This window comes from Passer montanus, unplaced genomic scaffold, assembly GCF_014805655.1.
Source record: "Passer montanus isolate IOZ18808 unplaced genomic scaffold, ASM1480565v1 scaffold38, whole genome shotgun sequence".
NCBI classification, from domain to species: Eukaryota; Metazoa; Chordata; class Aves; order Passeriformes; family Passeridae; genus Passer; species Passer montanus.
This window is the reverse complement of record NW_024368596.1, coordinates 1-59,632: the sequence shown is the minus strand read 5'-3', so window position 1 is coordinate 59,632 and position 59,632 is coordinate 1. Positions and strand designations below refer to the sequence as shown.

The window sequence follows — 59,632 nt, the reverse complement described above, 5'->3', positions numbered from 1 at the left end:
GCGCGGGGCGGGCGGAGGCGGGCGGACCCCCCTGGCCGGGGGCTGCGGAGCCCTCCCGCCCCCGCACGGACGGGCGCTCTCGGTGGGTACCGAGGGCCGGACTCCGGAGGAGCCCCTCGCCCGCCTCCTCACGCCCCGCGGGTTGCGCCCCAGCCGCAGCATCTCTCCGGGTGTCTCCCCGCTGGGCTGGCACCGCAAAGCCCCGCTCCTCCCGCGGCCCTTGCCGGCAGCCGGGTGCCGTCCCCAGCCTGCCCGGCTCCTTCCCCGGGCAGCCGGCAGTTTCGGGCCGCCACCGGCCTGCCCTGCGAGCCGCTCTGCCTGGGGCACTTCTCCTTGGATGCCGCTTGCCATGCTGTCATCGGATCGCTAAACATCATGAAACCCTCCTGCAGTGCTTCGTTAGCTTTTTTGTTAATTACCTTTAGGCATTATATGTGGTGTGTAAACATTGTCACCCTACTCTTCATCCCCTTTTCCAAAGGCATGGGATTGTCTGCCTGCCCGTCCATAGGTAACTCCATGGTAACCACCCTCCCAATCTTGGCGGGGAAAAAATCAACAAAACCTCTTAAGGAAAATACATTATCAATGCATGAAAGGAGGCTTGTGTGCATTTCTTCCAAATAGATTGAGAAGCAAGGGCTGGGAGGTAGGTTACCATGGAATTGACGAATTCAAGTGCACTATTAGCTGGCTAACATACTCAAGAAAGAATAACAGATTTGCAAGCCACGAATTCCTCCTTTGCAAATATGACTGACTTCCATCATATGACTTTCCACATCTTCTCATTCTATTCTTTATCAGAGCTTCAAGCAACTCATTTGCTCTGTACAGAAGTTGGACTTGGTATAGTTTTCTGGCTCTAAGCTTTGACAGGAATTGCAGTCACAATTGCTGCCTCCTATCTCCATGGTCTCAGAGCTCATCCCTGGAGCAGGGCACCCAACCCAGACTCAGTAACTCCACCTGCTCCTTCTCCACAGCCTGTAGGGAAATCCTGCCTGGTCCTGGCAATCCTTTGCTTTCCATCTCATCAGTATTTTCCAAAAGCATTTTCTGACATTTCAGTTTAGGAAATGTTCTTTACATTTATCTGCTATTGGAAAGGGCAGAGAATGAGAATTTTCCAACATTGTCCATGGCAGATCCTGATGTAAAGGGATTAATTTTGGTTTTATGTGATCCCCTAATGTCAGAGCTCTTTGCAGCCACAGAAACACAAGAATCCAGCAGAGCACTGGCTGCCTTTCTTCTAATGACCTGGCATAGTCTTCATTATATGTTCTTATGCTTTTAGCATGTCACACCTTAAAACTTGTCTCATCCCAAATTTATATCCTCTCCTGTTTTCCCTGTTTGATACAGCATGCACCTTTTAAGGCTGTCTGTTGACATCTATTTTACTCATTTACATATCTATTTTAAACCTGTGGCATTTTTTGGCCCTTTACAGATACAGTAATGGATTTTAAAAGAATGCTATATCTTCTCAATCTTCATTCTGGAAACAAAGCTCAACTGCTTTTCTAGATTTCAATATCAGAATTTTTCCCCCCAAATAAAACGCCCTTCTCCCTGCATGTCTGTACATGAAGACAGCCCCCTCAAAACATAACCTGTTCCTCGCAGAGTTTGAGGATTTGTTTGTTTGCGTCCAACTGCTTATATACACCTGTCAGATTTTCTTTCTTTATGTTTGGATGCTGGTATAAAGCCTGCTTAAAGGCAGGAGGCAAGTGTCTCTGAGCAGCAGTATCATCTGCGAGAGTTTTACTCTTTCAGCTGCGATTTTGGCAAAGTTTCCTTATTTTTTCATAGCTTATTTGCCAGACAACTGTTCTGCAGTTGGTGTTGGGTGAGAGTTGGGAAGCAGTGGGAAACTGTAACATGAGCAACTTGCTCCCTATCCTGTGTGCTTCCTGCTAGGGAAACACAAATTTACTTCTCTTCCCTGGCCACCTGAATTGTTCTTTGTAGTTATATGTTGCCCTCTTCGAATGTTTTAAGGCTCCCTGCGTGCTGCAGTTAATTCAGAGGCAGTCCTCTGGCATCTCCTGGTCTCTCAATGCCATCACCACACCCCTCCCTCCCGTGGGTACCGTGGCCTTGCCCTGCCCTTGCTGCAGGACGGGACAAAGACTGCTGGGTTGGCACTTCACACTTGCCACTCCGTGCTGGATTAGCCCCTCGGGAATCAGCTGCTTTCCCCTCAGGGAGCTCCTGCTGTCCTGTGAGGGCAAGGTGAGAGTTTCACTGCAGCACTGGGAGAACCTCAGGTGAGTCTGCTGGGGCTTTGGGTAGTCAGAAAGAACAGCAGAACGGAGGTGAGACCAATACAACCAAAGTACACCACAGAGCTCATGGAAAGCAAGAGAAAAACTTGCATGGGGCTCTTGTTCTCTGAAGCAGTGAGCAGTCATGGCCATCCCATGCTGGAGGTTCAGGTGAAGCAGGATGACACCAGCATGTGGCAGGGGTGTCATGGAGCCCATCAATATGCACAGCCACTGATCCCACAGGGATGCTGTGAGAACACCTGCCCTGACACAGCCCTCACTGCCACAGGAGCAGCATCTGGGGCAGCAGGTGGAGGGACAAGGTGGGGAGCATGGGTGTCCCACTTGTGCAAGGTGGACAGATGAGAAAGGGATCTGTGCATACCTGTGTTTGCTTTCTTCCCAAGAAAAGCCGAGCAGACCCCTCCCACTCTGTCCCTCGCTCCAAGTCAGAGGGAGTAGGAGAAATCACGACTACCTGATGCCTGCTTGGCAGCTGTCACAATGCAAGGCTGGCAGCTGCCAAGCCACATCCCTGTTGCCTGCTTAGAGCTGCACTGTCACCAGAGGGCAGGACATGCCTCAGACCCATCCCTACCTGCCCAAGGCTGCAGAGTCCTCAGGCTCCAAACCTCAGAGTCCCTTTCTCCAAACCTATGAGCTCCCTCCTTCTTCCCCAGGGTAGAAATGAGCTACAAGACCTCTCAGCTGGATTTGGGGACCAACATTCAATCCCAACAGTGTTGGGAGCTGCAGCAGGGAGGAAACTCACATCTACTCCCAGCTCCGTGTGAAATCCAGGATGTTGGTGGGGTGGTGGTTCAGAGTTCCTCCTGCTGGGTGTTGAGGGAAGGCTGTTGTGGAGTAAACATCCCATTAAGTCAAGAAAAAAAACCAAAAAGAGCTTGCAAAGCCCAGTGGGGTGGGAGGCAAACAGCTCTATCAATGTTGAGAATGAGCAGTTTATATAATCAACAGGCTCACCAGCTGGGAGGAGAGCAGCAGCACGAGGGAGCAGGGCTGGAGCAATGGGAAATCACTGCCTTCTCCAAAGGGTTTGTCACCAGCAGGCAGGACAGGCTGGCACCTGCAATTAGTTCAGTGGACATCATAGCTGAGCTGGAAGGGACCCACGAGGACCATGGATGTCCACCTTGGCAGGTACCAAGGAAAGCCATTCCCCTGTGATTTGTCTCCTACTTCAGACCAGATTTTTTTTCCCCACTATAGAGGGTAAGAAGAAGTGTTCCCATCTTCCACTCAGTTGCTGATTTTCAAGAAACCTGTTGGATATCATCTTTGGGAATCTCAGATTTAAACAGATATTGGGTTTCACCCCAAAGCTGAGGGCAGGCCAGGGGTCAAACATGCACAGGCACCCAGGGAAGTGATGCCCCCAAATCCAGGAACCCCCCAAAGCCCTGGTGCAGAATAGCTGCACCCCTGGGGCTCCAAGCCCAGCTCCTGCAGGGATGCAGCCCCCAGGGAACAGCCACCCTGGAAGTGCTGTGGGTGCTGACCCACCCCGAGGTCCCAGCAGGCTGAGGCTGGGTGCAGGAGGTGATGGTGCTGGTTGTCTGTTCTGGCTGCAGCAGCTGAGAAGTGCCAGGGCTGGCTGGGGGGACAAGAGCTCTCCAGACAGAGAGTGGATGTGTCCATCTGCACAGAGCTGCTGGAGCTGCCAGTCGTCTCACCCAGCTCCTTCCAAAAGCCAGCAGCAATGGGGAGCAGTGCTGGGAAGCCAAATGCCTTTGCTAATTGGACCTGTTACCATGTTTGCTTGTTTAGGTTTTTTTTTTTTTTTTTTTTTTTTTTTTTTTTTTTTGTGGTTTCTCTTTCAGGCTCTGGTGGGAGCCTGGGGTTAGAATCATAAAATGGTTTGGCTTGGGATGAACCTTAAAAACCCTCTGGTTCCAACCTGTGCCAGGGCTCCACCACCCTCACAGCAGAGTTTCTTCCTAATGTCTACCCTAACCCTGCTTTCTTTCAGCTTAAGGCCTTTACCCCTTGGCCAGTCACTTCAGGCCCTTGCCCAAAGTCCTTCCCAGCTCTCTTGGAGTCCCTTTAGGCACTGGAAGGTGCTCTAGGGTCTCCTTGGAGCCTTCACTTCTCCAGGCTGGATACCCCCATCTCCCTCAGTCTGTGCTCTCAGGGTTATCTGGGCCCTGCCAGGTGCTCTAACCCACGCTGGGATGCAAGACCTGGAGGGCAAGGAGTTAAATAACCTTGAAGGGCAAATTCTTCTGCCCATCCCATTCATCCTGCCACTGACAACATTCAGGGAATGCAGGTCATTTCTCCAGCAAAGCTTGCTTCAGGCCAGGTGCTTCCATGGCCCAGGACAGGCACTGGTCTCTGCTCTCTCTCTCACATGGGGCTTGGATTTTCTGGTGCTAAAGGAATTGGGATTTAGGATTGTGCTAAAAGGAGCTCCAGGGGTTTCTCCCCCCCTCACTCCTCTCTCCCAGCTGTTCAACTAGTGGTAAAACAGAAGCTGCTGGATCTTGAGGAGAGAATAAATAGCTTCAATCCAGCCATGGAAAGAGATGGAGGCATTTGCTAGAGAGCATCTGACAGCTTGGGAGAGCAGGCAGAGCTGGCTCTGGAGGAGCTGTGGTAATTAGGATCTGTGTTTGCACTCACTCTCTCATTCAGCACCAGAGGTTGCCATATGGAGAGCAGCCCTGTCACTCCAACACCACAGGGCCCTGCAGCTCACACCCGGGGTGCTGCTGCCCCAGCACGCACACAGCTGCCTCTTGGGAGCATGGTGGCAGCTCTGTCCTTGCCCGCTGCACCCTGGCACACCCCCAGGGCACGCCAGGACCCCTGCACCACCCCAGGTCTGACAGGAGAGAGGCTGGGGCTGAGTGAGCACAGCCCCACGCTGCTCCTCCGGCAGTGATTTCCTGCAGCAGGGCAGCATGGATTCACTCCCCTTCTCCTGCACCCTGTCACTGGCAGAGCCAGCAGTGAAATTACACCTTCTGCTCCACACCCCCGCATCCCTTACTGTCTCCTGGACAAACTCTACTGCCTGCTGCTATTTTTAGCTGCTGGGAACTCTGATCTTTTTCTTAATGGGACACGTGTACTATGAAACGTGCAGAGGCAGATCTCTCCAGCTGCAGGCTCGCGTGAGGAGCTGCCAGGCTGTCACCCACCTTCCCGGGCATGGGGAGGGGGCAGTGGCACCATCTCAGCACCAGGATGGCACTGCTTTGCCCCGTGGCTCCCTTCCCACAGGGTTAGAGCCCAGCTGTGTGTGCACGCTGCTGGCCACGTCCAGCATTTCCCGACTGTGTGTTACCTGTCCTGGGATCCAGAGGGGTGGAACCACTCTGGTCCCTTCTGGAGGCTGGGGAGGCCACAGAAGTGCTGCAGGGACACTGCTGTGGGGTATCAGAAACCCCTCAGGCTGAGGTACACCCCCAGCCCACCACAGGCAAGCTGAGGCTCAGGACCAGGCTGCTCGTTGGTAATTCTGATTAACGTCATGCTCCTGCAGCACCACGACGGCTCTCCCCTCCAGAGATGGAGCAGCAGCTCCTCTCTTCCTGCTCGGGGTAAGCCAGGGATACAGGAAGATTTGGGTTTCTTTCACTGGGTGCTGCTGGAGTGCTCCAGGCTGCCTGAGAACAGAGCAGCTCCCTGGAAGTCTCTGGATGCCGAGCCGTGCCAGCAGGGCGGGAGAAAGGAATACACAAATCAGCCTATTTTTTGAACTACCTAAATTAGGAGGTGGGAGTCTAATTTTAGGCACCTGGTGCTGCCCTTCAGAGCGGTGAGTTAAGGACTGTGAGTCCTTCAGTGAGCCTGCCTGTGTGCCTGGGGCAGGCTCCTGCTGAGCCTGGCCATTGCAGGGCACTGGAGCTGCTCAGACACGCTGCCATGGAGCAGGGGCCCCATAAACCCTCAGCAAGGACTTCCCAGCCTGTTTTGCAGCTGAGCCTGGCTGTGACTCAGCAGCAGGGGAGAGCGAGGGCTCTGAGCACCCGGTGCTGACAGCACATCCACTCTGCCGAGCGCCTCCCGGGGCTGACACCTCCAGTGCTGCTGCTGCAGAGCAGGCACACCCCGGTAATGCTAATGGATTAAGTATCCCAACACCCAGCCAGGGAGGAAAGCAGAGCTGCTGCTGTGCTGGGGGTGAAACCAGCACACAGAGATGCTCGAGTGAGGAAGGGAGGTAGCAGGAGTGGGGATCTCCACCACCCTCTGCAGCCCAGCCAGGGGCAGCTGCAGCTCCGGCTCCACCTGTGGCAGCTCAGACCCTGCCCATGTTTTACATTCCTCCACAACCCCCTGGAAGCAGATTTTCTGCCCATAACCCAGCAAAGTGGCAGACCTCCTGCTGCTGAAGGAGTCCTTCACTTTGTCCTGTCCCACAGGACAGCCCCAGGTGGCTGTGGTCACCTCAGCACCTCAAGGGGCTTGATATCATCTCTGGCAGGACAGGAAGACAAATGGGGACAGCTGGCAGGATGCTGTGTGACAATTGCCCCTTGGAGGACAGCTCCTCTGCAGCTCAGCCAGCCTGCTGCTCTCGTTCAAGACTTTCCAATCATTGTAATAGAGCAAAGCCTTATTTACTGCCCTCATCTGGCCTCCCAACGTGGCCATGGGCACACAGCAGGCGTCCTTCCCTCTCTGCTAACAAGGGCCTTAATGGCTCCTCTGCCACAGCACAAATCAGCCTCAAATAAACGTGGGCTCTGGGGCAAGGCTGGAACTGCCTCGGGAGCAGAGCTGGGGAAAGGGAAGGCAGGAGTGCTGAGGGGTCTGGCTGGCACCCACAGTGAGGGTCTGGCCCTGGGCAGGGGACAGGGCAGGGTGGCCACAGGGTTGATGTGATGGCACGTGCAGCCACGTGTTAAAAGGCTCAGCTGGGAATGGAGGGCAGACACCAGCAGGGCTGGGGACATGGGGACACTGCCCCGTGCTGAGCAGGCACAGACTCATCCCACACCAGGTCACCACTGGCCACTGCTTAGAGGAAGGCTTGGGCACAGCACTGTGCCCGTGCCAGGCTCTTGGGAAGCCCTGGGATGTGCTCTGTGTCTCAAGGACATGCTGGGACAGCGTGGCTCTCTGTGGCTGGGAATGCTGACCAGGCAGGACCTCCCACCAGGCAGGTCAGGAGGGTGGGAAACTGTTGTCTCCTTATTGCAAAAGTTCAGTTGTTGTCTCCTTATTGTAAATGTTCCATACCTTCTTGGTGATTTCTCATGGGCATCTTGCAGTGCTGACTCCTTTTTCCTCTCAGCACAGCCAACAAACTCTAACCTCCTTCTCAACCAGCTAACCCACTCTCCTATGGCACCCTTCTCCTTGGTTGCAGCTGTGGCCTGTTAAGGGCAGGCCTGTTCCTAATCTTTGGGATTAGTACAGCTACAGCTCCTCAGGGGTGAGATTACCTTCTGCACTATCTTGACTTTCTTACATTCTATCCCCTCACAGGAACCAAGACAGGCAGCGCTGCCTGCACCCAGCCCCCAGGGCTTTCTCCTGAAATGGGACTCAGCAAAGCCTCTTTTCCCAGGAGATGGGGATGGAACTGCAGCAGGGGCAAAGCTGGGAAGTCCCACTCTCCCATCCCTGCTCTGGTCCCATGTGGGGCCACGCTGATGAGATGGAAGAGTGGGGTACCAAGGCACCTGGGTGTCACCACATCCCACTGGAGCACAAACACTGTGCCTTGCAAGAGCATCTCGAGGCTGCTGATTTCCTCTGAGGATCTCCTTGGACCAAACCTCCAGAGGGTTAGCAATGCAAGAACATGTCCCTAACCAGCAGTTTCACCAGCACAGGGGATGCCAGCTCCCCATCAGCTCTGTTTGATGCAGCCTCTCCCTTGCCATGCTCTAACCAAGGCTCCACCGAGAGTTTCACCAGCAGAGAACCTTCCCAGCAGGAGTCAGGGTGGAAATACCCGTGCAGAGAAACACTGATGCCCTGGCAGAAGCAGCACCTCTGGCTCAGCTCTTTTGGCACGGGACAAAACTGCCCCAAAGGGAATTAGCAAATCTGTGTTCAGAGGGCAGGGACACCCTGTGGGCAATGCCCAGGAGGGGACCCCCAGCCCGACCCTGGCTATCTCTGCTGGGGTCAGTGATTTGCCAAGGCTCATCCAGAGATGCGGGATTCCAGCAATGGAGCCGTCTCCGCGGGTTGCCATGGTGATGTGGAGCGCTGCCACCTCCCTTCCCTGTCCCCGGGCTGGGACAAGCCCGTGCCCAGGCAGCAGATCTCCCTTGGGCAGCCCTGGGACTCGCTGTGCCTCCTGGGCCAGCTCTGGGGTGCATCGCCCGCTCTGTCCCACCCTCAGGCACGAGCCAGGGCTCACTGCTGGATGGGCTGGACAGGGAGGAGATGCCGGGGTGAGCCGTGTGCCTTCCTCCATTCCCCTTCGTTTCCTTTCTGTGCTTTTCTCCTCTCCTTTCTTGCCCTTCCCAGGCCTGTGGCTGGACAATCAGACGTGCATCAGTGGTGGCAGGAGGAGAGCGGGGTTTGCAGAGCTGTGGAGGGGGCCGGGAAGATAAAACTCTGATGCACCAGGGACTGATTCCTCTCTCCAGCCAGCTGACACAGGTGGGCTCCTCCAGCATTCCCCCTCCTCGTGTGCCCCAAAACACAGACAGAGTCTGGCCAGGCGTGGTCAGAGGAATGGACCCCAGCTCTGCATTCCGTGGGTGCTCTGGAGGGAGTCTGAGGTGTGCAGCTGCCCGGGAGGGCTGGGATGCCCTGGCCAAGCAGGGAGTGCAGACCCTCCGGGCCGGGGAGGGACAACACCCAGCCCGAGGTGACATCCTCCTCTCTCCTGGGAGGGGACACCGCTCCGGCAGGGATGAATTATTCAGCAGCGGTCACTCCTCCTGCTCCACACGCGCCTGAGCTGCCGCCAGGGCTGGAATCGGGAAATGGGATAAGCATTGGATGGGTGCAGCCGGTGCAGCTCGCTCCTGTAAGGACAGAGCAGCAGATGCGGGTGCCCAGCCTGGTGTCACCGTGGGAAGTGTGTGTGCAAGAAGCTGGGCTGCCTGGGGTGTCGCCAGTGCCACCAGGGAGCCCTGCCCAGGCTGTCCTTGCCTTGCTCTTGCCCTTCCCCACGCTCAGCCTTCCCCCACCTGGCCTGTGCTGTGGCTCGGGGGGAGCCACAACCTCAGTGGACCTGGATGTGCTCCATATCTTCTCATCCCTGGACTCTCTCTGCTCTCTCCTCTGCCCTGAAAATCCCTCTGAGACCCCACGTGTCACAGCACATGCCACAGCCAAGACAGACACAATACACAGAGTGACACCAGACCCCTTCAGAAGGCTCCAGGTGTCTGCCCATACAGAGTAACATCACCTCAGAAGGCTTCAAGCCTCACCCTGCTGGTTCTTCAGCCCACCCCTTTATAAGTGCCACCAGGGAGCCCTGCCCAGGCTGTCCTTGCCTTGCTCTTGCCCTTCCCCACGCTCAGCCTTCCCCCACCTGGCTTGTGCTGTGGCTCGGGGTGAGCCACAACCTCAGTGGACCTGGATGTGCTCCATATCTTCTCATCCCTGGACTCTCTCTGCTCTCTCCTCTGCCCTGAAAATCCCTCTGAGACCCCACGTGTCACAGCACATGCCACAGCCAAGACAGACACAATACACAGAGTGACACCAGACCCCTTCAGAAGGCTCCAGGTGTCTGCCCATACAGAGTAACATCACCTCACAAGGCTTCAAGCCTCGCCCTGCTGGTTCTTCAGCCCAGCCTTTCACGCCCCTGATGCTGATGCCCTGCCCCTGTGTGCCCTCTGCTCCCTTTGGTGGGTGCTCAGCACCCCTGGGCACTCCCTGGCTCGTTGCTGTCAGTGCTGCTCACAGCTGTGCACTGGGGATGGGGCTGGGCCAGCCCACCCCAGCCACCCCAAACTGGGTGCCTACACCCATGACCAAGGCCCTGTGTAAGTGGCCAAGGTGCCATCACCCTGCAGAAGCCATACTGCAAAATAGGACAAAAAAGGTTTGGGCTCTGCAGCACACTCCCTTCTCATTGTGTGAGAAATGATTTCACAATTGTTGAAGATTCAATGCAAAATAGTCACTGAAGGCCAAGGGCTCTTGTAACAAAATAAAGAAAGCTTTTCTGAAAGCAAGAGCTGATTCATACTGTCATGCACAGCCATCTATTTAGGAAAGCTTAAAACCTCAGAAACCACCACTTCTGTTGCATCTAGCAGGGTTATAAGCTCTGCTGTAACCTGTCCCTTCAGTGAAAATAACACATTTACAGCAGTCTCCCTAGTCCTGGTGTCTGAACAACCATAAATCCAAGCAGACAGGATTCAGCCAGGGCTGGTCACAGAGTCAGCACGGAGGGGAGCAGGGGCCAGCTCCATCCTGCTCTTGGACAGGGAGCAACCAAACCCTGCCCGAGCAAACCAGAGCCTGCCCGTGGCCTGCCTTACTTTAATCTACACTGCAATGAATTAAACATGTTTTAATATCAAAAATGAAGGCTCAAGGAGCAGCAGTAATAAATGCTCCATGCTCATTTTCTGTATTAAGCCGGTGTGTAGCCAGGGCAAGTGCGATAATTAGAGGCACACAGTGATTTATTTGGAGGAAGGAACTGGAGGCATTCAGGCACTGCCATTCTCAGTCTTGGCACGTGTTTATTCCCCTGTTGCCTGCCTGCATGATAAATCCCTCCATGGTGCAGGGGCTGGAAGGGCTGGTGGCAGCAGGATTGTGGGTCTGGGCTCAAGTCTTGGGTGCTCTCTGCCAGCGTGGATCAGGCACCCAGCAGGCTGAAAGAAGGGCTGTGCTGGGGCAGAGTGGCCTTTGCCTGTCCCAGGGGGATTTTAGCTGTGCTGCCAAGGGGAGGGTGGGTGTAACACCAGCCAGGAAAGCCCCTGCACTGGGGCTGGCTCTGGCAGGAGAGGTCTGAGCTCCTTCAAGCACCTCTGGGACACAGGGTCATTAGTGTTTCTGGGTTTCCACCTCTGTGCCTCCTGCTCAGGCACTTTCAGCACAGGGACCCCCTCCCCGGGCTGAGGACATCGCTGTCCCCAGCATCATCCACAGCCAGGAGCGGAGCATTTCCTGGGCCATTTCCCAGGCTGAGGCTGCAGCACAGCAGGCACCTGCATTTCAGGCATGCACGTGGTGAGGAAGCCATGGTTACACAGGGCATTTCTATTCTCAGCAGTCATTTTTGGAGTTGCTTTTAACTTTGTCCTGTCTTTTCACCTTTTTGGATAGGAGGTAGCATTTTTTTTTCTCAGTGTGGCTGTGAATTCTTGTGGTGCATTGAAGGCTGGAGAGGTCTGTTCTTGCTGGGGAAATGAGGCTGCAGGCTTTGCTCCCCAGCCATTCCAGCCCAGCAGCAGAGGTTGTGGAGTGGGACTGGGGTTCCTTGGGTGCTGGGGGGGCTTTTTCTGCTGAAAACCTCAAGATTCCCCAGCAGCTTGGTGAGGCTGTGGGTTTGAAAACATAAATTGAAGGGACTTTCAGCTGGGCTTGCAAATATCTGGAAGCTTCATGCCAATGATTCCACAGCTCAGGGGCTGCCCCATCCCTTGGCAGCCAGAATCTGCATGTGAAGGGATTTGTAGATGCCCAGGAGGGGCATCTTCCTTTCTCCAGGAGGCACAACCCCCTCTGGAAATTTACCCTTGCACTTAGAGGCTTCAAACACTTTATCTTTTTCCTTACCCCAAGAAATAAGCCATGGACACTCAGGCTCTGTGGATCACAAGCAGAAGCCCTTGCCCTGAAGGAAGTTAAGAGAAGGATTTTGCCTTCTCTTAACATGGGAAAAGGGGGAACTCAGTGGCTGTGAAAGGCTGTGCAAACCCTTGTTCAATCCACCTTATAAATGCCTCAGGCTGTGCAGGGCTAACACTGCCCCAAGGGGATCAGCACTGCTCCCGTCCCAGTCCCACCAGCACAAAAAGCTGCTGCTTCTGATTGTCTCAGAATGTTTATTTGTTCCTCCAGGCCTCAGCCTCCAAAATCACTGGACTGCACAAGGAATTGAAGTTTTAATGTATTCTTCAAGGATTAAATTTCAAGATCTCATAAACACCCACTGAGGCTTGGGGATATGCACCTAGAAGCAGAGGATGAGAATCCAAGAGCTGGTATTTAAAAGTGAATTAATCTGGGATTTCGAGTCAATCCTGCTATATTTAAAAGCCTCATTCTTGAGGGAACACTGCCACAAAAGTACTCTGTGCTCAGTGTTGGCACTCAGTGTGACACCCCTGGTGGGGAGCAGTGCTGGTGCCCCACTGCCAGCAGCAAGGACACAGCCTGCTCTAAGCACCAGGGAGCCCAAATCTTCCCAGGGGATGGGGGCTACAGCTTCCCCTGACAGGGCACTGAAGGATAATAACTTGGCACAATTCCTGCCGAGGGCCAATCACTTCAAAAGTTCCTGGGGAAAAGCACAATTTAGACAAAATGTTCCTAAGTCTCCTAAAGAGCCCAGAGGGGAAGGGCAGGACAGCCCATCGTCCTCAGCCTTGCTGCTGGAGCACCTGGAGGGTGCCAGGTCCTAAATTAACTCCAGGAGATTTTTTTCCTTGCTTGAAGCAGTAGCATCCATAAAGGAGGTGCAGGGAAGCCTTGCCTTTTGGGCAGTGCCTGCACAGGTCCCTGTGGGGGTGCCAGAGCAGGGAGATGTTTTCCCTTCCCTCAGAGGATGGAGCTGGGAGAAACCTCCCATGGCTGTCCCGTGGAAGAGACTGGGCTTCTTCCAGGTTGTAAAATCCTCACGAATTCCCATGACTCCAGCAGCTGGGGCTTACTTCAGCCATGGGACATCACAAACTGATGTTTCCAAGGCTGGCAAAGTGGGCATAGCTCTTAAACATCCTCCATTGAATCACAGTCTCCTTCAGCTGGTTGTGGTAGATCCAGGGCACTTGGCTCTGCTAGGAGCCCAAAGGACAGCCCTGCAGCAGCACAGAGAGAGAAGAGGTGTGGCAGCAGCTCTCTGGCCATAGAGAACAACAGCCAACTTCCCCAGGCATTTTCCTGGGGAAGGCTGTGAGAAGATCAGAGAAAAGAATGGGAAACAATTCTCATCTCCACTTGCTGCGCCAATTGTTGTGCACACGTGGAATGTGTTATGGAGATTTGTTTACCAAAGGGTGGTTTCTTAATTGGACACTGGATGGTGTTTGGATGGATTGTCCAATTAGGTCAAAGCTCTAGTGGACTGTCCGTAAGGGGATGGGTTTCTTTAGAAGTATAGTACAGTATAGTATAAGATGACATGGTGTAATAAAGCAATTGATCAGCCTTCTGCAATCATGGAGTCAATGCTAATTATTACCCAGCTGGGGGCCTGTGGTGACAGCTGTCCTGGCTGCTGCTCAGAGCAGGGAGATGCTTTCCCTGCCCTCAGGATGGAGCTGGGAGAAACCTCCCATGGCTGTCCCGTGGAAGAGACTGGGCTTCTTCCAGGTTGTAAAATCCTCACGAATTCCCATGACTCCAGCAGCTGGGGCTTACTTCAGCCATGGGACATCACAAACTGATGTTTCCAAGGCTGGCAAAGTGGGCATAGCTCTTAAACATCCTCCATTGAATCACAGTCTCCTTCAGCTGGTTGTGGTAGATCCAGGGCACTTGGCTCTGCTAGGAGCCCAAAGGACAGCCCTGCAGCAGCACAGAGAGAGAAGAGGAATTCCTATTTTTAGCCACAGAGCATTTGCTTTTTTTCTCTTTTGCAGAGATGGGCTGGAAGCAGTGAGAGCAGTCTATGGCACTGAACTCCCCATCTAACACCCGAAGTGCTTGCCACCAAAATAGAGAGTTATCTGGGATCTGAAGGAAATGGGTGGGATTGAGTTTGTCCTTCCAGCACAGCCCTGGGCTGAGCAGAGCTGGCTGGGGATGGCAGGAAGGGGCTGGGCTGCTGCACTTGGAGCAGCTGCCACATTTGGCTGGGAGCATCTCTCTGTGCCTGTTGACATGCTAAAATAAATAGAGATGTCTTTTGATGTTGCCTTTGAATTGCTACTCTCTCTTCCTTCTTGTCCCCAGGGTATTTTATTGGACTTCATAATAAACCTGGAGGGGGGGGCAAAAGGGGGAAAGTTCTTTGAGTTTATTGTAAATGAGCAGAATTTTATCATCCCTCTGCTTCCATTTTAGATTTACCCTGTAATCTTATTTACAAGCTGAATACCAAGTGCTGGAGTAATCAGTAGGTGATCAATAACCAAGAGAGGCTCCTTGAGCTGCAGCCATTTGAAGTCAATCTGTTCCCTTGCACGCAGGTCTGGAAGCTGGGATTTGGGGGGAAAGGTGCTGCTGGGGGAGCCCAGCATGGTCCCCTTTATGCAGATGAACCAGGGGTCTGGCAAGCCCCAGCCCTCCTCCTGTGAGCCACCAGCTTGGCCATGAGCTGGATGCTCAACACGAGCCATGCTTTGGGGTGGGATGCCGTCAAACCTTCCCCAGTGGACATTCCCTTCAGGGCAGGCAGCACAGGCACCACCTCTGCCCGGTGTGAACCAGGAGCAATGCTCCCAAAACACTGAGATGTGCCTGGGGAGGCAGGACCTGTCTCCAGATCCACAGGAGGTTTGGGCTGGTGTGCTGGGGAACACATCAGCCCCTGTCTGCTGCTAATTAGCACGACTGCCCTCCCTGGGATTGCTAATCTTATTCTTTCCTACTGCCCTCTCTTTTGCATTCAGCTTTGTCTTTCATTTACCTGAAGATGCTGGCAAACCCAGTGCACTTTAAATTCAAAATAAAGAAATATATCTGAGTTTTAAAAAGGGCTGCAGAGAGGACAGAGAGAGGGCTTGCCATCTCTCTTGCCATTCCTGCCCCAAGGAAGGCAGGAATGATGCATCTGATTCCATGTTCTCAGAAGGCTAATTTACAATTTTATTATACTATATTATATGAAAGAATAATATACTATAGTATACTATACTAAATAATACAGAAAGGATACTTACAGAATGCTAAAAAGATAATAATGAACCTCATGACTCTCTCCAGGGTCCTGACACAGCTTGGCCCTAATTGGCCAAAGAGTCAAAACAACTCACACCAGAATCCAATGAAACAACCACCTGTGGGTAAACAATCTCCAACCACATTCCAAAGGAGCAAAACACAGGAGAAGCAAATGAGATAATTGTTTTCCTTTTCTCTGAGGCTTCTTAGCTTCCCAGGAGAGAAATCCTGGGCGAAGGGATTTTTTCAGAGGATGTGAATGCCACAGGCCAGGACATGGGCTCTTGCCCAAGCTGCCTGCCCACTGCCTCCCCCTTCCAGCTCCCACACTGGCTGGGAAAGTGCCTTCTGGGTCCCAGCCTGTTGCTGCCTCCCCCTTTCTCAGCAGCAGCATCTCCCCCAGGCCATCCATCACCCGGGATTAGCCATTAGCACTGTCACCCATTGGCGGGGCTGCAGCTCGATGGAGTGTGTTAGCATTCCAGCCACCACAATGAATGGCCTGACATCGAAACCCTTGTGGATGGCAGGGAGAAGCCAATCAATTATTTCACTCCCCTGCCTGCTGCCAGCACCCGGGCTGGAGCATGCTCTGATCCCTTAATGGCATTTTGAAACACCGTCAAGAGAGTGGTGCATTTCATTTCACTCTGAGCATGGCCAGTGCCAGGAGGGTGTTGTCATAAACCCCTTGGTGGGACAGGCTGTCCCCTGGTGCTGCCTGACCTTCCCTGCACCCCTCCTGCTTCCTCCCAGGGATGCACAACCCGACCCCGCTGCAGGTAGTCCAGGGATGCACAACCCACCTCCTGCACTGCAGGTAGTCCAGCCTCCCAGGCAGGCAGAGGAAAAGGGAGGAATTGTGTGCAAAAAGGAAAGGAAAGCCTTAATTGGAGTGCCGTGTCTCTCAATTCACCTGAAGCCATCAAGTTCCCAGCAGCAGCGTGGCTCTTGCTCACTGCCCCTGTCCCTTGTACAAATATAGCACAGTAATTAGATGAGGGCTCTTTGCCCTCCCGTTGGCATCTCGTCCTGCGTGCAGCAGGGTCAGGCAGCCAGCAGGGCTGTGGGGCTGGGCACAGCATCCTCTGGGCACACAGCCTCGGCCCCAAACACCCCTCCCTCCTGGAAATGGGGGGACACTCCCCAGGTGCTGGAACCCAGGGCACAGGGAATGCTCCTCTGCCTCTCCTGAGAAGTGTGACCCCCAGGAAAACACTGCTTTTAACCTTCATCCGTGAAGAAAGCTGCCAAGACTTTGGGATGGATTGGAATCTCCGAGTGTGTGAAATAGACAGTGGTATAGTTTATCACAGAGTGAAAAACTCAGAGTTTTGGGGTTTCAGTTTGGAGGTGGATAGGAGACAAGATGGAGGATTTGGGGCATTGTCTGAGCTCCTTCTTGTTCTTCATCTGCTCCATTTTCTGCAGTGTTGGGGGCACAGGGTGATTGGTTAGAAAGAGCAACAATGCAGATGTTGCATGAACAGACAAATAGTTATTGGCAGAAAGGTAGAAAAAAAATATGTTCTAAGAGTTAATTGGACAAAATAGTTTTAAAATACCTTGAACCTGTGTGTCTTGTGACTTTTTTGGTGCCTTTCTTTTTGTGTGCTAAGTCTGGCATGGCACACAGAACTGTTGATGAGAGAAAAATAAACAACCTGAAGACTGGAAAAGGCAGAAGTCCCATTCATCTCTCAGTCCTGGCACAGAACCTTTTAGGGGTGTCCCCATCAGGGGATCCTAGAGGGGGTTCCTGCACCAGGACCCTCAAGGGGACACCGCAGAGCTGGGTTTGGCAGTGGGGCCCTGGCTGCTGGGTGAGGGTCACTCTGCACCAAAGGGATCCCGTGGTGCCTCGTCGTGTTTAAAGTACTGTGCCCTCCAAAGTCCCCCCAGACAATTATCCCAAAGCCGGGATCAGTGGGGTGGCATGAGTGGAAGGACAGTTTTCCTGCCACTGCCCCATTTCTGCAGTGCTGGTGAGAGCTCAGCTCTTGCTGGTGGAGGCAGTGCTGGCTGAAGGAACTTGCAGCACTTTCTGCTCCTGGGGCTGCGTGTAAAGGGAAACAAGAGGCTGGGGAATGCTGGGGCTGCTCCCAGCTCCCTTCAGCCTGCATTAAACACGTTATTTCAGGACAAACAAGCCCATCTCCTGGTTTACAACACTCATGTTCAGAAGCCTCGAGCCCTTTGGGATCCAGAGCAGACACTTTGTCCCCTCACCGAGCTGTGCTCTTGTCACCGTGATATTTTCTGAAAAAACCCCTTGTCCAGGATTTTCTCCCAGGGAGCTGAGAAGCCGTAGCTTCTCCTTTGTTTGGCTGCTGTGGAAAGTGGAGATTCTTTTCCAACACGTGAATTGTTCTTATTTAATGACCAATCACAGCCAGCTGTGTTGGACTCGGAGGAGTCAGCCTTGTCCTGGGACCCTCACAAAGACCACATGCTCCCACCCCCCAGGAAAGAGAGGCAGAGCTCCTCTCACACAGTCAGGGGACTCTCAGCTGCTCTCTCCTCTCTGTGGTGGCTGTGTGAGCTTTAATGTCCAGGGGATGGACATTGTAAGACTTTTCCACTCTGTGATGGTGATCAGAGTGAAGGAATTGCCAGAACTGAGCTCCAGTGAAGGCAAGCAGTGTGGGGCCTGACGTCCTCCTGGATGTCCCATCCCAGCTGGGGCAGCAGGGCTGGGGGAGCACTGCAATCCCCCGTGAACAGCAGCATTGCAGGGCTGTTCTCTGTGCAGGTGTGGGAAGCAGCCCGAATGGGAGGCACCAGCTAAATATAAACTCTGATTGGAAAGATGAGTGATGGAAAGTGGTTTCATTGTTTGGGAGCAAGGACCTCCAAACCATTCACTGGAAAAGACTCCACCAGGCTCAGCAGAGCCAGTAATTAAAGGTAACTAGCCCAAAGCAGTCACAGCACAAATAAAGCAAGGTATGGAGATTGCACTCCTGTGGAGAGCTGACCTTGGTTGGATGCCAGGTGCCCACCAAGCTGCTCTATCCCTCCCCTCCTCAGCAGGAGAGGGAATGGGAGGAGAAAATAAGATGGAAAAAGCACTCGTGGGTCAAGATGAAGGCAGTTTAACAAAGTGAAAGGCTCAAACCAGCAAAGACCCTAAAGATCAAACCTCCTAGAGATCTGTGTGCCCAGGGAGGTGATCCCCTGGCCATTTCAAGCAGCCGTGGCAGGGCTCTGTCCAGCTGCCACCAGCCTGCCCATTGGCACCCCAGGGAGGGTGAGCCCCTGCCCCAGAGGGAGAGCCATAGCCTTGGTCATGCTCAGCCTTTGCAGGTCCTGGAGTGGGCTGCAGTGGTTAAACAAGGTGAAAAAAGAGATTTAAGAGGCAGCAGGAGGCCTCTTGAAGAGGATGAAAGGAATCATCTACAGAGATGGAGAGAAGAGACAGCACGGGAAGGGAAGGGAAGGGAAGGGAAGGGAAGGGAAGGGAAGGGAAGGGAAGGGAAGGGAAGGTCTGGCTCTGTGAGCCAGCTGGGCACTCACAGCTCAGGGGATGCTGTGCTCGTGTGCAGGGTACAGCAGAGCACATCCCCCTGAGCTCCCACTGAAGCTGATTTCCCACCCATCCCCTGGTCAGGAGTCCCCACAGGTGCTGAGGTACTCTGGTGAGGAGGCTGTTCCCTGAAATTCCTCTTCAGAGCATCCAATGCCCTTTATTTGAAAGGCAGCTTTGCCACAGGGGGAACTTCTGGTGCAGGCCAAGGAACAGCTGGATTGCAGCAGGTACAAATCCCCAAGCACCCCCAGTCCCCAGTCCCCAGCTGAGCTCTCCAAACCTCTGCCAGCCCTTTTCTGCAGAAGGTGCAAGCACTGGGCCAGGGAAACTCAGGTTGTAGCACCTCTCCTGTGGAGGCAGGCTGGGAAAATTTGGATTGTTCAGCCCAGAGAACCTCTTCAATCTGGAGAATATCCTTCCAGTATCTAAAGGAGCTCCAAGAGAGCTGGAGAAGGACTTTTAAAAAGTGCATTGAGTGATAGGAAAGGGGGAACAGAAGGCAGGTTTAGATTAGACATTTAGATTACACAAGTCAAAAATGGTTTACAGTCAGGGTGAGGCCCTGGCACAGGTTGCCCAGAACAGCTGTGGCTGCCCCATCCATGGAAATGTCCAAGGCCAGGCTGGATGGGGCTTGGAGCAATCTGGGATAGTGGAATGTGGCCCTGCCCATGGCACGGGGGTGGAGTGAGGTGGTCTTTGAGATCCCTTCCAACCCAAACCATCCTATGATTTAATGCACAAGCCTCAAGCTCCCTTGAGCCCGTGGGGCTCTGCAGCCCAGCCCCTGTGCTCTCAGCCATGGTCTGCCTCCTCTCTCTTCTCTGCACTAAAGCTGTACCCTGACATCAGCAAAACCAAGTACCTGTCCAGGGGAGCAAAGCAAGATTGATTTGACTCCAAATGCTGCCAAATGCATAAAGCCAACACACTGGGAAAAATAAGGCAGGCAATTTCATCCTAGTTGCCTTCAGCAACAATGACATTAGGTGTTATTTGATACAAGAGAGGAGCCAATATTTCCAGACTGAAGGGCAATTATTTAAACCTGTGTATTTAGAGGGTCTGGAAGGTGTTCAGAACAGGAGCACTGGAAACAGCTTCTGACTTGGGATTGTGTGGGCCCAACACTCTTCTTGATGGCTTCACCCTAGCCCAGACTTCACATTTAAAGAAAACTTGGGGCAAAGTTTCCAAAAGCAATGTTATCTCGATTATTCTCCATCATCCATAACCATCAGCTGGATCAGCACTAAAAGTCAGGTGCCAAAAGTTTTTGCCAACCCTGTATTTCCAGCTAGGAGCACAGGAAGAAGGCTGCTCACCTCGCTGAGCACAAGCTCTGGAGCCCCAGCCTAATAATGTAAACGTCAGTGGCTGAACCTCCAGCCAGCCTTTGTCTCTGGCACAGGAATGCATTGCCGGGGCTGTGAAATATTAAATGAGGCATTGGAGTCAAAAGAACAAAATTACAAATCCAGAGGCTGCTTTCCAATGCCCCCCGGGCTTGGCTGGGGCTGCCTGTGACGTAAACAGGGCTGGATTTATGGCAAAGCCACCCAGAGCTGGCAGGGGACAGGGGTGGCTCCTGCACATCCACACCCCCGAGCCTCGGGCAGGGCCCTGGTGATGCTCAGAGCCCCCAGCTCCAAGCAGGAGAATGCCAGGATTCAGAGCCTGGGGCAGAGCTAGGTGAGGGAGGAAGGCTTCTCAGTGCCAGGCTGCTGCTTTTCCCATAAATGCAGTGATTGTGCCACGGGAACAGCCAGGAGGCTGGGCAGGAGCTGCCCCTGTGCAGAGCCCCAGCCAGTGCCTGGCTGCTGGCACTGCAGCAGCGCTGCAAAACCAGCTTCAGACGCCTGAGATGTGCCAGCAGTGAAATAAAGAGACATCCCAGAGGGCAGACAGGGAAACAGGTACAGAGGGGAGAGGTGCTGAGGCACTGCAGGCAGGGAAATCCTGCTCCTGCTTTAGCTGGAAAATGCAGGGCTTTGATGGTAACACTAACGGGGTGTCATCTCTCAGACTGGGATGATGCTGCAGAAAGGAGCACATGGGCATGGAGAGGAAAGGACTGACAGAGCCTCAGGTGTATTACCGGAGAATGTAGGAATTAACAAGCAAAAAACCTGGGAAATTCAAACCACCAGTGCCACACAAGGGGCTGAATGCACCCTGAGCAGCAGAGAGAGCTCTGCAGCTGTGCCAGGGAGATGTGGCACCCCGGGCACTGAGGGACACTCACCCTCTGGGGCTGTTTAGGAGCTATTCTCACAGTTCTCTGCAGTTATTCTGTAGGAGGTTTAGCCACCACTCTGCCCAGAGAGGCTCATCCTTTTCTCTTGGCATAAACTCTCCATTTTTTGTAGGGTGAATTCAGAGTCATGAATCAGGAGGGCAGGACTCCTGGCACATCCATGCCAAGAATTCAGCCTCAAACAGCTCACCAGGAGGGTCTGATGGAGGCAGCACAGCTGGGTGAGATCTGGTACCCTGTAAAGAAAACCACATCACCTTCAGGGGGGGAGGGATGTTTGCAAAGTGGGGCTGAGAAATGACAGCCACAGCAGGTCCTGCCACCTTCAAACTCCACCACATCAGCTGGGATCAAAGTGCCAATATCTCTGTACTGTTAATGAGGCACGTGGCAGATAAATTCCATGTTTGCAAAAAATATTGAAGGCACAACTGTGTGTTCCACCTAATCCCCTCACATCTGTGATTAACTAGGATCCCTTGATACTTCTGGTCGCTAGGGCAGAGCATTTTACCTGAAGCTGCCACAAAATTGCCATTTCACACTCTGATTCTGTCCTCTACTTCCTCTCCTGTGCACCACTGGCTCAATAAAACCAGGGCAATAAAACGAGTGCAATAAAACCCTGCAGCACAGGGGAGTGTGAGGGAGGAGGGTGGTGGGACAAAGACAAAAGGATGGATTCCCTGGGATCAGCAGGCACCAGGGATGGAGGAAGCACTGTCACAGCAAGCTGAACCCCACAGGGCTCTGTAGGGGTCCCACCAAGGAAAGGTCCATGTGATACCTGGCCCCAAAAACCCCATGGCACAGAGATGTCCCCCCCTCAGAGATCCTCTGCTCTCTCTTGGAGGGTGATACCTGCAAATCTCAGGAGCTTCTGCCCCCAGAGCTGCAAGGGCAGCAGGTTCAAGGCAAGTGGAGGATTTCCAAAGCACAGCACACACATCAAGAACAAAGGCCAGGGCTGTCTGTGGCAGCCAGGGCTCTGGGCTGCTGCAGAGCAGAGGGGTTACAGCCTGAGCTCTGCTCTCAGGAGAAGAGCCTGGGGCTGGAAAGCTCCTTCTGAGATAGGCAGGGCTGTCTCCAGTGCACCTGGAGATAACTGGTGCTGCAGGACTGCCATCCACCAGGGCAGCTCATATGGCTGGAGGGAGGGAAAGATTGGAGTTCCCTTTTTAATAATAGTGTACACCATGAGTCAAGGGCCCTGCACGATGGTAAGAGTGAGGAAAACCCAGTGATGGGCTGGATTAGATGATCCCCAGAGGTCCCTTCCTACCCAAACAACTCTGTGATTTGGTGATAGTGGCAGGATAGGGATCAGAAATAAATTCCAAGTAGTTTTCTGCTTGCCTGGGTGAATTTACACCAAGAACTGGAGAAGTTGAGTGCAGCCCCACCTCAGCCCCTCTCTGTGGGCTGTCAGCAGCCCTTAGCAGCTCTCTCACTGGCTGAATATTGCCCTATTACAGCCTCATGTTGGGCAACTGCTCCTTTTGATTTCTGCCAAGCATCTTTCAGGACTGATCCCTTCACTTACAAAACCCTCACAGGTATTTTTGTCACTGACAAAATTATTTCTGCATAAATAGTCCCTGTTCTCTGCTTACAAGTATTGTGCTTGGACTGGAGAAAAGAAGGTCTCTGCAGCCTTGACACCTCTCCTTGAACTTGAGAGCACCATTTCTGACCAGTGCCAGACTTCCCTCAGCCTAACTGGGTCTGAGTGAGTGAAATCAGCCCTTCCCTGTGTAGCCAGATGCTGCATTGTGATGCTAGCCCAGAGAGAAAGCAAACAGCTTAGACTGTACTGACAAAAGTCCTAATGGAATAATTAAACTCCAATAATTCAATTAACACTGCAATTGAGTAATTGCATTTGGAGTATGGCTGTAATTGAGCAATATTTGTATTGTCCCAGCCATGAGGATAGGCACAGTCGCCTTTCAGCAGGCAGAAGGAGACAGATGCTGCTAATAAAGGGCAGAAGATGGATGTGAGGTCACCAGATTAAGTGTGCTTCCTTTTTTTGGCCAGAGAAGGAAGTCAAACCACTGTGATCCTGTTGCCTTTAAAAGCCTAAGTAACAGAAATAGAAGAGACTGCAGGACTGCAGGAGTCTGCTTTACCATTAATTACCTTTTATTGAAGGCTCCCAGCCCGCTTGGCATTGCATCAGCGAGAGGGCAGCCGTGTCCCTGCCCACAGAGCCCTTATCTTAACCAGGCTCAGACAGCAGCAGCAAGTGAGCCGAGACCTGGGGAGGAATGTCTGCTTCCCCTGGCAACTGAAGGAGCCTGCAGAGCGCCAGGCCAGGAGGCAGCAGACAGATCTGGGCGAGATAAAGCAGAGACAGGAGAATAAAGCAGCAATTTGGGGCTGCCTCACTTGTGCTGGGTGTAGCTGCAGCCTGAGACTGCACAGGACAGAGAGCAGGGCTCTGGGCCAGTGAAGAGGCAGGCAAGTGACCACCCCTGACACCCCACCTGCACTGCAGCCCCGTGGGAGCAGTGTCCAAGTGGCTGCTCCACTTCCACTGACTCTTCTTTCCCTATGAAGCAGAAGCAGTGTTGCCACTGCCTCCATTTACCTGTGAGTACAGGGGCTGCAGGTGCTGCATGTGGATCTTTCACAGAATTCCCAGAATCACTGGGTTGGAAGAGACCTCAAAGATCATGGAGTTCATGATCAACCCTGGCCCCCAGTGCCACATCCAGGCTTTGTTACACACACCCAGGGATGGGGACTGCACCATCTCCCTGGGCAGCCATTCCAGAACTTTATCACCCTTTCTGTAAAAAACTTTTTCCTGATATCCAGCCCGTATTTCCCCTGGCACAGCTGCAGGCTGTGTGCTCTGGCTGTGTCAGTGCTGCTGCAGACAGAGCCCAGCCCCAGCTGAGCACAGGCACCTTCCAGGAGCTGTGCAGGGTGAGGAGGGCACCCCTGGGTCTCCTTTTCTCCAGGTGAGCACCCCCAGCTCCCTCAGGGGCTCCTCTCAGTGTTTGTGCTCCCAGCCTCTTTGTCTCCTCTGGACACATTCAGGAATCTCAAATCTTTCCCAAACTGAGGGGTCAGGACTGGACACAGCACTCACCAGTGCCAAGGACAGGGCAGAGTGACCTCCCTGCTCCTGCTGGCCACACCATTCCTCTGAGGCTCAGGCTGATCAGCCTTGGGGAGCACAGGCAGCTGGGCTTTCAAGGATTTGTCTCAGCCAAACCCCAGCTGTAGCTCACAGCTTGCCAATATTTGGGGATAGGGTCTTTCCTGGGAACTCAGCTTTATCTGGTAGCCTGAGTGCTGGAATGGAAAAGTTAACAGCTTGGTTAACCCCTTCCAGTCTGAGAAGTCACTGCAAGCATGATGTCTATCTTCTCCAGCTATTCTGAGCTAGGCTCTTGGCAGCTTTGTTAGAGGACCACAAATATGCCTCTCTCTTCCTTCCCCAGAGCAATTGCAGTTGGGTTTTTAATTTATTTATTTATTTCCAACTCCCAGAGCTTTCTAAGCAATTTAAACTTGTTTGGCAGATTTTATTTTTTTTTTAAGGAAGAGGCAGCTGATGCCAGGATGCTGTTTGCAGCTCCTCTCCCCTCCCACTCTCAGCAACATCTGAGCTTGGTGGTTAATTACTATGAGACCTCTCCGCCTCTGACAGTGTTAGCTGGAATGATGGGTTTACACCATGCATGTCAACAAGCATCTAGATGGAAAATAAACCTACTGATGCTCCCACTGTTGGGGAAAGGAGTGTGCTGATTCAGGCGTCTCAATCCCGCGGATGACAGGCACATCCTGCTCTGCAGCACAGCTCTGCTCACTGGGGGCCATGGCAGATCCTGCTGTGTGCACTGCAGGGCAGATCCATGGAAAACAGGGATGGCAACGCAGCTCCTTGCTCTCGTTTGAGAGAAGTTGTTCACACGTGAAAAATTGACTCTGTTTAACTTTTCCCAGGTAGGAGAAGCACAGCACCACCTCCATGGTGGAGAGGGCTAACACCCCCAGCTTCTCTTACAGCCATGCCTCAGGAGGCTTCCCAAGCTGAGGGACAGAGCTGGGCACAGCACTCCAGGTGTGCCCTCACCAGTGCTGAGCACAGCCCTGGGCATCTCCATTCCCACAGCACCACTTGGATGTGCAGCAGGAGGAAGCAGAAGCAGGTCTGTTCCTCTGGGCACAGTGCCCTGCTGCAGGTCTGTGGCAGAGTGAGGCACAGAACTGAGCAGTGGCTCCTTTTCCTTGAAGGCACACGGCAGTGAGGTCCGAGAGGGGACAAACACGTCCTTGTGACGGGAAAGCCGCGTGATGGTGACGAGTCTGCTCTGACTCATAGCCCAGGAGATGCTGTGATATTCCACCCCTGGCCTGCTCTGTCCACCTGCTCCGAGCACAGCTTTAGCATTCCAGTCCACATTTACTCTAGGACCTCATTTTCCCACCACGAGAGCAATCCCAAACCAAGGGGGAGAGTTGACCTTGCTCACCATAGCAGCTCATCTTCTGGTTAAATCTTGTACACAAACTCCTTCCCTGCTCTTCAGAGCTTCTTCAGATGGCTTCAGGCTCTGTATGCTTTGGTTTTATCAGGTGTTTGGCATCAGCCCATCTCCAGTTCCCCCAGTGTGTACCAAAACATTCTGCTTCCAGGTGACAAATTCCATGGAAAATATGCCACACTACCCAGATGGGCTTTCCCCCCCTTTGGTAGGGCATTTAAGCAATTTTCTCTTTCTTTTTTGATCCATATCAACTTCCTCCTGTTTCTGCTGTACTCTGTTCTATTACACATTTTTACACCAAAAAATACTATATAACAAACTTGTATAGAAGCAGTATTTAAGCTGCTCCATGATCCTCCCAAGGAAAACAATTTCAACAGAAAGGAATTTAGCTTGACAAATGCTGCCCAAGACCTGCCCTGATCATCCTTATGCTGCACTGCACAGCTTTCATTAACTTACGAATGAATTCCTGTTGTGTCTCGTGGCTTCCTTCAGATGTTATGATGCCAGCTCCCAAGGACATAAACAATTCTCTTGATTTAAGAAAGTAGGCTGAGACGCTGCTTGGCTGTGGTTTGGGGAAGGGCAACAGCATTGGAAAACACATTTTATTCAAGAAAACAAAAATATTAGTTCCAAATAGAAGCAGCAGTCCAATTGAAATAAACTCACTGAGCATAAACCTGGGAACTCGTGATGCAAGAGAAAAGAAATGGGGTTTTCTATTACTTCAGCCATTCTTTTCATTCACATCTGTATCACAGCAAGCAGTTAATCACCTTCAGCTCTCTTATCCAAGCACTGGTTCAAGACAACCTTGCAGAATCTTTGTGAAGCTTTTCCCTTCATCCGAGGGATGCCCTACCCTGGCTCCAGGATAAGAACAAATCTAATGCCCTCATTTATGCATTTACCTGCTGATCTTAGAGCAAAAACTTGTGGTATTTTTGTGTTTATTTTTGTGGGTGGGTTTTTGGTTTTCTTTTCTTTTTTTTTTTTTTCCTTTTTTTTTAATTGTTAAAAAAAAATTGAATAAACGAAAAGAAATGGGGTTTTCTATTACTTCAGCCATTCTTTTCATTCACATCTGTATCACAGCAAGCAGTTAATCACCTTCAGCTCTCTTATCCAAGCACTGGTTCAAGACAACCTTGCAGAATCTTTGTGAAGCTTTTCCCTTCATCCGAGGGATGCCCTACCCTGGCTCCAGGATAAGAACAAATCTAATGCCCTCATTTATGCATTTACCTGCTGATCTTAGAGCAAAAACTTGTGGTATTTTTGTGTTTATTTTTGTGGGTGGGTTTTTGGTTTTATTTTCTTTTTTTTTCCCTTTTTTTTTAATTGTTAAAAAAAAAATTAAATAAACATGGGCTGCTCTAAATAGGGAAAAGGATGGAGGTAAGCATGCATATGCATGTAGGCCTAAAACTAGATGTGACATCCCCTGTTCCAGGTCAGGGCACAGCAATCTGTCACCCAGGCACTGCACACACAGCTCTGCTTACCCAGAAAGAGGTGCTGCAAGGACAACACAGAGACTCAGGCTGTTGGGAGCACTTGAGAGGGTTCATGAACTCCCAACACCAATGCCCCTTTCATCTGCTCTTGACAAAAGTAATTGCAATGGGCCACCTTAGCCTGACCCCCAGGTTCCCAGCCCAATAAATCTCCATGACCTGAGTGCTCAGGCCCTCTTGGAGACCTCACAGCTATTCCAGGCACAGTCCCCTTCCCACAGCTTATTTTGGCACAGGATTTTCAGTGCTGGTGACATTCTAACAAAGGTATCTCATCAGCCCTAAGCTCAGGGTGGCTGGCTGCTCTGAACTTCCCTTTCAACAGAGTGGTTTTAAATGAACTTTGATGATGTTTTTCTTCTCCCACTTGTGCTTTTGCCCAGTTCACATCACTCCGTCCCTTGCAGTGTCCCAATCCACACCCACCATTTAGCTTGCCTTAAACACAGCCCTGCTCGTCTAGTTTCTCACAGTGTTGCTCCTCACCATTCACCTCATCCTGGATGGAACCCTTGGGCTCAGCTCAGGTGAGAAAAGGTATGGCTGACTATCCCAGGTGAAGTCAATCCCTCATCCTCCTCTCTATACTTGCCAGCTTGCCCCAGTGCCCCCAAGAGCAGCTCTGGGGATATAACTACAGGAATCTGGCTCAGGAGACCCCATCAGCAGTTCCCAGTCACAGGAATCCCCAGGGGTGGTAAATTCTCATTATCTGGGCCCCTCTCAGGGGTGGAACCCACCCAGAGCTCACAGTATCATTTAAGTCAAGTGTTGGTGCTTACATTTGTACAGTTCCTAATCTACAGTTTGGCAAATGTCTGCCTTGTCTGCATCACCTGATGAGTTAAAATCAGCTGTGTCCATCTCCATTCCTATCCTGCTCCTTTTCACACAGCTTTCTGACATGACAAGAGTTTTCCAGAAGAGGTGTGTGGCTCTTTTTCTCTCTGTTCAGCAGCTGCAGGAGACAGGCTGCCAAATAGGATCAGAGAATTTTTTCAGTAAATACAACATAGCACTTTTGGAAGTGTTTGCTGGGTTGTGATACCATCAAGTTAAAATGGCATGGTTAAAAAAAAATATTGATCAGCATCAGAAGTGAGTTTCCAGGCTGCTGAGCTGCACAAAGGAGACACCCAATTAAAGAGAGATGGTCTCTGAGGACTGTAGGTGGACAGTAGCTGCTATCGTTCTGGCAGCTTCCTATGATGTTCTCTTCAGAAATGAGTGTGTGGAGGCAGAGAAAAAAGATGAAAGGGAGGCCTTGAGATGAGAAAGCCCCAAATGATCAAAGATTCCCATGGACTGAGAGAAGTACTCTGAAACCAAAGGCATTCCTCTGCTGCCTGTGTCACAGTTGCCCTGGAGTGGATTTCAAAAACTCCTTTAAGTATTCACCTGGGATGTGGGGACACACATCAGGAAGCAGAGAGAAACTTTTCAGGCCTTGGGGAAGGCTGAAATTCTGAATGATTCTGACTTTTTCTGAATTGGTTCATTTCTTTATAACCAGATTCCACTGGGGATGTGTGGTACTGGCTCCATTTGAAGCAAGGGCTCAAGAGGCCTCTCAGTTCTGTCAACACTCCTCACAGGCTGCAGCACCTGCTGCTTTTGTGCCATGGTCCTTCACTGAGTGCCTTAACACGCTCCAGGTTCTGCCTGTGCTGCTCCTCTTGTGTCCCCTTCCCACCCACACAGGCAGGACACACAGCAAGGGAGGACAGAGCTCTTCACCCAGCACTGATCTGAGCGAGGGGAAATGAATCACACACTTCACCCACATTAGCCACATCCAACAAGGGTCAGATATGCCCACTGCAAGCTGTCAGGAGGCTCTGGTGAGAAATGTCCTAATGTGAGAACAATCAGGGGAGATAAAGCACTTAGGAAAGGAGAGAAGAGATCAGTCTCCCGAAAAGAGCACAGAACAAACAATCATGATGGGAAGGGAAAAACAGAGATGTTGTTCACCATCCTCTGATGAATTCATCACAATCTGAAAGTGAATTTTGCCCGAAGGACAAAACAGAATGAAGAGAGACACCAAGAGAGCAAAGACAGACACCAAGAGAAAAATCATCTCCTATTTGTGAAGATCATAGGAAAAAACCAAACCAGCCTCCAGCACATTCCAGGCACCTTCCCTGGAGCCAGGAGCACGGGCAGACAATGACTGTCTGTGGCAGCAGCTCCTGAAGGGGATCCCAGGGAACAAGGAGGAATCCAAGCTGCAGGTGCTGCAGAGCAGAGGGTAAAATCTACAGCAACACCAGCAGGTTGAAAAGGAGCTGCTCCAGCGTGAGGGAGACAGATCTGTCTGTGCACGTAGGTACAGCTTAGTCATTTCAGATAAACTTTGTCTGGAGGGAAGGATATACTGATAAAGCAGTGCTTCACACAGTGCAAGAAATACACAAAGTTTGGGTACAAACTTTAAACTGAACAGCAGAAAAATGAAGTAGTCTTTTAAGACAAACAGAAAGGTATATGATGACATCAACAGCAGACCTGGGGGAAGATGAGAGTGAGAGACTGCAGCTTTAAGGGAAAAATCGAAATTTAAGTTCTTGCACTGTCTCAGGTGTTTATATGGAGCAACTCATCTGGGTTTTCTCTTCCGCCAGCTATAGAAGGAGGCCAGTGTCTTGGCCCCAGGGCAGTAGGTGGACAAAGGGGAATATGAAGAGAGGTGAAATTCAGAGAGTGAACTGGCCCATGTATTTTAGCACACCACCATTGCTCTGAGAGAAGGCAGGAACAAGTCAAAATGGGGATGGTGGCTCTGCAACCACAACTGGAGGACAGAATGTGTGAACAAGGTGAGATGAGAACCTGCAGTTTATTGGGATGCTGCTGCAAACAAGCCTCTATCTCAGTTCCACATCTGCACTACCCTCCACTTAACTGCAATGCATTTAATCAAGCTGCTTCTTATGGGAACCAAATAAAGCTTGATGATGTTTAATGGCTGGGGCTTAATGGCTGGGTTGTTTAGCTGGGCTCATAATTTTGATTAATTAAGATGCTTGCAGGTGTTGGAGTGGCACTTCGGCATCAGTGCTGGTGTTCAGAGGCCAAGGGGGTTCCCCTCCTGGAGGATTTCTGCCAGTGCTACTTCAGCAGAGCAAAGCTCCCCTCAAACCTGAGCAAAAAAGTCAACCCTTGTAGCCTCCAGATTTCTGGGAGTTCTGACGACCTGGTAGCTGTTTTGGGAGGATATCTGGAAAAATCCAAACCCCAAACCTCAAAATTTGCCTAGGACAGCCTCTGTGCCCTTGACAGGAAGAAAGTGAGAATGTGAGAAGCTCTCCAGGTGAGGATGGTGCTCTCAGGCTGTGGATCCAGCCCAGCAAAGTGCCCATCCCCAGAGCAGTGTCCCTGCTCCAGTGGAAAGGGCAACACAGCTCACCCTGAGTGGAACACACAAAGCCTGGTTGCTCATGAGCTTGTCCCCTCTCTTCCTCTATCCTCACTCTGGGTTTCAGCCTCCCCCTGCCAGGACATCACCCTTTTCCTGCCCAGTGTCACCAACCTGCCAGCTGCTCCTCATGGATGACCTACAGGAGGTGGATGCACAGAGAGAGTGGCCAGCAGGTAAAAGAAATCACATTACAACCTCCCTCTTAAGCAGTACAAATTTGTATTTCCCTTTTCTATTTCTTACAGAACATACTTACCTCAGGTTTTTGTCTCCTGAATGCTGATAAAATGCCCTCAGGTTAAAAAATATTTGGAGATCAATTATGATATGGATACCAGTGTGGCATATGCTCATTTCCATAAGAAACTAACACTGGAGAGAGGCACAATGAGCCAGACTCATCACTGTTTTCAGTATCAAACACTGACATTAAATTAAGCAGAACTTGATGATTTAAGGCTTAGTAAATTACTACTGCCAATTATAAAGGCAATATAACATTGTGGATAGAGCACTGGAGTAGGGCTCAGGAGACTTGTACCCTGCCATGGATATTCTGAATTAATTTGGACAAATGTTACCTTCACATGCATATAAGTACTGGTCAGTCTTCCACTTTTCTTGTAATGTGTATAAGAAATGCAAAAATTAAGCAGCATATTGTCTAGGGACCACAAAGACAATCTTTTTCCAAGAAACAGCTTGTTTGGCAAGCACAGGAGGGAAAAACTGAGTCAGGAGGAATGATGTCAGCCTTTTCTCATACATCTACATTGTCCTGCTCAACCACAGCTTTGGAAGAAGAGACATTCAGATCTAATTTATGGAAGCTTAAGCAGACACCAATTGGAGTAGCCCCTGAGTGTTATGAGCATATTTCATAGCTTGTGATGAATCACAAATGAAGTATCTGCTTTCCAGTGCTTTAAGGCTAAAGCAGAAGTTGATTAGGATTATTCTGACCCAAGCAATGGTTCACTTTTCAGGGAACTGGTTGAAATGTCCAGACATCAGCCTAATTTGTCCTGGAGTTATAATGCAGTGTATTACAAACATACAGGGATTACAACTTTGCACTCACTGTCAGTTTCTGCAATCCATCATGGAGAATCCATCTTCTCATTACAGCCTGCCACAAACTCGGCTGCATAGGTGCTGTCTGTCAATTATTTTCCTCTACTTCCACCCCCAGAAGAATGCAGGACTCAAGGCATTTTGCTCTGAAGGCACTCACAGGCTTTTGGTTAAGTGTGCCATTACCATGCCAGGGCCTGCTTGTCCTCTCCACTTTGATCATTGAGCAAGTACCTTTGCTTCCTGCAGGACTAGCAATGTTAAATTAATATATTTGCCCAGCAGCTACTGAGAGAAACACCCTGGTTACCCAACTCTGTATCTCCAGATTGGACCTGAAGGCCAAAGAACAGATTTTGCAGTATTTCAGCCCTTTGAGAAAAGCATTGTTATGCAAAATTCCTCTTATCTCAACTTTTATGAGGTCTCTCAGAGCATAATATAGAGAAGGCAGACTCAAAGATAACTGGAAGTGTTCCTTAGAACCTATTATTTTATTAATCAAGAAAGATCAGAAAAATAGGTGGAGGGACAGCAGATGACTAGACAACACTGAACCATAAATTGTCAAAAAACTGTTCAAAAGGGCTGAGATGTTCAGCAGTCCAACTATAGCTGGTTAACTTGTTCTGCCAGTGTAAAGAAGCCTCAGATGTGGACGTGGATCCCTGAAGAATGATCTTCTTACCAAGAAATGGGCAAGAGAAGATTCTGAACTGGCCCCAGTCCCAGCACTGGAGACCAAGCAAGGACATCAGCACTTGCAGTTGTTGAAATGGTACCAAAGCCCCAGACATTGTCTGTGCTACCTCTCAGCCAGGACCACACAAAGGCTTTCTGTGGCTTACAGAACTGAAATCTCCCACTTTCTGATTCACAGGGTCTGTACCAGACTGAAGCAAGCAGAAAGTTAACCAGAGCAGTGTGAGGGCCAGGCAGCATCAGCTGTTAGACCCTGTGGGCGCTGTGCTCCTCCTGACTCATTTCTCCAGAGACATTTCCCTGGACTGTTCAAGGGAAGCCATCTACTGTTTCAGAACAAGCTGGGTTTCCAAAAGACTTGAAACTAGAACATTACGTTTTGCAAACTTTCTCTATCTTTCTACCCATCAGAAAAATTTATGAAATCCAACTTCCTTGATACTCTCAAGGTGACTTCCAAGATCTCCTCTTCAGAGAGAAAACGAGCTCTACCCTCCTTGCTGTTCACAGGGTAGGGGAGGTGCAGCAGCAGCTTCCTGTAAAAGAGGACACAGGGAATGTCAGTGTCTCAGAGCAGGTGAGCAGCTGAGATGCCATTGCCAGTCACTCCTGCAATTCCTCAGCCAGGGAAAGTTATTCCAATAGATCTCCTAATTGTGATGGGTTGTGGGGTTCCTGCAACACCTCATGCACAGCAAGACTGGATATTGATAGAAATATTGAAATATTTCCATCACTTAAAAGCAGCTTGGCTTAGAAGCAGCCCCAGAGCTACAGAGCTGGAAGCAGTTGCTTGGAGTCTTCCTACCCATCTGTGGGAGAACAAAGTTTTTCAGCACGTAGAACTTGACATCTTGATTGTTTCCTTCACACTGAGAAGACTTGCACTTATATTTGTGAAAGCAGCACTGGTTCAGGCTGTACCCAAGCAACCATCAGATTTATGGTGAACTTTTTATTTGCTAGGCTTGTGACTAGAGACAGCTGGGTACTGAGAAGATAATGGCAGATCTGAGTCACCAAAAATATAGAATTGCAAAAGCAAAAGGATGCTGAGGTTTTCCTACATCTGCAGCATTGCATTAAGCTACTTCTCTTACTGCCCATAGGTTCAGCAAGTCATTAGCTGAACAATTATTCCTCCCAATTTTCCAGTTTCAAAACTAACATTCCCAAACCTTCTTCCACTCCTGTTGCATCCTTGAGTTATAACAAAGCACAGGGTAACTGATTTTGCCTGGTTTTGGCAGAGAAAAGAGGCTTTTCTATAGCTAGTCTACTGGGGACTTATTTAGGCCTTAATCCATGGCCTGCACCTCAAATTTATCTGCAGAAAGCTATTCTCATATAGATCTTCCCACACCCCATTCAGTGCAGCAAGTCAGCCCAGAGAGGATTAAGGTTTCTTATAAAAACAGTCTTTGTGAAGAAGGACTTTGAGCAAAACAGACATGAGAATTATCTGGAAATCTCAGGCAGAGGAATTGCACACTGAGGGAGAGATGCAGGAAAACTGAGAAATCCAAGAGTGTACCAGTCAGTTGATTATCTTTGTAGGCTTGAAATAGCCCTATTAAAAAAATCAAAGGAAAACTCTTTTGAAAACCTTGTAACATTTCCATCTCTGAATTTGTGCTTGGATATGTCTATAATTTGGCTTTCAGCTACTGAAAATTTATCTGCACTTTTTTTTACCATCTTCAGTCATATGTATTTGTACAAATTAGTGCTAAGGAATACTGGACTAAGTCTTTCAAGACCTTGGGCAGCTTTTTGCCAGGTGTTTTGAGCCCCTGAAACCTTGTTGTTTAAGTAGCCAAAATGTGTCCCAAAGCTTTTTACTGGACAGTATCACAGAGTCAAAGCCAGCAGATTGTACACCTAGGGATGGACTATGGGTGTTTTTTTCTGTATTTATTTTTCACAAGCAAATATTAATAGTACAATCTTTAGCTTTGCTTTCCACACAGACTGCAGTTAAAAGCTTGGCTAAACCCCATTTCAAACAGGATATTAACTGTACTTCTATCAGTTGTGCTACACTTACTTTTTGGGAGTTCGAAGGTCAAGAACCTTGTCCTGGATGTCTAATGTGATGTCTGAGTACTTTGTCTCTGGCAGCTTGATTTTAATCTGAAATGATGGGCAGAGGTAAAGCTGTGATTACATATGTTGCCCTAAAAGCCATAAAAGAGCTCATTTTCATGAATATTTCAATGCTAGTATCAAAGAGCAACGTTTTGAGTAGGTAATTTGTATCAGAGCAAATACGACAGTGATAATGACTGCTTTCAATAGCGTGGTGATGTGTATTGATATCCTATTCTCTTCCAGTTCCTGAGCTGCTAATGTGCTTGACAGGTGTTCAACACCCAGCAAAAGCCTCAGGCTTTGTGCATTGCAGGGACAGTTTGCTTCTGCTAGAAAGATAACACAGCAGTTCTACCTGTCCTGGAGCTCAGAAACCAGGGAGGTCTTTGATTATATAATGATGAGGCAGGATCTGATAGCTGGAACTTTAAAGGCTGTCAGCGTTGTAGCATTCTGCTAGCCCACACACCTTGTAAAAAATGCAGGAAGATGAAAAAAAATCTCCTTCTCAGTCCCTCTCCTCTCCAGAACTGTGTCCAAGATGAAACTTCACCTTACAGCTACATTTTATTCCCTTCATTTTATTGCCCCTATGGGGCATATGCACAGATTTCCTTGAGCACACTTGGTCCTTGAGGAGACACACAAGTTCCTCAGGTTAGCAAGTGTAAATGTCATCTAAAAATGCTTGGAGAATCACAAGAAAATGCTACAGGAAGTCAAAGGCAGCAGTGGAACCTGGTGTTTACATTCTGCCCCTCAGGAAGATGGGAAGGTGGAAAAGGCAGAGGAAGAGCAGAGAAGGGACCAGAGCTCCAGGCTCAGCTCACCACTATGTCTTCACAGCAGGCAGTGGAGGGGTCTTTCCCAGTCATCCCAAAGAAGACATCCTCTGTTCCCACGTGCTGCTTGAATGAAATCTCATACCTGCCAAAGAGAAGTCATGGCCTAATGACACTGGGGCAGGAGACTGAAGGAGACTGTGGTTCCAGAGGACTGTGGATCCTCCCCACACTGTCTCTCCTCCTTTGCAGCCTCCCTTCAAGGCTCCAATCCATCTGCACTGGGTTTCTGTTCAGAGCCATGGCTGGGACAGCTGGAAGACAGGTTAAAACCATTTACTCCACCCCCCAAGGCACTCACCATGCTGCCTCTGCTCCCCTAAGCAGCCTTGGCAGGACCAGGAGATGCTTCCTAAGTGGATACCATGCTTATCAACAAGTCAAACTCCTGGGGGATGGATTTGAAAAGGAGGATGCCACAATTACATGTGTTCTGTTCTGTCCTTCAGCATATTCTTGCAGCCTGAGCATAACACTCTTAAGCCAGACTGTAGTTTTGCATTCAGCTAACATATATTTTGTTCTCCTTCACATCTACAAAATGTAGAATCACGTATTCCCTTGCTCTTGGTAATTAATGAATGAGGAAAGGAAAACTGAATTTGTATTTATAACATATGCTACTCCTACCAAGTTCAGCGAAATTACTGGGGTGGATCACTTGTCTAAGCTCTTAGAAAGTCTTTCACATCTCCAGTGTGCATCTGCATACGTAATAATTCCTAAGTCAATGACAAATGTGTCTAATAGCTCTGGATGCACCTCTGTAGCCATCTGTTTTCCTTTTAGCACATTTTCTTTGCTTCATTTGATGAACCATTGTAAAGACTTATATTCTCTCTCTTCATCTGTGCAACAAGGGTCAGAAGTGCTTGAGGCTGGAGGAGCACTGCAGAGGGGAAGGGTCAAAGAACAGCACGAGAAAAGCTTCTTTGTGCCCACAATACAGAGACAGCGTGTTCTGTACCTGACAGGGACCATCTCAAGGACAGCTGTGCATGAGGATGAATTCCAAATCATTTTCAGAAAGGCTGAGTGCCTGCTCAGGTGGGTCTCAGGTCCTGTGTTTAATCTCATTTTCAGAAAGGCTGAGTGCCTGTTTTAGGTGGGTCTCAGGTCCTGTGTTTAACTGGGAAATTGGACTCCTCATGTCCTCACTTATATGCAGGAAAAAGTGGAGATTCTGGGAATTACATGCAGGAAAATGTGCAGCTTCATGTGCTCCAGCATTTAACACTCCAGGACATGGCATTGAAGCAACGACTGGAAATGCAAAAGCTGCTTTATGGACTGACCCTCAGGGCTTTCTGACCTCTACAAACTCCAACTCACATGCCTAATTTCAAGAATATTTTTGCTACTCTTTTTCTATGAGCAAGGGAAAAGGCTCTGGTTTTAAGTTGTGCTTTGACAGACCAAGATTGAATGACAAGATTTAAGAGCTCAAAATTGCCTGCACACAGCTTTTCTTCGGCAGTACTATTTGTCTCTAAAGAGCTTAAATCTTTGAAATGCAAATATACATTGGAGTACTTTATGAATTTATGAGTATGGAAAAATGGATGCATCTCAGTTGCAGCAGGAAAAAAGCAGGTATTTCACATAAATGGCATATTTTAAAGTTAATAAATCGTTTTTCTGACCTACTTCCCCTCCTAATCCCACTTTATACAAGTAACTGACACTGCACATAAACTTATGTTGGAAAAACCAACACTAAGTTTCTGTTCTGAGATCAGAAGATTTCGAGAGGGGTTAAAACCATTCCTCACATATTGCTTTAGATGCAACATTGATAACTTTCCTTTCTTCTTGCATAACACAATCTTTTCAGCTGACTGCAGATGCTGTTTAACTCTAATTTCCATTAATGCCATGTAAAGCCCACACAGGCAGCCTCAGCTTTCTTACTCTGGCTTTTCTCTAGGGTCCCATGTATCATCAAATTCAGATCCTTCTGGGACCTCCTCTGTATTCCAAATGGTTTTCTTGTTTTCAGATTTTGCTTGAGAAGTACCTGTAAGTGAGGAGAAAAATCTCACTGACACATTTTGAAATGTCTCTGTTCCTCAAGGCTTGCTGAAAGCTTAGAATAGTTTTCAAGAATAAAAAAAAAATGAAAAAAAAAAGCTATTTCTAAAGCCTAGAAAAGTATTTCTAGGCTTTAGAAAAATCTTTGCATTAAAAGCATTCTAGGTAATGATTACAGTCTTCTTCACCTTACTCTCTTATGAATGAGGATTTGCAGAGGGAGGATGTTTTCCTTTCACTTAAATCTTCTTTACCCAACCTTTATTTCCTGGAAATCCTCCTTTCTGGCATATAATATCTAGCACTTCAAAATCAGTAAAGTGTAGAGGGATGAAACACTAATCTCCCACAAGCCCCCTGACATGAGATTTTCAGTGAGCAGTCATTCACATGAGGATCACCTCCTCACAGAGAAATCCAGTTCTTGTCATTAATTATTGGGCACAGTCCAGACAAGGTGCTGAAGACACATGAATAGTATGGTTTATGTCTGTCCTGCATGAAAAATATTCTTTTAGTAAGCTGGTAAATGTGAAACTTGAAGCTTTTAGAGTAGAATCTCTGGTTATTGTTGGATAGCAATAAAAGCAAAAATAATCTGTTACATTTGCCACAGTTCCCTTCCTGCAAAACTCCCCCCGGCCCTTGTTGGCCTTTCTTAGGGCTGTTAATGAAACTGCTCAATAATGTGACAGCCTCAGTCCAAAAAAACTTAACACTAACTTTGCCAGGTCTCTACCAAAACTGCCTTCCTGTCTTTCCTGAGTGTTTATCTGGAGCTTCTGCTGCTCAGTTATGATCCCTGCAGCCCTGAGCAGGCTGTGCTCTGGACTGTCACCATCTCCACTGGAGCCACCACCCTTCCTGCTCCTCTTTGCATGTTTTAGAGTTAAGCTTTCAGGAAAGGGATCATTTCACAGTGTAATTGTAAGAAATGTCACGCTGTGCCCATCTCAAACCTCAGTGGCCCCTCTTTTATTGCAGGGGTATCTTACTAGGGCTGTTAGAGTCTGCTGAGGTGAGACTGAATGCCAGAACACAGAAATACTCCTCCTTACTGGTGGTGTCTTTCTTGGCTGGTCCCACACTCCCAGGAGTCATGGCACCAACAGAACAGCGTGGCTGCAAAGAAGGACAAGAGGACTTAAATCCATTTTTGTAGAGCCAAGCTCGGTTACAACCATGATGCCAGAAAATGCAACACATCATCTAAGGTCAAACAATCCCTGATAGAACTGGAAAACATTATCCCACACTTTCATGAGGGAACCACTGAAAATTCTCTTTTCTTCACTCTCACACAGCAGAAAGTGACCTTGACACACTGGGTTTAGGCAGGACTCACAGAAGCCCAGCCACACAGACAGATGTGCTCTGTGAGTTTTGGTTTCCATGGCATTTTGGCAAAATTTCCATGCTTTGCCTGCCATGAAAATATTACAGGAAACCAAGGGTGCTACATGAAAGCCCCATCACAGCACTTGGATTCCTTTTTACTGTAGAGATCATGAGGCAACAACATTTTCCTCTAATTATGAATCAATTTAGTGCTAATAGGCCAATGTGAGGCATTTCTCTAGATATGAAGATTCTTTGGTTCAATAAAAGTGCCTCATATGCACAGAGCATTAAATTAAATCAAAATAAAGATTTCAATTTACCCAGATTGACTCAGACTTAATTGACATCTCTTGTGGCAACTTTCCATTTCTGTCTCTGAAGTGTCATTCATTTTATTAATAAGATGTAAACAAATTCTTTTAAAAATCAGGATGTTTACTGCAGAGATGTACAGCAATAATGCTGGGTTTAAAAGGCAGGCATTAAACAGCTGGAGGATAGTAGGGGTGTGAAGGACCACATCTATAACCCACTGAAAGAAAATTTCAAGGGATATGTACCCCCTTATCCCAAATATTACCTGCATTGCCACCACGGGGGCTGGTCAGCTCTTTGCTGAGGAATGGTTTGGAGGAGCACTCAGGCATTTGCCATTTTTGTTATATGGTTTTTGGGGTTTTTTGGGGTTTTGTTTTGTTCTGGTTTTAAATATGTTTTTTGTTTATTTGTTTGGGGTTTTTTTTTGTTGGTTTGTTTGGTTGGTCAGTTGGTTGTTTTTTTGTTTTTTTTGTTGTTGTTAGTTGGGGGTTTTTTTGTTTGTTTGTTTGGTTGGTCAGTTGGTTGTTTTTTTGTTTTTTTTGTTGTTGTTAGTTGGGGGTTTTTTTGTTTGTTTGTTTGGTTGGTCAGTTGGTTGTTTTTTTGTTTTTTTTGTTGTTGTTAGTTGGGGGTTTTTTTGTTTGTTTGTTTGGTTGGTCAGTTGGTTGTTTTTTTGTTTTTTTTTTTTTGGTTTTGTTGGTTGGGGGGTTTTTTGTTTGTTTTGTTTTGTTTTCATTTTGGTTTTTTTGGTTGGTTTTTGTTGTTGCTGTTTTTGTTGTTGTTGTTGTTGTTGTTGTTGTTATCCATGCCATGATATGATCTGTTCAAAATCCTGAGCGACTTGGCAGAGTTTTGAGCCTTCACAGAGGCCTTCTACATTGCTGGCACCTTTGGGGCTCCTGGGAATGTTTCTTCCCAGCACACAGGTGGGCCTGGATGAAAGCAGGTGTTGCATGTTGCAGGAATAATGCACGTTCTCCAAACGCTGTGGTTTTCATGCTCCTGAGAGGAACTGATACAGCAGAATACATTCAGATATTTCTCTCATTATTCATCCAGATTGTGCACCTTAGAATGATCGTTCACCTTTCCCTATTTTACAGCCACCAAAGTACCTATTGCACTTCAGTGATCAATTATCTCTACAGTTCTTCAGTGCCTGACACAAGCAATTAATACACTCAGTTGCCTCTGGATGTTTTGGTCTTTGCTCAGAAGCTGAGCAGCAAATTTTTCCTCTCATATCTGGCTGTAACTGCCTTCATCTCCAGCAGAGTTCAGGGAAAAGCAGGGGGAAATCTGAAGTATCTAAAGCTCTTTCAAGTCTATGTTCTCTTTTCCTTCAGGCTGAAAAAGGAAATCTTCCTCATATGTTGTGCTCACAATGTCTCCCTGCTTTCCTGGGGTACCTTGGTCACTCTCAAGAGCTTGTCTGTCACTGTAGGACATGAAATAACACGATGTGGACACACAGCTCTCTCAAGGTGAAAAAGGCACTTTTAATTTTTGACTCTAACATTTATGGATTCCCAAAAGTGACAGTGGATTGGAGGGTGACAGTGCCACCTCTCCAATGACACTGGACAAACCAACAGCACATCAAATTTCTCCTCCTCCATAAAAGATTGACAAACAATAAGTTATTTACATAAGATGTGTGAGAAAGTTTGCTACAAGAATGTAAACATCAGAAGGCTTAGAAAAACTTAGAAAAATCAGGGTGACACTTGTTACTCTGAAATGATCCTCGAGCTGTTTCAGCCAGACCAAAGCCTTCTGAGGTTTTCATTCTGCTTTTACTCACTGTGGAGAAAAAGAGATTTGCTTCTCCTTGATGAACAACATGAGGCTATGGTACAATGTGTGAAGGAAGCAGCAGCTCCCGTGAAAGGCTCACCACATCATCATCACCATCCTCCTCCTCCTCTCCTGGAGCGTCACGCAGCAGCTTGGCGAGGCTGTGCAGAGAAGAGCCCGAGAACGCGCTGTCCAGATCCATTCCCCTGCTCACCTGTGCAGGAAGAACAGCAGGCAGATGAAGCAGGAACCAGCCGTGCCGAACAGCCTGCAAAGCACGGCTCCCCTGCTGCGTGTCTGGGAGGGAAGAGCTTAGCCCAGCTCCTGTGTGCGTGAGGACACAGCATGTCAAATGGAGCACAGGGGATGCGCTGCTGGGAGCCAGCTCCGGGCAGGACAGCCCGAGCCAGCCTGTGCCGGGAGCGCTGTGCAATGCTCCTTACAGCCCGGGGCTGCCACCCTGGGACCCCGCTCTGTGCCCGACCACCCTCTGGCGACAAACCCGCAGTGACAAATGCTCGTCACCGCGTCCCCGCTGGCGGGCGGCTCCAACGCCGCGCCTCCGCCCCGGTGACGGCCCCCGCCGGCTTCTCCTTCTCCGCGCCCGCCTCCGCCTCCGCCGGCTTCAGCTTCGGCGGCGCGGCGCCCGCGGCGGGCGGCAGCCAGCCCGCCGGGCTCTTCTCCTTCAACAGGCCGGGCACGGCCGCGCAGCCCTCGGGCTTCAGCTTCGGCTCGGCCGGCGCGGGCCCCGCCGCCACGGCAGCCGCCGCCTTCCCGCTGGGGTGAGAGCCGGGCCGGACGGGACGCCGGGCCTCCGCCCCGGTGTCCCCTGTCCCAGCCCGCTGTCCCCTGTCCCGCTGTCCCCTGTCCCGGTGTCCCGCTGTCCCGCTGTCCCCTGTCCCGGTGTCCACTGTCCCGCTGTCCCCTGTCCCGCTGTCCCCTGACCCCTGTCCCGCTGTCCCGCTGTCCGTCTGTCCCGCTGTCCACTGTCCCGCTGTCCCGCTGTCCCCTGTCCCGCTGTCCCCTGCACGTCTGTCCCACTGTCCCGCTGTCCCCTGTCCCGGTGTCCACTGTCCCGCTGTCCCCTGTCCCGCTGTCCCCTGTCCCGCTGTCCCCTGACCCCTGTCCCGCTGTCCCGCTGTCCGTCTGTCCCGCTGTCCACTGTCCCGCTGCGCCCCCGCCGCCACCACGGCCCCCGCCGGCTTCTCCTTCTCCGCGCCCGCCTCCGCCGGCTTCAGCTTCGGCGGCGCGGCGCCCGCGGCGGGCGGCAGCCAGCCCGCCGGGCTCTTCTCCTTCAACAGGCCGGGCACGGCCGCGCAGCCCTCGGGCTTCAGCTTCGGCTCGGCCGGCGCGGGCCCCGCCGCCACGGCAGCCGCCGCCTTCCCGCTGGGGTGAGAGCCGGGCCGGACGGGGACGGACAGACAGAGGGATGGACGGACAGAGGGACAGAGGGAGCGGGGTGCTGAGGGCGCCGGGCCGGGCTCTGCGGGGAAAGCTCTCGCAGCGAGCCCCGGCACTGCCCCGGCCGCTGCTGGCACGGGCAGCGCTCACGCTGTGCCGAGGAGATGTTCCGCCTGTCCGGCTGGAGCGGGGCTGGGGACGCGAGCACACAGAAATGCCGCGGTTCTGCTGCCGGGTATCGAGCGTCTCCTTCGTTCTCACCCCGGTCTGGAGTGCTCCGAATGTTTTCCCGGCGGTTTGGGAGGGATTTGCCGTTCAGCAAAGGCTGCGAGCGCTGGAGCGGCTCTGCAGAGCTGCTGCTGACAAAGCTTGGCAGATGGGAGCTGTGGGAAGGGAGCTCCGATGGGGACGAGCAGGAAAAAACAGCCTTGTGTGAGTGGAAAGGGTGAGCTGAGAGCAGGAGCAGCTGCACGTGTGCTGCCCTGAAATGCCCTGAGGTACCGGCTGGGTGCAGCTGATGAAGGGACGGGCAGTAGGAAGAGCCCTGGGGGGGGCAGGAGACAGCAGCTGGATGGAGGCTGCTGTCAGAACTGGGACACGAGCCTGGCCAGAGTGCATCTCTCTGGAAGGAGGGTTCTGCTGTCAGCAATGGGCAGGGAGAAAGCCAGCTGTGTATGGGGTGGATGTGTGTCTCATGCAGAATGGCTTTTTTGCAGCAATGGCCAGGGAGAAAGCCAGCTGTGTATGGGGTGGATGTGTGTCTCAAGCAGAATGGCTTTTTTCCTTTCCTTTTCTTTTCCTCCCTAGGGCGAACACACCCAAAGTGACCTTTGGGGCCAGCACTGCCACTCCAGCTCCTGGAATCACGGGGGGCTTTTCTTTCGGCACCCCCGTGGCCAGCAGCACGCCCTCGAGCCAGGCAGCAGCCCCGTCTGGCTTTGCCTTTGGCTCTGCTGGCAGCGGCAGCAGCAGCACGGCTCCCTCTGGGACGACAGGAGGCTTCACCTTCTCCAGCGGCAGCGCGGCTCCGGCGGGCACGGGCGGCTTCAGCCTCGGCAGCGCGGCCGCGCCGGCCACGGCCGCAGGGCTGGGCTTTGGCACGGCCCCCGCGGCTGCTGCCACCACCAGCACGGCCACCCCGGCAGCTGCCAGCCCGGCAGCAGCGCCCTTCAGCCTCGGGGGGCAGCCCACAGGTGGGGAGCAGCCCGGGGCTCTGGGGTGTCACTCTGGGACACGGGCACACGCTGTGGGGGCTGGGGTGGGCGCAGCCTTCTCTAGTGGTTTGGTGTTACTGTGTGTGGGTTGAACCCTTCAGACATTGTCTGGTGGTGCTCTGTGTATTGTGGCTGTCTCAGCTGTGCCATGTGCTGTGACACAGCCTCAGGGGGAAGCTGGAGCCTGGGCCTTTGGCATGGGCACATCTGAGGGTGCAGTGGGGGTGAGGCTCTGCAGCCCCTGGCTTGTGCTGGGGCAGAGTGGAGCGAGGGGCTGGAGCCTGAGGTGTTTCTGTCAGGCCTGGCCAGGGGCTGCAGTGCTGGGCACCAATTGCTCTTTAGCCTGTAGGAAGGAAATCCATCTTTTCCTTTTGCTCCTGGTTCCAGGTCTGACCTTTGGGACACAGCCTTCAACAGCAGCCACCAGTACAAGCACAGCAACACTGACCACAAGCACCAGCCAGGCACCCACCCTGTCCTTTGGAGCCAAGCTGGGAGGTAGGAAGCTCTTCTAGAACACAATTCCTCAAGGTTTTGGGGAACCTGCTGTCCTCCTGGCAATAGCTGTCTGATGGAAGTAGACAAATACCTTCTACTGGGGTGTGGGAAGGGGCCACAAGTGTTTGTTGCTGTGGCTTTGCCCTGGCAGTGGGGATGTGTGACAGCTCCTAGAGCCATTGCACAGTGTGTGCTGTGGCTCTGACTGTGTCCCACATGGAGATTCTGTTCTCTGCTTGTTTGGGGAGCACAGGGGAAGGGAGGCACAATATTCAAGGGGCTCAGTGATCCAGGTGTGGCTGGGCTGCTGGTGTCACCCTGCCAGCAGGGCTGTTGTGCAGGGGGTGGGAGCTCAGTGTGCTCTGCTTGTCCACCTGGAGCTGTTTGTCCCTGCAGTCACATCCACAGCTGCCACCACGGCCTCCACCACCAGCAGCACCTCAGTGCTGGGCTCCACGGGGCCCTCCTTGTTTGCATCTGTGGCAACTTCTTCAGCCCCAGCCTCCTCCAGCACCACGGGCCTCTCACGTGAGTCTCTGCAGGCAGGTTTGTCCCTGGGCAGGGAAGGGGCAGCCAGGCTGCTGCTGCAGGGGAGGGGAGCAGGCTGGGCACAGCTTTCCCAAGGGCCCTGCATTCCATGGCCCCTGCAACCTGTTCATGCTGCCTTCTCTTCACAGTGGGGGCCACCTCCACTGGTTCCACGGGGACAGCCACTCTGGGGACACTTGGCTTTGGATTAAAGGTTCCTGGAACCACAGCTGCCACAACAAGCACTGCCACAGGTAGGGACAGGATGCTGAAGGTCACTGAAGAGAAGGGAGACTGAACTCAGTGCTCTGTCAAGGTGGAAAGGGCCATGTTAGAGCAGCAGCACAGCAGCTGTGACTTGTAATGCCCTCAAAGTAACTGAAACCTGCACAGTCTGTCTTTCTCTGACCCTTTTCCATCTCCTTGTGGAAACACAGGAGTTCTCTGATCCCCTGCAGAGGTGCAGGGAGGAGCTGGGTGTGCTGGCAGTTGTTGGTTCCAGCAGTAAAACATGGGGCTGTTCACAGGGGTGTGGGCTGGGGATGTTTGTATCCCTCCTTGACTGATGTAGGCTCTGCTGCTGTTCCCTTCAGAGGGATCCAGTGCAGCTCCTGCAGCCATGGGCAGTGTCCCCTGGGGCTGCTCTGTTTGAGAGCTCCCAGCTGTGTCCCCTTGTGCTGCTTGACTGGAAGCTCTTCCTGCAGGGACTACTGCTGCTTCTGGCTTTCCTTTGAATCTGAAGCCCCTGACTACCACTGGTGCCATTGGGGCTGTGACCTCCACAGCTGCCACAACCACAACCACCACACCCAGGTGGGTTTTGTTCCCCTTGACCCTTTCCTGCCTGGCCAGGAGCAGCTGCAGTGCTCAGGCTGGCTCTGGGGGTGGAAGGGGAAATCAGTGAGTGTTGTGCTGTTTGTCTGTCCTGACCTGGTGTCCTGTGCTGCCCCTCACTCCTCTCAGTGCCCCCCCAGTGATGACTTATGCCCAGCTGGAGAGTCTGATCAACAAGTGGAGCCTGGAGCTGGAGGACCAAGAGAAGCACTTCCTGCACCAGGCCACCCAGGTCAATGCCTGGGACCGCATGCTGATCGAGAACGGAGAGAAGGTGAGGGGCCCACTGGAACCTCCCTCTGCTTGCTTGGCTCCTTCAAGGGCTCTGCTGCAGCTGCAGCAGGCACCTGTAACACGGGACTTGGTGCTTGTGAGAGAAATGGCTGTGAGCTCCCCTGGGTGCTTTCACAGTCTCTGTGTGTCTGTTCTGGCCTTTAGGCCTTGGGGCTGGCAGTCTGTTCTGTGCCTTGGCTCTGTGATGCCAAGTTCTCCTAGGGGAGATCATTCCATGCTTATTCCATCATTGGGATGGAATAGCAGTAAGGAATAAGGGAGGATCATTCCTCCCTTATTCCATCTGGGGTCTGTAAATCTTTGTGGCCATCTCTTGTTTCCAGCAGAACTTGCCCTGTGCTGCCTTCTCCCTCCCACCTCTCTTCTTTGGACAGCTGACTTCTTGGTTTTCAAGGTGTAATGCAATGTCTTCTGTTTCCAGATTACTTCCCTACACAGAGAAGTAGAGAAGGTGAAGGTTGACCAGAAGAGGTAGGAGACCATGAGCCCTTGAAATGATTTTCTTTCTTCTCTGCATTGTCCTGCCTGCTTGTGGGACAGCTCTGCCGTGTCTGCAACATGAAAGGGAAGCCGTTGGCACTTTGTCTCTGCAGACTGGATCAGGAGCTGGACTTCATTCTGTCCCAGCAGAAGGAGCTGGAGGACTTGCTGACCCCTCTGGAGGAGTCAGTGAAGGAGCAGAGCGGGACCATCTACCTGCAGCACGCGGATGAGGAACGGGAGAGGACGTGAGGCACAAACCTGCTGGGCATGGGCATGGGCATGGGCACGGGCCTGTGCTCAGCAGTCAGCAGGACATGGGCTGGGGTGGGAGACAGGACTGAACTATCAGGGCTGCTGTCAGATATTTAATCCTGTTTTGTGCTTGGCAACTTAGATTTTACTCTTTAGAACAGTGAATGGAAACCCTTGAATCAGCATGAAAAGCTCTTTGGATATTGGGGTAATCAGCTGTCTGGGAAGAGGTTACTAATTTTGAGATAATCTTGGAAAGTTAATGGTTTTTCAGTGCCAGTAGTGGTGAGAGCAGGGAACTGTGTGTGGCACAAGCCCCCTCGTCAGGCTTTAGTGATGCATCGTGGCAGGGTAATTAAAGGCAGTGTTTGTCTGGTTGAAGAGGTAAGGAATCCTGAATCCAGGCTTGCTCCTTCCTTCAGTTCTCACAAATCCTTGCAGGCAGTCCTCCACTCTCCTGCTTGTCTGTAGATCAAGGGAGACAGGGGTTGGGAGTCCCTTCGTGTGGGTTTGGAGCCTCTCTGGGTGCTCTTCCCAGGTCTCTGCTGCTCTTGGCTGCAGATGTGGAAGCTCCTTCTGATTGCCCACAGTTGCTGTGACTGCAAGCAGGTCTTCAGAGTTTTCTTTAACCACTCTGATCTTGGTTCCTGTGTGCTCTGCAGCTACAAACTGGCTGAAAACATTGATGCTCAGCTGAAGCGCATGGCACAAGATCTGAAGGACATCATTGATCACTTGAACACATCAGGAGGCCCAGCAGACACAAGTGATCCAGTAAGTGCAAGCTTTTATTTTATATTGCTGAAGAGGCAAAGAATATTGAAATAGCTGTAACTCTTCATTTGTCCCCATGTGGATACTCTGCTCATACTTTTTCTTTATTCTGTTTTTATATCCTCATAAAACAAGATCTGAATAACCAGCTCCTTCTGGTATCTATTAAATTGATTTTGATGCTCCTTATGCCTTTACTGAGAAGCCTTTTCTTCAGTAAAAATTTCCCTTCAGTACTGTAGACTGAGTTTTTCCACATTCATTTTCAATTTTGCCACTTAAGCCTTAGGTGATGAATGTTCTGCTGGTTCCTTGGTCTAAATTAAAATGAGCCAAAGCCACAGGCATATCATCTAAACTGTGCAGTTTTCTTGCTGGTTTGGAGAAGCAAAGTAACAGCATTATTGCACACACTTTCCCGACTATGTGGCTCTTTCTTAAGGAAGCTGGGCAAGGAGAAACTTGCCTTTGACTCTTGCTGTTTCTGCAGTCTCACAACTGACTTGCACCTTCTCTCTCTGCTCAGCTTCAGCAGATCTGTAAAATTCTGAATGCACACATGGATTCCCTGCAGTGGATTGACCAGAATTCAGGTGAGCTTTGTCCTGCAGCCTTTTGGGACTGTGAATGGGAAGCAGGAGCGTGTGTGTGTGTGTTTATTCATCCCTGAATTCCTGAAGATGCCTGAGGAGTCTTCCTGCTCACCTTCAGTGGCACTGTCCCTTCTGGGCTTGAATTCTCCTGCTGTGCCTGATCAGAGGCCTCTGCTGAGAAGTTAGTCCTGGCAACTGGTATCTTTTACCCAAAAATCCCTCCTTGAAATGCCTCATTGCAAAACAGAGAACTTGAATACCTTATTCATTCTGTCAAACTAATGTTAAATAGTTCAACTTCTAAAAGAGTGTGGGGTTTGCCTGTGGCGCAGGAAAGTTGGTGAGGGGGGAGTGTGTGTGTTGAGTGTTATCATCCTCCCAGTCTGAAAACAGGAAGCCACATCCAGGTAAGATAGAGCAGCCTGCCTTGATCTGCATGTGGGATAACTGGAGGAATAATGTGAGAATATCACAGCCTCAACAGCCTGAGATCCAGTGCACAGAGAGATGCACTCAGGAGTGAACATTTGACAGTGGAGTCTTCCTAAAGGCAGAGCAAAGGAACTTTTCTCCCTGGGAGAGTGCCTCCTGGCGAGGGATTCTGGCATTCTGTGCGTTTGGATTTTAACAGGTGCAGCCACACGGGGGCACGGCAGAATAAAGCAGCTCTGCTCTCAGCAGCCCGAGTGCACTGCCTGGCTACCGTGCTGAGAAATGCTCACACCTGGTGGAACTGCTTGTGTGAGAGGAGGCCTGTTGTTCTCCGTGTTCACACAGAATTACTGGCTTAGGTCGGGGTCTGATTAGGTGTTTTCTTTCAGAACACTGCTGCTAAGCTCCACATTCCAAACGTGCCTTTTTTAGGAAATCTGGTACAGCTCCTGTGCCATCTGAATTCTTTACAGAATATGTGTGAAAATAGCTGTTTCCTTTAAGTTTTCCTAGAAAGGAGACCCATTTTTTCCTCTGCCATTCAATAATGAAGTTTTCTTGTCGGCAGTGCTTTGGGTTCTGCTTTTCTCCTGCTTTGTCCACTGTCAAACCTGAGTGACTGTCAACAAGAAAATATTTTTCATTGTGCAGGCAACACTGTGCAGGGTTGTGTTCTGGGGTGACTGTGCCATTATTCCCTTGTTTCTGCCACAGCTGTGCTGCAGAGGAAGGTGGAAGAGGTGACCAAGGTTTGTGAGAGTCGCCGCAAGGAGCAGGAGCGCAGCTTTCGGATCACCTTTGACTGAAACCCTCCCAAGTTCAAAGGATGGGCATAAAACCTCCACAGAAAACAGAGGTGTTTGGGAGCTGAGGACTGAAATGACGACCTGGCTTTTTTTCCTTTTTTACAATAAAATATGTTGTTTGTTCAAAGCCAGTCTTGGTGGTGTTGGACTGGATTTCACCTGCTCCCATCAGAAACTGGATGAAGTGTGTGCTCTTTGTGATTCAGCTGTGCCTGCAGGCTGGTGAGGTAACAGCAGTGCTGCCTTGGAGGGCTCTGTGTGGTTTTGGGAGGAGGCTGCAGGGGTAGCTCCTGTGAGAGGCTGACAGAAGCTTCCACCATGTCCCTGGTGGCTCCAAAACGTGGATGAGTTGCTGGCCAGGGCTGGGCCAGTTAGATAGGGTGGTAATGCCTCTGTGCAAGAGATTTTAAAAGAAAGAAAAACAAATTTGTGGCTCAGTTGTAATTGTGGCCAGAAAAGAGCGGAAGAGGGGAACAACTCTGCAGGCACCAAGGTCAATGGATAAGGAGGGAAGGGAAGAGGTGCTCCAGGCCCCAGGGCTGAGATTGCTCTGCAGCCTGTGGTGAGGAGCGTGGTGAAGCAGCTGTGCCCCTGCAGCCCACGGCGTGCCCCAGGGCAGAGCAGGGGCATGCCTGGGAGGAGGCTGTGAGCCCGTGGCTGAGCTGCCCGGCGCCCAGCCTGGAGCAGCCTGTCCTGGAAGGACTCTGTGGCAGGGTAACCCACCCTGCAACAGTTTGAGCAGGGCTGTTGCTTGTGGGATAGACTCACATCAGAGAACTTCACAGTCTCCCATTGGGAGGGACCCCAAACCAGAAGTGATGAACTGACTATAACCCCTATTCTCATCTCCCTCTGAACTGACCATGACCCTGTGAAAAATGCCAATCACTTGTTTTTTAAATTTTTAAAAGTTTAATAGTAATAAAATGGTTATAAAAATAATAATATAATTAGAGTAATAAAATTTGAACAATTGAGATTAGGAGCTGACCATGACCCCCATTCCCGAATCCCTCTGAGCTGACCATGACCCCCATTCCCGAATCCCTATGAGCTGACCATGACCCCCATTCCCGTCTCCCTGCGCTGCTGGGACAGGACGGACGGGTGGGGGGAAGGCCTTTCTAAGGGTTAATTTTACTTCCCCTTATCCCGCTCTGTTTTAATTAGCAATAAACTCAGTTCATATCTCTACGCTGAGCCTGTTGTGCCTCTGACGACATCTGACGGGAGATCTCTTCCGGTCCGTATCCCAACCCATGAGCCCCGCATTAAGTGTTCTCCGTTCAGCTCCAGAGGGGGACGGGTGTCCTTGGGGGTGCCTGGAACCCATTCCGGCTCACCCCACGACACGGCCCCGCTCCGCTCCCCGCTCCGGCCCCGCTCCGCTCCCCGCTCCGGCAGCAGCTCCGGCCCCGCTCCGCTCCCCGCTCCGGCAGCAGCTCCGGCCCCGCTCCGGCAGCAGCTCCGGCCCTCTCCGCGCTCCTTCCGGGGCGGCTCCCGGTGCCCGCGGGCGCTGCCGGGGCTGCAGCGCGGAGCGGCGGGGCCATGCGGGGCTGGGGCTGGGCCGGGTTTGGGGTCTGCCTGCTCCAGGTGACCCCGGAAAGGGAAAAGCGCTGCTGAAATTCATTTTCTCTTCGGCGTCGCGGTTTCGTTTCGTTCTGCCCTCACACATCTGAAACTGGCAGTGTCTGCCTAGATGCTGATGAAAGATTATTTCGGTCAATAAAAATAATGGCATGCGATTTTAAAGTGAACAAACAACCACCCCACCAATACAAAAACACCCGAAGACCCCTTGGGGTACTTTAATGTTCTCAAAGTGATCCCAAATCTGTTGGCTTTTCTAGTAATGTTAAAGGGAGCTGTGGTCAAGTAGTTTTGGTTCCTTGTTTTTTTAAATCCCATAAAAACAGCCCGGGAGGCGGAGGAGCTGTAGCAGGGATGTGTTTCCCAGTGTTTCCCCCGTTGCCTGACTGCCCGTGGCTGTGCTTGTGTGCCCCAGGGTGAACAGCAGCCTGTCCAGCGATGAGCTTCTCCTGGAAGACCTGGAGACAGAAGGAGAGAGGCAGCTGAAGAGCCTCCTTCACCAGCAGCTTGACACCAGCGTCTCCATTGAGCAGTAAGTGCTGATCTGGTGTGGATTGAGAGCGAGCAGCCCCTTGCTGTCCCCCATTCCTCAGCGCTGAGCTGTTTGTGCTGTTGTGTTCCTTCGGCTCACAGGTGCAAGTCCAAGCGGAGATGCTTTGCCCCTGCAGCTTTTTACAAACCTTTCGGGGAGGAGGCTGCGGGGGCTTTGAGCCTCTCACAGTTCCAGGCCCTGCAGGAGAGCGACAAAGAAACCTCCTCTCTGCGGGAGCTGGGGCTCTCCGACTCGGAGATCCTGCTCTGGAAGAACCGGGATTCAGCACGGAAGGTGGGCACGCTCTGCTCTCACCCGAGGGTGGTCTCTGGTAGGAAATTCCAGTCCTTTGTAAGCCACTGGTAAAGAGTGGCCACTCCTTGTATCCCTTGCCTTTAGCCCAGCACTACCCTACATTTCTTCTGGCCTCTTCTCTTTGGTGGAATGGTCAGTGTTGAAAGATAGGGTGGAGACAGGAGTGGGTCCTTTGGAGCACAGCAGGACGTGAGGATATTCCTGCCTCTGCCTCGATCTCAAACACATAATTTCACCTGTTTATACCTGTGTATGAAGGATTTAAATGCCAGAAGAGAAAATATTTCAAAGTACCTCAACACCCTCCTCTGAGTATCCTGATAGATCCCTGGATCCCATTGCTGATTTGGGATGGCTGTTTGTAGGGAGTGTTCTCCTTAGGGCCTTGCAGGTCCCTCAGGGGCCCTGGGACAGCCACATGAAAATAGTGCAGAGCTGTCAGACCCAGCGTGTGGTGGCAGTGCCTTGGCTCCTCCTTGGGTGCTCTTCCAGCAGGTTTTTCCCCTTCCCCCATCTTCACCCTTTTTTTTCACATTCCAGAGACAAGAGGCTTTTGTGGTTGTCCTATGTCAGGTGCACTGGAGCGTCCTGCTCTTAATTTGCCAAACTAGAAAATGCAGAACAGGACTTGGGCTGATCCTTGGCTTCCCTTTGTCTCCTCTTCCTGAGCGATAGCTGTGTGCAGGAGAGAGTTGTCTGCTAATCAGAGTTTGCCTCTTTTCAGCTGAAGTCATTACTTGCTTTGGTGTTTAAATGCAAATCCAGCCCTGGTGTGGCCTGATTAAATCTTGGTGCAGAGAGGAGTGGTGTTAATTTAAGAATGAAAATCAATGCTGTCAGTACCAGCTGTTATATTTAGTATGAAATGTATTCTGGGATGTTCAGAAAAAAATTATTTATATGGAAAACACTCCTCTGACAGAAAACAAAGCGTGACATCAGGGTATGTCTTCTACAGGTTCTGAGAGGAGAATATTTAGGGAGAAAGCCTAAGTCAGGTAGTGATGTGCAGCTTTGGAGGTGGAGGCCCTGAGTGAAAGATTCCACCATGAGTGATGAATAATGTCAGCTGAGACAGAACTTCAGATCGCCTGGGGAGCTCTTGGCAAAGTACTGAGTGCAGATTTCTGTTATTTTCAGCAGCTAAGTGGCAGCTTTTTTGAAAACAAAGTACAACAAATGATTTCCGGGAATTGCTTTTCCGTATAAACAGCCTTTTGTGCCTCGGGGAAGCTGTGAAATAGTGAATGGAAGAAGCTGTGCAGATGTGGGGCAGAGGTACCATGGGAAACTCTGTTAGGTTGTGCTCAGTGCAGGGAGAAAGCCTGGTTCCATGCCCGAGGCAGAAGGATCTGCCACAGTAATGCTCAAACTGAGTTTGAGAGCAGAAAATCCACCCACAGCCCCATCAAAGCGTGTTCTGATCGAGTGGATGGGGAGCAGGAGTGCCCTTCCAGCAGCTGGGTGTGTCTCTGTGCTTTGGCAGCATGAAGTGGCCCGTGCAGTGAGGTTTGCCTGCCCAGGGATGCTCCTTGCTCACAGCTGAGCTGTGAGGGCTGTGCTGCAGTTCCTCTCTGGTTTCTGAAGCTGGCTCAGTGCTGCAGTTCCTCTCTGGTTTCTGAAGCTGGCTCAGTGCTGCAGTTCCTCTGTGGTTTCTGAAGCTGGCTCAGTGATGCAGTTCCTCTCTGGTTTCTGGAAGCTGGCTCAGTGCTGCAGTTCCTCTCTGGTTTCTGAAGCTGGCTCAGTGATGCAGTTCCTCTGTGGTTTCTGAAGCTGGCTCAGTGATGCAGTTCCTCTCTGGTTTCTGGAAGCTGGCTCAGTGCTGCAGTTCCTCTCTGGTTTCTGAAGCTGGCTCAGCGATGCTGGTTGGGGTTTAGTCCTCAGCATAAACCTCCCCTCGGGTGCCAAGCAGCAACTGGGGGTCCAATTTTGAGCAAATCAGGTTCTCAGGTCACACACTAAGAGCTTGGTGGAAACTTGAGCTCGGGGATGCTGTAGGTGTGGGGGAGACCTGCCAGAGCATGGTTGTGCATCACTGAAGGTGGCTGTGGTGACAGCTGTAGCTGGCAGAGGCAGCAGGACAGAGGGACACAGGCCAGGGAGAGGGAAGCAGCACAGACAGGTCATGAGAAAGGAGTGTTTCTCCACTCCCCTCAAGAACTGAGCTTGTGTGGGTGTATTTGTCCTACCCTTGCAGTAACAGGATCTCTTGGTGCCCTGGGGGATGTTTCTCAGTGCACCCATGTCACTGTAAGGGTCAGGATGGGGTAAGAAGTGACACAGACTTTAGGGCAAAAGGCTAATAGGATAGAAGCCCCAAGTTTTGAAACTGCTTCTTTTATACACTGGTCTGATAGAGGTGGACCTGATTGGTCATTTAATCAATACATTTCCCACGATTGGCTAATTAACAAGACACCCATTTGTAAACAACCTTATGTGCAGAGCAGCTTATTAGAAAACACCAGATGGACACTGTTCAGAATTCTTTCTCTCCAGCTCCCTAAAGTTTCCCAGACTGATTCTGGTGTTAGGAAAATTAATCCACAAACACCAGAGGTTTATGTCCAAAAAGAAGACAGAGGAGTACTTTTTAACTTTATTCAAATAAAGGGAGAGGCCATGGGGCATTCCCCGGGGATATCTCAAATTTTTGAAGGATGCAGCCTCCTTTTTATCCTAATTTCCTGGCCACTTTTCCCTTCTCTCTCCTTTTTATCCTAATTTCCCGGCCGCATTTCCCTTCTTTCTTTCCCCACTGGCTGAGATACCGACGATTTCCCTCTAATGAATAACACTCCCTTTTAATTTTTAATTGATATGGAATTTAGGGGTTTTTCTTCCCCATTGCTTCTTTCATCTTTCAATGTCTAATTTCATTTATCAGCAAACCTAAAATTTGTTTGTAAAAGCAAATATATTTTTCCATTCATCAATCAGTGGAACCCTTCCCATTGTTTCTTTTATCTCCCAGTGCCAGTTTCATGTACCAGCAGACCCACAGCTTGTTTGTAAAGACAAATCTGCTATTCCTCTCACTGGGAAAACCAATCAGTGGAACCCTTCCCATTGTTTCTTTTATCTCCCAGTGCCAGTTTCATGTACCAGCAGACCCACAGCTTGTTTGTAAAGACAAATCCACTTTCACTGGGAAAATCTATCTAGCTTCTCTGTCTGACCATGGAGCTGCCACCACACACCCACTGCAGGGCTGGGGCTGTGCCTTTGGCTGGCTCTGAGGAGGAGGCCCATGCTGTTGCTTGTCACTATGTTATTTTCTGAAAAATCTCTTTGCCCAGGATTCTTCTCCTGGGAAGCTGACAAGCCTCAGAAAAAAAGGAAAACAATATTAACTCATTTGCTTCTCCTGTGTTTGCTGCTTTGGAATGTGGTTGGAGATTGTTTATCCAACAGGTGAATTGTTTTTACTTAATGGCCAATCACAGCCAGGCTGTGTTGGAGCTCTGGAAGGAGTAATGAGTTTTCATTAGTATCTTTTAGCCTTCTGTAAGTATCCTTTCTCTATTTTTTAGTATAGTTTAGTATAGTTTTAGTATGGTATTCTTTCATATAATATAGATCATAAAATAGTGAATTAGCCTAAGAGCATGGAGTCAGATTCATTCACTCCTTCCAGCGACGGGGCTCTCAGGAGGTACCACAGCTGCTGAGCCGAGCCTGTTCTGCAGGGCTCGGGGCTGTGCTGTTGGGCTGGCTCTGAGGAGATGCCCGTGCTCTTCTGAGCTGAGCCGTGCTTGTTTTGCAGGGCTCGGGGCTGGGGGCAGCCCCCGAGGCCACGCGGGAGCGGCTGGATGCCATCCAGGAGAAGCTGGAGGAGCGGCGCCGCATCCTGGCGCTGCCGCAGAGGTTTGCGGGCAGCAAGCAGCTGAGCCGGCGGGAGATGGAGATCGAGCAGGCCCTTTTCCAGGGCACGGACCGCCACTCCTTCCTGCGGGCCCTCTACCACCAAGGTCTGCCCTCAGGGCTCTCCTGCCTCGGCCCGTGTGGGAGCCCAGCGCATTTCTGTCTGGCCCTCTGTCCCTGAAGATGGGGTTCTGCTTTGGTGCTGTGTGGGAGGAGATATTTTCCTCTCTTACGGGAGCAGACAGAGTTGGTTTTCTGGAGGGTTTAATATAGAGGCTTTTAAAGTGCATGTCTGGATCTCCTTGAGGTGTTGCATGTAGTGCAGAGCAGCTCAGGGTGTGGGAGAGGAGCTGGGGTGATGCTTTGCTAGAGCCTCGAGGTCTGAGTTACACAAAGTGGGACTGGAGATTGTTCCTTCTCTGAGGTAACTGCAGGGAGTGAAGGAAGCAAAGGCACAGAGCGTGTAAGAGGAGGAATGACTTGTTAAAGCCTCACCCCTGAAGTGAAATCGGGTCCAGTTGAAGGCTGGAAGATACTGCTCTCACATTTGTCCTCATTTCCATTAAAGAGAATTAAAAAAGATCATTCATCAGTCCATGTCATGGACTTTCTTTAAATCCAGGAGCTTAAGCTGATGTCCTTGAAAGCCAAATATTCCTATTCCAGGTAGGTACAGGAAGGCAGCATGGCCCATCCTTGCCACACCTGCAGGAGAAAGAAGGTGTGTTGAAGGAGTCACTAGAAAGTGCTGAAATGTGGCTGCAGATAAGCAAGTGAGGGCATCTCTGAAAAGAGCTCTGCTGTAGCACAGGTGGAGCTGCTGTTCTCTGCAGGTTCATCCTGAGCTGGGGAGCCAGCACTTGCTGGGGCTGCTCTAGTTTAAAACAACCTGCAGAGCCTGGGCACAGGGGCTGGGGTGAAGCAGGCTTTCTCCTTTCTGTGTCTGTTCTTGCAGCCTGTTTTCCAGGTTATCGGTGTAGTTACCGTGTATCTCTGTTATGAATTAGATGACACTCTGAAGAGGGGAACAGATGAAAAGGACCCCATGGTTCATCTGGAGAGTGTTTACCAAGAGCTGCTGAGCAAGAAGTGCCCTGAAAAAGTCCAGTCTGCTGCAAGTGACCCCTGCTTGTCCCCGACCCCACAGGCGTCTAGGACTGAGGAGTCATCACTTTCACACCAGGAGGAGCATGCAGAACAGGCAGCAAGTAGTCCCAGTGTTTCTGCAACAGAGCCCCAGCAGCCCCCTCCAAGGCCTGTGGTTATCAAAGAGCCAGTGGAGTTTGTCCCAGAGGAGGAGATCCTCAAGAACCGCCTCTCAGAGGAGGAACTCCGGAAAATTCCCAGGTTCTCATCCTACCATGCAGGGGAGCCCAACAGGGTAAGCTGAGATGAACCAGGATTTATCCTTGTTCAGCAGGATGCCCTGAAGCTGTGTCAGTAGGCAAAGGCTCCTCTTTGCTGTTGCCTTGAAGTTGCTGGGCTGATCCTCCAGGCCAAGGGGGAGAGCAGCCTCCACTTGGGGGGAAAAGGGACCTTGGGCTCTGATGGGAAGGCACCAGCCTGGCAAAGAGTTGTACTTGTGAGCCCAGCCCTGCCTGGCTCCAGCAGCTCACCTGTCAAGGTGTGCTCTGTCTGTTTGGGCCTGGCTGAGTCCTGCTGTCACCTTACTCAGACTGCTCCTGTCTGGTAGCTGGAGATTACTGCTTTTTATAAATAAATGGAATGAACTGAATAAACTGAACCGTTCTATAATAAACTGAAACTGTCAGCTCTTGATGCAGACAAGCAGGGTGATGCCTTGAGTTCAGAGCTGCCTTTCTCTGTACACCCACACGTCCTCTAAATGCCATTGTTAGCATGTGGGTGTGAGCGTTGAGCTAATTCACACCTTGAGCTGTACAGACCTGGGACAGGCTGAAAGGTGTCTTTGCATGGCAGAGGCTGGCTGACCCTGTGTGTGCCTGTTACAGGTGCTGTATTTGAAGAACCTAGGCCCCCGAGTGACAGTGAAGGACCTGGTGTCCCTGTTTGCTCGGTTCCAGAAGGAGGACAGCCCACCGATCCAGTTCCGCCTCCTGAGCGGCCGCATGAGGGATCAGGCCTTCATCACCTTCCCTGGTGAGTTGCTGCCTCTCCGTTCTTCCCTGACTCCCAAGGGTGTCACATCCTCCTGAAGGGCACTGTGCTGCTGCCAAGCTTGCTTTCCAAGGAGAAGCAGGGAATTCACTGCCTTCTCTTGTTGTGCCATGCTCCTCTCCCTGGGGTGGAGGGGGATTTACCAGGGCAGAAGTGATGCAGTCTGTGACGTGCAGTGTTCATCAGCACGTCAGAGCAGGCTGAGTGGCCATGAGATTGGAACACCCATAGGATCATCCTGTGTGCCCATGGCAGCAGGTGCCCAGTGCCCACTGTGCCCTCTCATTGCAGACACGGAGTCAGCCCAGAGTGCCCTGCAGCTGCTGACCGGGTACAAGCTGCAGGGGAAGCCCCTGGTGATCGCCTTTGGGAAAAGCAGGAAGCATGTGCCAGAGGCGGACTCTGCCAGCCCCAGCTCCTCTGCTGCAGAGAACGCTCCTGCCACGTGAGGGATGGAGAACCAGCAGCCTTGGGGAGTTCAGTGAGCTGTGGGAAAGCTGTGGTTGAACCTGGGACAGTGCAGGACTGTTGGGAGCCAACATGCAGGGCCAGCAGTCTCAGAGTGGGAAAGGAGAGCTGGGGCCTGAGCTGTTCTTGAGAGCTGGGCTGTGCCCATATGCTGTTATGGCAAGGAGGGAGGGAAGAGGCCAGGTAAATAAATGCACTTTTTGTGGTATTGTCTTAGTGTGTGCTTATTGATGTTTATAGTATGCAAGGCTTCTAGAGGCAAGTGTGCTGCACTCTGCTGCTGCAGGACTGTGTCTGCACTGGGAGCCTCCCAGCTCTGCTGGCTCCCCTGGAGACAGACTGCCCTGAGCCCTCCAAAGCAGCAGTTCTGTATCTCACCAGGCTGCAGGCACAGCTAAAGCACAGTGATCACACTACCCCCACAAACTTCAGGCAGCTACTCCTGTCCAACACAACAAAGACCACCTTTGGGAACAAACAACACATTTTATTACAAGAAAAGAAACAAAAGCCAGGTCATCATTTCAGACCTCAAACACCTCTACATTTTGTGGAGGTTTTATGTCCATCCTTTGAACTTGGGAGCGTTTCAGTCAAAGGTGATCCGAAAGCTGCGCTCCTGCTCCTTGCGGCGACTCTCACAAACCTTGGTCACCTCTTCCACCTTCCTCTGCAGCACAGCTGTGGCAGAAACAAGGGAATAATGGCACAGTCACCCCAGAACACAACCCTGCACAGTGTTGCTTGCAGGACAGAGAAAAACATGCAAGCAGAGTGTTTTTGGTAAAACACAAGCAGTAACTTCTGAGCAAAGGCCTCGGATCAGGCACAGCAGGAGAATTCAAGCCCAGAAGGGACAGTGCCACTGAAGGTGAGCAGGAAGACTCCTCAGGCATCTTCAGGAATTCAGGGATGAATAAACACACACACATGCTCCTGCTACACATTCACAGTCCCAAAAGGCTGCAGGACAAAGCTCACCTGAATTCTGGTCAATCCACTGCAGGGAATCCATGTGTGCATTCAGAATTTTACAGATCTGCTGAAGCTGAGCAGAGAGAGAAGGTGCAAGTCAGTTGTGAGACTGCAGAAACAGCAAGAGTCAAAGGCAAGTTTCTCCTTGCCCAGCTTCCCTAAGGCAGCAGCCACTTGGCCAGGAAAGTGTGTGCAATAATACTGCTGCTTTGCTTCTTCATACCAGCAAGAAAACTGCACAGTTTAGATGATATGCCTGTGGCTTTGGCTCATTTTAATTTAGACCAAGGAACCAGCAGAACATTAATCACCTTAGGCTTGAGGCAGCAAAAATCAAAATTAATGTGGAAAAACTCAGTCTGCAATAGTGAAGGGAATTTTTTTACTGAAAAAAGCTGCTGAGTACAGCCCTAAAGAGCATCAAAATCAATTTAATATAAATCATAAAAAATAAAAATAGAACCATTCATTTACCGGGTCACTCGTGTCTGCTGGGCCCCTTGAGGTGTTCAGGTGCTCAGTGATGTCCTTCAGATCTTGTGCCATGCGCTTCAGCTGAGCATCAATGTTTTCAGCCAGTTTGTAGCTGCAGAGCACACAGGAACCAAGATCAGAGTGGTTAAAGAAAACTCTGAAGACCTGCTTGCAGTCACAGCAACTGTGGGCAATCAGAAGGAGCTTCCACATCTGCAGCCAAGAGCAGCAGAGACCTGGGAAGAGCACCCAGAGAGGCTCCAAACCCACACGAAGGGACTCCCAACCCCTGTCTCCCTTGATCTACAGACAAGCAGGAGAGTGGAGGACTGCCTGCAAGGATTTGTGAGAACTGAAGGAAGGAGCAAGCCTGGATTCAGGATTCCTTACCTCTTCAACCAGACAAACACTGCCTTTAATTACCCTGCCACGATGCATCACTAAAGCCTGACGAGGGGGCTTGTGCCACACACAGTTCCCTGCTCTCACCACT

The 59,632-nt window shown here is 50.8% G+C and overlaps 4 protein-coding genes across 4 annotated transcripts; 2 read left to right on the top strand and 2 right to left on the bottom strand.

The window, feature by feature from the left end:
- Positions 1–32,104: 32,104 nt before the first annotated feature.
- Positions 32,105–41,224, bottom strand: DNAAF6 (dynein axonemal assembly factor 6). The gene is made up of 7 exons (XM_039717589.1): positions 41,176–41,224; positions 40,774–40,887; positions 38,279–38,342; positions 37,101–37,206; positions 35,178–35,274; positions 34,304–34,389; positions 32,105–32,792 (listed from the first exon to the last, which is right to left on the bottom strand). Exons 2-7 carry the CDS (start codon positions 40,873–40,875, stop codon positions 32,657–32,659), a joined length of 591 nt encoding a protein of 196 aa, XP_039573523.1. The 5' UTR covers positions 40,876–40,887; positions 41,176–41,224; the 3' UTR covers positions 32,105–32,656.
- NUP62CL (nucleoporin 62 C-terminal like) lies at positions 41,084–48,913 on the top strand. Its single transcript, XM_039717588.1, has 12 exons — positions 41,084–41,455; positions 42,882–43,267; positions 43,676–43,786; positions 44,183–44,314; positions 44,464–44,568; positions 45,019–45,127; positions 45,278–45,422; positions 45,864–45,913; positions 46,036–46,170; positions 46,840–46,951; positions 47,478–47,544; positions 48,691–48,913. Exons 1-12 carry the CDS (start codon positions 41,106–41,108, stop codon positions 48,780–48,782), a joined length of 1,794 nt encoding a protein of 597 aa, XP_039573522.1. The 5' UTR covers positions 41,084–41,105; the 3' UTR covers positions 48,783–48,913.
- A 1,289-nt stretch (positions 48,914–50,202) lies between these two features.
- On the top strand, positions 50,203–57,899 carry RBM41 (RNA binding motif protein 41). Its single transcript, XM_039717656.1, has 7 exons — positions 50,203–50,338; positions 50,788–50,904; positions 51,006–51,198; positions 54,986–55,190; positions 56,091–56,464; positions 57,057–57,204; positions 57,514–57,899. The coding sequence occupies exons 1-7, from the start codon at positions 50,331–50,333 to the stop codon at positions 57,669–57,671; spliced, it is 1,203 nt and encodes a 400-aa protein (XP_039573590.1). The 5' UTR covers positions 50,203–50,330; the 3' UTR covers positions 57,672–57,899.
- A 257-nt stretch (positions 57,900–58,156) lies between these two features.
- On the bottom strand, positions 58,157–59,617 carry LOC120506211 (nuclear pore glycoprotein p62-like). The gene is made up of 3 exons (XM_039717510.1): positions 59,140–59,617; positions 58,672–58,738; positions 58,157–58,371 (listed from the first exon to the last, which is right to left on the bottom strand). The coding sequence occupies exons 1-3, from the start codon at positions 59,350–59,352 to the stop codon at positions 58,280–58,282; spliced, it is 372 nt and encodes a 123-aa protein (XP_039573444.1). The 5' UTR covers positions 59,353–59,617; the 3' UTR covers positions 58,157–58,279.
- Between the last annotated feature and the right edge of the window lie 15 nt (positions 59,618–59,632).

Bases quoted from the DNA above. Each gene is read 5' to 3' on its own strand.
- DNAAF6 (XM_039717589.1), bottom strand. From the start codon at position 40,875: ATGGATCTGGACAGCGCGTTCTCGGGCTCTTCTCTGCACAGCCTCGCC. The intron at 35,275-37,100 runs GTAAGAAAGCTG...TCTCTTTGGCAG, and splicing joins GACCCTAGAGAAAAGCCAGA to GTATGAGATTTCATTCAAGC. The intron at 32,793-34,303 runs GTAAGTGTAGCA...CCTCTTTTACAG, and splicing joins GACCTTCGAACTCCCAAAAA to GAAGCTGCTGCTGCACCTCC.
- LOC120506211 (XM_039717510.1), bottom strand. From the start codon at position 59,352: ATGTGGAAGCTCCTTCTGATTGCCCACAGTTGCTGTGACTGCAAGCAG. The intron at 58,739-59,139 runs GTAAATGAATGG...CTCTCTGCTCAG, and splicing joins CAGCAGACACGAGTGACCCG to CTTCAGCAGATCTGTAAAAT. The intron at 58,372-58,671 runs GTGAGCTTTGTC...TTTCTGCCACAG, and splicing joins GTGGATTGACCAGAATTCAG to CTGTGCTGCAGAGGAAGGTG.
- NUP62CL (XM_039717588.1), top strand. From the start codon at position 41,106: ATGCTCCTTACAGCCCGGGGCTGCCACCCTGGGACCCCGCTCTGTGCC. The intron at 41,456-42,881 runs GTGAGAGCCGGG...TTTCCTCCCTAG, and splicing joins GCCGCCGCCTTCCCGCTGGG to GGCGAACACACCCAAAGTGA. The intron at 43,787-44,182 runs GTAGGAAGCTCT...TTGTCCCTGCAG, and splicing joins CTTTGGAGCCAAGCTGGGAG to TCACATCCACAGCTGCCACC.
- RBM41 (XM_039717656.1), top strand. The intron at 51,199-54,985 runs GTGGGCACGCTC...CTTGTTTTGCAG, and splicing joins ACCGGGATTCAGCACGGAAG to GGCTCGGGGCTGGGGGCAGC. The intron at 55,191-56,090 runs GTCTGCCCTCAG...GTTATGAATTAG, and splicing joins GCGGGCCCTCTACCACCAAG to ATGACACTCTGAAGAGGGGA.